Source organism: Rhipicephalus sanguineus, chromosome 9 (assembly GCF_013339695.2).
Source record: "Rhipicephalus sanguineus isolate Rsan-2018 chromosome 9, BIME_Rsan_1.4, whole genome shotgun sequence".
Classification (NCBI taxonomy): domain Eukaryota; kingdom Metazoa; phylum Arthropoda; class Arachnida; order Ixodida; family Ixodidae; genus Rhipicephalus; species Rhipicephalus sanguineus.
This window is the reverse complement of record NC_051184.2, coordinates 59,998,027-60,070,115: the sequence shown is the minus strand read 5'-3', so window position 1 is coordinate 60,070,115 and position 72,089 is coordinate 59,998,027. Positions and strand designations below refer to the sequence as shown.

General features: G+C 47.5%; 2 protein-coding genes across 2 annotated transcripts in view; both read right to left on the bottom strand.

Annotated features, from left to right (window-relative positions):
- LOC119405566 (uncharacterized) overlaps positions 1 to 3,258 on the bottom strand; it is a 13,491-nt gene extending 10,233 nt beyond the window's left edge. Inside the window, exons 1-3 of the mRNA XM_049419443.1 lie at positions 3,069 to 3,258; positions 2,148 to 2,423; positions 217 to 469 (exon numbers count right to left, since the gene is read on the bottom strand). Coding sequence (XP_049275400.1) covers positions 217 to 469; positions 2,148 to 2,423; positions 3,069 to 3,258 — 719 coding nt within the window. The remainder of the gene's footprint in view (positions 1 to 216; positions 470 to 2,147; positions 2,424 to 3,068) is intronic.
- A 22,831-nt stretch (positions 3,259 to 26,089) lies between these two features.
- LOC119405214 (uncharacterized) lies at positions 26,090 to 54,077 on the bottom strand. The gene is made up of 3 exons (XM_037672024.2): positions 53,023 to 54,077; positions 43,685 to 43,909; positions 26,090 to 32,000 (listed from the first exon to the last, which is right to left on the bottom strand). Exons 1-3 carry the CDS (start codon positions 53,778 to 53,780, stop codon positions 31,544 to 31,546), a joined length of 1,440 nt encoding a protein of 479 aa, XP_037527952.1. The 5' UTR covers positions 53,781 to 54,077; the 3' UTR covers positions 26,090 to 31,543.
- Between the last annotated feature and the right edge of the window lie 18,012 nt (positions 54,078 to 72,089).

Below are 72,089 nucleotides of genomic sequence, written 5' to 3'. Positions count from 1 at the left end.
GGTTTCAAGGTTGTCACGTGACGCTCCTTCCTAATATTTTTTTTCCACCCACCATGGTGAAGACGTCATCAGATGACGCCACTGGTGACGTCATCTTATGAGGCCGTCACTTGACCACGTGACTTTCGGTACCATTCGTGTTCGCGACACCGCTTTTATTACTCATGGGACACATAAGGCTTTCGCCTTAACATTCGACGACGGGGCCGCCCTTACTTGTAGCTCGTCGCCACCCCGATCTGTGTGCGCCTGTAGCGGCGAGTTCCGGCCAGGAAATGGCGCAGCGCGGCGCTAGGCCTTCCCAGCCGAGCCACGTCGGAATCCCGCTGGTGACCGCGGTAGAGGGCGTCGAAAAAGGCGTAGTCACACAGGCCGTCCTCTGGGAACGACGTGTCCACGCTCGTCCAGTTGCCGTAGGCGCACAGGAGCGTGGGCGGAGTTCGCACCGGGCGCTCTGATGCTGTCGGGACTGAAGCGTGTGTTCGGTTAATTACACGTCACTAGACGAGCAGGTCAGTGTTCGGAAAGCTCCCATAACTATCCTAATTCATGAAGTTAATGTATAAGAGCCATTTTTTTTGTAATAATAGGCAATAGTAGGCACGTTACGAGTGTTCCCAGCAAAAAAACATATTGAACAAAACGAAGCGGGTGGACAGGAAAGACAACGTGGCGGCATTCCGACGGAAACTATGAAGCAGCGCCCTTGAGCAGGCTTATGTATACAGCAAGCTATCGCATTTCCTTTCATAGGCTCTCGGTGTTCACGTCTGAAATTCACGCCTACGCTACTGGATTCCTAAGGAGCCTTTATAGACGATTTTATATGACACATGGGCGCCGTTGTATACCGCGACGTGAATCAGTCAGGTCATAAAGCGTCGTATACACCAGCCCAAGCATTTTCATGCGTATGCATCTACAGTAGCCCTGCTCTTTTCGTTGTTAGAAATACAGAACGGTAAGGTTAACAGCCCAATATGGCGGCACCGAAACCCATCCGTAAAATAGTCTACACATTGGGTATGCAAATGAAATATGACCAACCATCCAATAAATTGTCTTGCGGCAACGCTTAACCGCACAACTGTAATCGATATACTGCTGAATAATCGAAGGGAAGAACGGCTGATTTAAGGTGAAATATTTCCTTTAGCAAAGGATTCCCACCTAACCCACGCACCCCTTGGCCTAATGTTAAATTACTTGTAGCCATGCGGAGGATATGTTGGTGTAACGGTATCAGTTCATTATCCACGGTATCATCTCTAACGTGCGAAAAAGAAAACTTCGTCTTGCTCCGCCCTCGCGAAAGGGCCTGAAGTGTGGGCGTGGAGACGAACTAACTGGAACAATATATAGTCGGATACAACTTAAGTAGTCCGGAGAGGCCCCGCCCAGACGACCGAAGCGCCGCAGCCGATCGCCTCCGCGACTAAAGAAATAGTCCCTCTCATGTACTCGGCACTGCTTTCTAAAGGCGGGGTCACCGGCCGTCCGGCTCATGACGTCAGTCTGGAGTACGCACCCATTGGTGCAGGCCTGCGTGCATACGCCTTTGAGGAGGAAATGCCGCGGACTTCTAAAGTTGTATGCGACTATACGTCATCTTTGATATCCTTGGCGGACAGCGCTGCACTCCGATGGAAGGTTCCCGCCGCTCGCTGATCCGAACTAACTTCGAGAGCGCTGTTTATATATCCGAGGCTCAAGTAAGCATAGAGCCGCAGCAAGTTCTGCAGCTGGTTTACAATATCTGCCATAGCGACAAACAGTCGAGCGCAAAGAAAACAAGAGTCAGTCGTATCTTTAACCGTGGCATCCGTGACTAGCTGTGGCTGCGCGCGTTGCCGAAGCTAATCGCGGAGGCCACGCTTTAACAGTGCTGCTGTTGCAGATGACGTGTCATACCGAAGATGACGTGGCACACCGAAGATGACGTCACCGTATTCGCTCAGCATCTCAAGAAGCCCTGCGGCTGCAGCAGCTGTCTTTTGCAAAAAAAAATGCTATTTGCGTCCACTTTTGAGAACTCTCACATCAGTTTTCTAAATCAGCAAGGATTCAAAGTGATCTTTTTTTTAAATAATGCCTAAGCTTCCCTTTAATAAGGTGTAAAATCAAAAACCGCATGGGCTTTGGCTTACCTTGGGGCGTTGGCCCCGCGACTGTATTGTGACCCCGTTTAGGAATTTGCTCGGTCGCGTGGACCTTGCTTCTGGTGGCCTTAGCCGCGGGACCCTTGGTTGTAGAACGTTTGGTTACGAGCTCTGTCGTTGCGGAACCCTTCGTTCGGTGACCGTTGGAGAAGCGACCCTTGGCAACATGATCTTTTCTTGCGGTGCGCTTCGACGCGCCACCTTTAGCCTTGGAACCCTTGGCTGCCTTATCCTTCGTTCCGAGCTCCGACTCCGGCTTCTGGCCTGCGTTCGACGAAGTAGCGTCATCGTCCGTTACAGATGGAGCTAAAGTAGTAGTAATGGCATTAATGAAGTAGTAGTAACAGTAGTAATGGCATTCATTTTTGAAGCCGTTCAGAACCGGTCCGCGCGTTTCATCGTGTGCAACTACACCCGCGTTGCAAGTATAGCCACTGCTCAAACCTAACCTTGATCTGCCTGACCTGTCATCAAGTAGGAAGCTCGCCCGTTTGTCTCCCTTCCATATAATTTATTTTACAAACCCGGAATTTTAAAAAATGACCTTCTCTCGCCACCCCCTTACACATCAACACGAACTGACCACAACTTCAAGGTCCAAGGGCCAAATTGTAAGACGAACATTTTCTTCAATTTCTTTCTGCCAAAGACAGCATCTGAATGGAACCACCTCCCCGCCTGTGTCGCCAACAACCCAAACTATTAATCTTTTCAAGCTGTCTGGCATAACATTGTATAATATTGTATTAACCACTCCTCTCTGTAACGCCGTTCGGAATTGGGGGTATTTCTGGTAAATAAATGAATAAATAAATAAATAAATAAATAAATAAATAAATAAATAAATAAATAAATAAATAAATAAATAAATGGTAGTAGCAGCAGTAGTCCTCGCAAGCTTAGGTACACCTTCGGTTTGCAGCGAGTCGGCGTCGTTGTCTTGATCGAGCCTTTTTACCGGTGGTACCACCGTCAGTTCGTCGCCGTCGTTGTTGCTCGCGCTGCTGCCACTGGTAGCGGTGGTACCGACGCGTCTGCCAGTACCGGCGCTGGTAGCGGCATTGTCGACAGTGCCGCACAGGTTATCCTCGCCGTCCATGCACGATGCTGGCGACGGCGACGGCTTGTACGTCGCGGGCACGAATGCTCGATGCCGACTCGCTCGCGGCCTTGGCTCCGGCGCTACCGTCTCCGTCTCGCCAGGTAGGCTGGGTTCCTTCATGCCGAATTCCTTCGTGTAACCTAAGAGAAATGGCCACGAGCGGAGAGCAAGTTTTAATTAGTTCTACCGTCCTGGCTATGCTATATATGTACACTCTAAGAAAAAAAACAGAGTCCTTTGTACACTTTTTGGTGAGTCCTCGCTATTCACATACGTGACACTCTTTAAAGACACACTTTGACTCTCTTCCGAGATCATTGCCCTCTTTTCGGGGGCGAAACTCTCCTACAGAGAGTTAACGCGCATCTTTAAAGAGAGATGAAAAAATTCAACGACGATTACGATGCTGCCTAATGCGAAGTCTGAGCGCGACTGTTTATACAGCAGCGGCAGACGATGCACTTCCACCAGTTGCGTCGCCTATTGTTCAGAAAGAACTGGCTGAGACTATCTTGTACATACGTAAGCGGTTTGCGTTAAGAAGCGAGCGCCGTGAGTAGCGTGACTGGCGCGGACAATTTCGTGCAGCCCATTTCACATCAACCGTTGCAGACAGAGCGTAGAGCGACTGCCTCGCTAACCGGGAGACCGCGGAAGGCAGCGCGTGGGTGAACAGCCGCCGCAGACAGACCTCCGTTCATGCAGCGCTTTATTTCCATACACGGTATCGGTGGACGCCCTCGCCGCATACCTTAGTGATGACGTCATCGGCGACCGCACTACGGCGCTGACTACTGTGGCACCGCAGAACCTGTCATCTCGCCACTGTCGTTCCCTCCTCCTCACGCGCTCCTCGCTCTCGTCATCTTTCATCCTCCGGTGCGCTCCACGCTCTAATATTCCTGAACTCGGGGTGTCGCTGCAGCCGTGTTCTAAAATGGCTGGGTATTACTAGAACACCCCATGTTCATGAATTTTTTATCTCTTCAAGGTTCCATCTTCCATTGAACTTCTGCCCTGTTCGGACCTTAAAAGAGAGTTATATGTGTGACAAATTAGGACTCCCATAAAAGAGTAACCGGTCCTCTTTTTTCTTAGAGTGCACTACATTAGAGCAGCGAACTGAGCTACTTGGTGCGCAATCTTTTAGTTAGTACAGCGCTCACAAAGACACGCACATAGTTTCTTTGCAAGTCCTCTGCATTTCTTGAACTCGGTCTTCGTCTTCGTGAGCGCTGCGCCACGTAAAGATGAATATGCACTGTATCTCATTCTACTGCAACGTCATCGTAAGTGGTTACAGTTGTGACTTGCTTACTTACGGCACTCAAGTACCTTGCAGCTCGGACAAAGCTACTAGAGCGAGAGCTCTAACACGCGATGCATCGCAAGACCTGCCACGGTGGTTTAGTGGTTATGATGCTAGAGTGCTGATCCGAAGGTCGCAGGATCGAATCCCGGCTGCTGCGGCCGCATTTTCGGTGGACTCGACATGGCTTGAGGCCCTTTTCCTTAAATTTAGGTGCCCGTTACAGAACCCCAGGTAGTCGAAATTTCCGGAGTCCTCCACCACGGCGTCCTCGCACCTCCACCAATATGATACGGGGTTGTTTTGGTATATACAATGTATATTTACAAGGAAGAATTGGTAGACGAGTCAAGCTGGCTGACCAGCACACTCGCGCGCCAGTCAGGCTGTTCAGCCCTTCGTCTTCCTTCACTTCATCTCCGTAACAATATCGCGAATTCGAGACGTAAAACACCGGCAGTTATTATTATGCCTCGCAAGGTCATTGATCACATCGCGAGGACTGTGATCCGCCTGAGCGCAAGTGACATCGCGCCACGGGATTCGCTGCGGAGAGGCGTCGAAGCTGCGCTCGCTCAGAGCGTCGCCGCTGTGGTACCACGTGACCAGGCGAAAATTTTAACGGCTGATTCGCCGGCGCTTAGTCTCTTAGGCTCGCCACAGATGGCGCGCCGGCTGGGTCTTCTATTCGTGCGCTTAAGCGCAAGCGTGGGGCTGAATCCAGTCATCCAGTATACGTAGCTACACGACAGCCTGAGAAATCGCAAGCAAAGGTAAAGTTGCCTGCTGAAACACCGGAGCAAAGGAAGACCAGATTGGTACGTTAAAGAGAAGGCAATGTTGCGACCATTGCTGGCTACTTCCCGGACCATAAGGACCGTCTTCGTCAGCATTCAAGACACCCAAAGAGAGACACCATGACATTTGCAATAAAGCCTACAACTTTCAATGAAACACTGCCTCCTTAGCTTTTGTAAAACCAAGCCAAACATATCTTGGCTCGTGATAACTCACAGGTTTACCAGAGTTAAACCTCAGCAATTTTCCTCATTCGTTGGAGAGCCGTCGTGGTAGAGTGAGCGACTATGCCGTTTCATTGCTAAGTACGAGGGCGTGGGTTCGATTCCCGGTCACCGCGGCCGCGTTTCAATGCTTTTGGAATGGGAGTTTATGTGGCATATCATATAAATGCGTATGAATAACGTCAAAACTACTTTGCATTTTATTAGTTTATAGAAATTTTGCATTCAGCTTATGCTTGCACCGTTTACAAAGCTTTAAAATGCGTGTGCTGTAATCTTACTCTTTACTAAGTGCATAAAACTGAACCCAAACAGACATGACACTAAGTCAAACTTCGTGGCTAACAAAAGTTCGTGGGGTTTCACGTGCCAAAACGACAATAATCATTATGAGACACCTGTCAAGCAATCGTCATGGCTGCCTGTTAGCAAATCTTTTAGCGGGAAAGCTTGAACGTGCAAATTTTTTAAGCGCGTGAAAGATTTTAAGCGTAATATTTTCGACGTACCTAATCCCACAAGCACCATCGCTATTCCAACTACTGCAATGAGGAAGATGCCGACGCTGACCACGCCGCCGATGCGACGCTTACTTCCAGAGCCGTCTCTCTCTGTTGAAGAGACCCTGAGAAATTGATAAACATTAACAGGCAGTTTTTTAAAGGACTACTGACACGATTTTGAGACATCGCAACAGGCACATTTTTCGTTTCCTTGGTATGCAGTATCAACGCTGTCCACACACCGGAGTCGAAGAACATGTAAAAAAATATTTTAATTTGACTTTGAAGTTTTCGTCGCTGAGCATCCACCAGCCAGCCCCACTGCAATGGACATTATCCCGACGAGTCAACACAGTTCCCCCGAGTTTGCGAGCTCTGCGTCCTGCATGCAACCTAAATCGCAGAAATCACTGTCAGGGTCACTGGATGACACAATTCACTCATCGTTGTTTATGTGCACCACGAGCAGTTGACGAATTTGCCGCTAGTACGTCGCGAGTTTCTATATCCTGTGACGTCACACTGCTATAAAACGTCACTGAGAAGCCACTCCCCTTGATATTCAAACCGAAAGTGTCTTTTTAAGGTAGCGGTAATTAAAAAATATTCGATGAATTCCCAGGCACCACAATATTCATTTTAGGTTTCTCGACACCAGTATATGTATTTAGAGCAACAATCCGAAAATTTTTAAAATTCGCATCAGTACTCCTTCAAGCGAAGCTTTCACGAGTTACAGGTTTCGGTGGCGGCAGCGTAGTTTGCGAAAAACCCCGGCGCCGGGGAGTGTACAGAAATGTGGATGTACACAAATGTGGCTCTCGAAAGTACGCCGATCTTATGCGTATTTGTATGCGCCGTTTTGCAATGATCGGTGCTCTCTCGTGAGCTGTTTCTGATATGGCAATCTGACCTTTTATGGAGATCATTTGTCATTTCACGTCGCCACATTTCATTGTTGCACATTCCCAGGATTTGGGGACATCTGTACGTAGCGCCATCTCTCAGTAGAAGCAACGGCGTCCTGCTATGACTGAATGGGGAATAGGCGAAAAAAATCATATCTGCTGAAAAAAGCTAGTTATCAAAAACGACTCCGGCTTCTATACAGCAGAGACCAACTGGAACACTTTGGTAAAATTGCAGTATCCCACAACAAACCATGTGGCTTCCCAGGACAATTGAACACTGCCCTTTAGAAACACATGGGGCCCCATTGTAAAATAATAAACACTGTGAGTAGCCACGCGGTTCTTAGTGCGACATTGTAATTTTAACAGAACGTTCAAACAAGTCTCTGCTGTACAGAACCAGGAGTCATTTTTGATAGCTGTCTTTTTTTTGTCAAATATGATTTTTTTCGCCTATTTCTCATTCAGTTATGGCAGGGCACCGCTGTCACCGACGAGCGATGGCGCTACGTGCACATGTCCCCAAGTCCTGGTCATGCATTTCATTGCTTCATGCATGAACGTTCGTTGTTGCCTGTAACAAAACAAGTGTTGCTCTGCTAAGCACATGGATGAACGTCCAATTCCCGGCATGGAGGAATGAAAAAGTTTGGAAAGAAAGAAAGAAAGAAAGAAAGAAAGAAAGAAAGAAAGAAAGAAAGAAAGAAAGAAAGAAAGAAAGAAAGAAAGAAAGAAAGAAAGAAAGAAAGAAAGAAAGAAAGAAAGAAAGAAAGAAAAGTAGCATGTCGGGAACCCGACGCAGAGCTTTGCTTGCCTCCGTTTTCCCGGGCTCTTGATTTTTTTTTCAGCAAATCATCGAACTGATGCTCACATCTTCCAGTTCTATTTACACGGAGAAAGCAAAATTTGCTTCATGCCACCCTCATCAGACAGTTTAAAAATGTTGTTTTCGAAATGCAACGTCGAAAGCGTTTCGTGTAGCAGGCCACCGAGGATGATTCAGACGATCCAATTATAATTAAATAAACACTCCAAACAAGTAAAGCATTGAACCGTATGCCATTTTCAACAATTTTTGCCGAAACCCACGAAGACCCTGCTAGCAGGGTCTTCATGACCTCAGTCAGTGTAAATAAAAGCCTTTGCTAACTACATCGACGGAATTCCACGGCTGCTCTACGCCATATCCAAAACAAGCGCAATCGGCAGGTCGTTGTGCTAAAGCTTAACTAAACTGTATACTTACAAATCAGACGACGCTGAAACACCACATACAGTTCTCGTGAAATCCTTCTCGCAAAAAAAGGAAACATATAAAACCCGCATTAACGAAAAATTATTTTACGAAGTAATACACGAAACACTTCGGTTCGCTAGGCGATGTCGCGCGCAGCACTTGGGCTGTGTAATGGAGCCAATACGTACTGTCTCCAGTGGGCCAGTAGTACTCTCCGTAGCTGTCTGCGTAGTTTTCAGACCACTCCTCTGCGAAAGAACCATCAACAACAGAGGAAGATGTCCCACTGTCGCTTATGAAACAGTATTCAACCATGAAACAATGTTAACGTGGGTTTGGAGCGCGTGGCTGTTGGCAGTGACGGTGACAGTGAGGGCGAGAGTGTTTGTGACGCATGGTGACCGCGTCCCGGAAACAGTCTTTCGGTCATGGTGGAGCGCTGCCGGTCATGGCTTCAAAATACTACGATCACGTGCTGGCGCCGCGCATAAGTGGCTGGAGCTGGCGGACGTGCGTTACGAAGGGTTGCAGCGTTCCACTGGCGCCACCGAGAACCACGGGCTGAACGACTGTTAACAGGATGCAGTCACCATGCGTCACAAACACTCTCGCCCCCACAGTCACCCTCACCGCCCGCACTGTGTGTCGCGTTTCAGTCACCAATCACTGCACATGCACACCATCAGGCGTCCGCATCGAGGTGAACCACCCCTCCTCCAACAAACCCTCCCCCCCTCCCTATTTCCTCGTTTTTGCACTGATTGTAAGACCTCAGCAGGAGGAGGTCGAGAAGGGAGAAGGGGGGGGGGAGCGAAACTTAGAACCTTACGCACGCTTATGCATACCCTCCACCCAGACAAAGACAAAAGACACGTTCTTCTAGAGCATATGCTTCTGTACACGCGTATGCTTCGAAAATCTCATAGTCATTGCTTTGTACTCACTAAAGTATTTGTTTTTTGATTTCTTGCAACTTTGTCAGCTGTTAGTCACGCAAATCACATTCACGTTTTGGTTATGTAAACTTTGTGCTAGTTGTTAAGCACACATATTACTTCTTGATGCCATTGCCTGGGCCTATTCAGTCATCTTTGTTCGGTTTTTAGTAAGTCTCATTTATGCTTATTTTCTTATTCATCTATAGCTCTGTTGATTGTAGCACGGAGCATTATGTCATTTTGGTGGGATTGTGGGTTTACAGGGGGCAGGCGCCTTGTCAGGGTTTTTTTTTTTTTTTTTGCCTTTTCGCCGGTCCCCTGGGCCATAGAGTTTCCTACAATTAGCTAGTGGGAACTCCGGCGCTGCGATCGTGCAGCCACCATGAGAATGATGGGTAGTGCACGGATCTGCCTAATCTTCGTGCTTGCGGCTTCGAACGCACTTGTGGCTTTGTTTATTGCTGTGTTTTGGCGTTCGTTTCGGATAAAAGAATGGACTGTTGTGAGCTCCGTTACCAGATTTGAATTGGTGAGCCTGAAAAGGTTAAAGTAGTGAAGTGGAACTGCTGACTCTTGCTGAACTTCGTTTTTCGACAAAGCGGATGCAGGCTACGCGGAGCGAAACGGAGGCGAAAGAACGAAGTTTAGACAAATCCATGTACTACCCATCATACCCATGCTGGCTGAAGCGCCATGCGTTGCAACTCCCATAGACACTAGCGCCAGAGTTCCTTCTAGTGTAACTATAGGAAACTGTATGCCCTGGGCAAATTGTACTGTTTTTGCCTGAGATAAACGTCAACTTCAATCTAGCATATAGAGTAACTGAGATACTGAACTCCATAAAGCCCCTTAAGTACCGCGGCGGCGGCTTAGTGATTACGGTGCGGTGCTGCTAACCCGAAAGAGGCGGGTTCGATGATCGTTCCCCGCCGCGGAGGTCGCATTTCCATGGTGGCGAAATGCTAGAGGTCCGTGTAATGTCCAGTATCAGTGAGAAACTCAGCCACAATCTTTATGCCTAAATACGAACGTAGCGTAACTCACCACCCTCTGCCCGGTACGTTGACGAGGGGTCCGTATCTGGCGTAGTATCTGGCAAAGAAAACAAAAGGCCGCCATGTGAATGAACGTGAGGCGTTTAGAAAGTGTTGTTTTCTTTCTACAGTGTGTTTGTTTAGACAATACAGAATTTTAATGACAAATTCTACGACAATCACGCTCCTATCATTTTCACACACGAACTTTATGTCGAGGAGAAAACACTTTGCCGCAACTATGATAATGACATTGACGGGGCTAATTAACAAAAAGCTCGTTAATTAAATTTCTAATTATTGACATGAGGGCAGTTGTTCATATTTAAAAGTTGCAGTGCGTGCCTGTTGATGACATATCTATTATTAAGGAATCACGAAAGTTACACGTAATTCGAGATATTCTTCATTAAATTTTAAGGGCCATATCGAAACTGGTTGCTCCCAGTGCGCAGAAAACGCGGCCTCCCTGTTGCGTAAGGCCAGAACTACGCGTGACTAAACTAGAATCAAGGCTCGTCGAAGCAGAATATGGTCGGGAAAATCGGCAAGCATTGCGAAATACACCGCTTATTCTTTCGGTGCGTAGCGTGGTGCTCATCTGTTTCTTCTTTAAACTATATAAACAGGAGAGAAAAACTTTCACATGAGCAAAAAGACGCGCCGAAGTGGCTGTCCCTGAGAATTATGCGTCAGAAAGAAAGAAAAGGTTGATATTGCTACGTGACGTTATATTGGTTCACGGTGTCCCAGACAGCTGCTCACAGACCATGGCCGCACAGTCTCAACGGAGAAAGATTAGCACAAGTAACCGGCCGCCGGAGCCGCAAAATCGCGACACGCGGCGCTGTTGCTCACGAGCAAGCCGATAGCGAGATGGCCAAGCACATTCCATTTTCCGAAGCAGGGGTGGCCGGCGGTCCCGCGGGAAGCAGCCCAATCTTGCTACTGGCCCATCCGAAAGCCCATATCTTAAAGAAGCGCTTGTACATTGCTTATCGGCAGGTGTGGTTACGCGTCTTTTTTTTTTTTTTTGCTGGAGTTGCGAACCACCCTATCTTTATCGCTGTTGCCCCCCAGAAAAATCTGCTTGTTGGAGTGCTTTCCGCCGGCCACCCCTGCTTTGAAAAATGGAATGTGCTTGGCACTCTCGATATCGGCGTGCTCGGGAAAAACAGCGCCGCATGTCGCAATCTTGCCGACCACCGGTCACTTGTGCCAACATTTTTCCGTTGAGACTGCACCTTTATCTCTCAAATCATCGCTTACATCCTGCGTTCCTGTTCCACGCAGCACAAACTGCCCACCCTCAAACCAACTACCTCACGGAACGCTTCAATCGCATTCTTACGGATATGCTCGCTATGTATGTGTCGCCGGACCACCGAGACTGGGATCTTGCCCTTCCCTACGCAGCATTCGCGCACAATTCATCGCGTCACGACACAGCAAGCTTTTCACCTTTCTACCTTTTGTACGGAAGAGAGCCGACTTTACCACTGGACGCAATCATTTCAGCCAGTACCTCGTCCACCAGCGTGTATGCCCGTGACGCTATCGCGCAAGCGAATCGTGCCCGTCAGCTCGCCCGCGCTCCGCTGACGGCGTCGCAGACCAACCAACGACGTCGGTACAATGCTTCAAATTGAGACGCACATTTCGCTCCCGGTACCCTCGTGCTGCTCTGGTCCCCTCATCGTCGGGTGTGCCTATCTCAAAACATTTGTCTCGTTACACGGGACCTTACCGTGTACTGCGTCAGGTAACACCTGCTATTTATCAGATTTCTCCCATCTGTCCATCGTCACCTGTTGTTCGGTCCGGTAATGTTGTTCACGTCTCACCGCTCAATCCCTAGAACACTGCTTCTGAAGGCGACCTCTAGTAGAGCTCAGGGACGGTGCTTCTGCCGCTGGGGGTAATGCTACGTACCAGTGGCATCGCGATCAAGAATACGAAGAGAAGGACGACAAAATACAGACTGGTGCGAGCTGTTCGTTTCGGCAGCGCTGCTCGCCTAAACAGTTGTAAGTACATCTATACATATTCAAGTCTGTGTCTTTCCCGTAACATATCCCGTTAACTATGAACAGTAGAAAAATATTGCACATGAGCAAGAAGAAGCGCCCAAGTGGCTGCCCTTGAGTATTATGCGTGACAGGGAAAGAAAAGCTTGATACTATTGCGGTTCTCGCGTGACAGTACAAAAGAAGCAGATAAGCGCCAAACGCCACACGCCAAGATAAGGCGATCCGCTGGCGCAAGTGAGATGAATTGCCGCTTTTAACGAAAGGATACAGCCCCGACGCGCCTTTATTCAAATTTCGTCACTTCCTTATCACGGGTAGTGCCGGTCTGACGTACACGTGCTTTTAAGAAATAAGTGGCAAGGAGCAGATGTCTCCTGTAAGAAGGGTAGTGAAGACGAGAAGAAGATCACACCCTCGTCTTTGAACTCGGGGTGGTGAGGGGCCCTTTAAGTACGTGTGCTTGGAAACTTCTAACAGTAAAGCAACGTCCTGTCAGTCAGTATGCGCTGTTGACTTCTTGCTACCTTGCTAGTGTCATTCGAAATTAAAACACGCCCTTACAACTTACAAGTCGTTCGTTATAACGAGGGTATAATACAAATACGTCACGGCCCGACTGCGCTCTCTTCATGCGCCTGACAACACCACACAACTTTAGAATAAGGTGTTCAGAGCATTGCGCATTTTCGCCACTGCGCATGCGTGGTACGCTAACCTCTCTTTGGAAAAGCGTTCCGGTCCCAATTTCTTGAAAATAGCGTGCGTACCAAAGCCTTCCTCGAAGCTTCTTTGCATTGATCTCGCGAAGATTCGAGCGCGATCCACTTGCGTTTGGAATTACAGAGGACAAATGCTCACGGTGCGCGTTAGCAAACACAAAGAACCGCAGGCGTGCGCGTGGCGCGGGGGGGGGGGGGGTGGAGGGGTCACCCTTCCTAATCATCTAAAGTGGGGCGCCAATTCTGCCCCACGCTTTTACTCAGTCTAACCATAGTCATTTTTACAGCAGAGCTGTTATGATCGAGATTTGCCGTGCGTCGCAAATAGAAAATTATCATCATCATGAACCGGCACACGCTCAATGGCCGACCAAGGCATTCTGTGCAGACGGTTAACAAGAGAAGCTGAAATGCGCCCACCAGCTCTGCTGGGACTCAACCTTGCGCTACTTAGTGCAAGCTGTGCTGAATTTTTTTTTGTTAAAGGGGTACTGACACAAAATTTCGCGGCCGAGATAGCCTGCTGGATCGATTTCCGTGTACGTGCGTGTACCATCTGCGAAATATCGACAGCGAATAAAGCTTGGAAGGTATTTTATATGAATATTGAAGTTCGCGTGCGCGATCCAGCATTATAGGGCGCACCTATTGCATTGACACCCTCGGAGGTGACCCGAGGTGACCCCCCTACTTCCCATGCGTAACCGTTGTAGCCGGTACAACAAGTTGTGATGACGTCGTAGCCGCCATTTTTGTTTTGACGCGCTCGCCGCTGCGCTGTTGGTGTCTCAAGGAAATCGTCGCCAACAGACGACGATGAGGAGGACGACGACAACGAGGACGATGATGGCGACGTCATCGCGCAGCACGTGCGGCAAGCGTGCGAATGCGAGGAGACGACGCGAACAGCGCGGAAGTGCGTCACACTTCTGTGTGCTGACGTGATCGAGCGCTGCAGCCGCTAGGTGGTGATAGTTGCACCCGGAGGCTTGTCGTTTTTGAAACCGAAACTGACACTGGTCGGTAATGAGGAGCCTGTAATTAATTATCTGTCGCGCGCTGCAGCAAACGATGTGCCGTGTTATGACTAACAGGCCCCCAGCAACACATTGCAGCAAAAAAACGCGAGGCCAAAGTTTTTGTGTCAGTACCCCTTTAATGTGCAGGGTTATGGTCACGCATGCTTTTCTGGCGATAATGCCGGCCGAGGACCCCTTGTGTTACATTCAAAGAACTGTATGTTTACATCCCATCTTCACACCAGGAAAGGCGGGAACCGATGGCAGGCCGTTGCGAGAAGCACGTCATCGTTTCATTTTTTACAGCGAAAGCTGTTATGAGATCATTTCACCAGCCGTTTTTGGCGCCGTAGTTGTCCGCCGCCGCCGCCGGTGTCCGTAACCAGTATCGCTCGAAATAAGAAAAAAAAAAACAAAATAAGAAAAAAATTCCAGGATGGAACGAGGTTCGAACCTGGGCCCTCTGCGTGGGAGTCCAGTATTTAACCTCTGAGCCATGCCGGTGCTTGAAACTGCTTTGCAAAAAGTCCTATACAGGCTTCATGTCGGGAAGGAACCACATTAGCATATGCAATATAGCGTGGTAGAAGAGTAAAATAAGCACCAAGCGTCGCACAACGCGAATTCTGTAACCAGGCGTCACACAATGCGAATTGCGCAACGTGTAGGTTGTTGAATGCTTCCAACCCATTACAAAGGGCTCTGCCATAATTCTTCATCGTCATCAGGCACAGCATCAATAAGTGCGTATAATGCCTTACATGCGTTTAGCAGGTACCAACGCTCTCCGTAGAATGACGAAAAATGGCACAGTGCCTGCTGCCCTACTTCTCAAAAACTACAATGATTTATAGCGTAGTGGGTTCCTCGAAAGTGCACTTGTATTGGTTGCCAAGGAAGCCCATAAGCGCATGATCCATTTCCTCGGGGTCTCAGTAAAGTTCTTCACCCCCCCCCCCGTCTCTCTCCCACGTAACGTATGTTATACAGCATGACTGACGGGAGAGGGAAATAGCGACTGGGCGTCACCCAATGCAAATTACATAACTGGTGGGCCGTTTAAAGCTTCCAACCCATTACAAAGAGCTGAGCCATAATTCTTCATCGTCATTAGTCGTCGCGTCAACAAAATTCACATAATGCCTTACAGACGTGTAGCTGGTGCCTCGCTTCTCCGCAGAATAAAAAATAATGGCTTAGAAGGTGCTTCCCAACTTCACAAATATTGTGATTTATGGCGTAGTGGGTACCTTTCTAGTGTACTTGTATTGTAGCCCCAAGAGAGCTTACAACGGGCCCTAGAAACGTTCCAGCTTTCGCTGCGACTGTGCTGCGGTTTCAGCGCAGGCCTGGCGTTTTTTCTTAATCTTTTTTTCATTCATTGTGGAGCACGCTTTCTTCGGACTCGACTAAAGAGGAAAGGAGGAGGAGGGGGGCTGCGTTGAAACTCCCCCCCCCCCACCCCATTGGAGAACCATGCGCACGCCTATACATCGCCTCCTAAACTGGACGCCTGCCTCAAGAGCGAAAAACAAGTTGCCAAATGCTTTCCCTTGCCTTCTTTCCACTAGTGTCAGTAGCTAGCGCCACATGTGGTGGACGCTCCAATTGTTTTGGCATATCGCATACCCTCCGAAACGGGCGCGCGCAGTTGCCAATCTCGAAGAAATCTCGAATGGCACGCCCATAGGTGCCGCGGACGAAAAAAAATGCCCCCACCACCCCGAAGGGAATCGTGAGGAAATGCGAATGCATTTCTTGCGCCGAGAGAGGGTACCGTTGCCGTCAGACATTCGCCTTCACCGACTTCTACCGTCGCCTTGAGAGGCGTCCAGCCAGCGAACGGTCGAGAGTGAGGCGCGAGCGGACGGGAGAGTGGGGCGCAGGGAGGAGAGAGAGCAAACGGCGAGAGAAGGAGCGGCGAAGCACTGCACCTACCCTCTCCTACAGTCTCTCGCACCCCATGCTCCGGTTGCTAGGGGCGAGGATAAGCGCGCGCGCCCGCAGCTGTTGCTATGGGAGAGGGCGCCGCGGACAACGCCGGATGCCTCACATAGCCCGACTAAGAAATGCATTCGCATTAAAAAAAAACGCTTAGCAGATGACACAGTTTCATGCCAGATGACGTGGTGATGGATGGATGGACGGCATGGACGGATGCTATGAGCGTCCCCTTTATAACGGGGCGGCGACGTGCGCCACCAGACTCGACAAAAAAAAAAAAGAAATAAAAAACCCTTTCCTTTTTTTTTAAGTTGGCCTAATACAAGTCTACTCCGATTAATTCGACCTTACCATAAGACAAAAAAAAAAACGTAAATTCACAGCCCAGCATTCTGCCCCGTGCGGCAGAATGCTTGGCTTTTCATGAAGCATTTAACATTTAGGCCTTAATACTATAAGCTGGGAAATGGGTGCCACCGAAATGCTGAAGTGACTGCTGTATTCATCCTATACAGTTAAAAAATACCTCGAAGGCCCAAGTCGCAACTGCATACAAGCCGCGTAGGCGTAGCGAAAGGGGGGGGTTCAAACCCCTTCGAAATTTTTCAATTTTGCTTGCGTATATATACATGCACACATACAAACGCACGCACGTACATAAAGTATGGTTGATCCCCCCCCCCCCCCGAAAAAAATTTCTGGCTACGCCCCTGATACAAGCTTACCTCAGTGTACATGATAGTGTGTCCTCTTGTCGGTTAAATGTAACGGTATTGTTACTTTGCTAAAGTTTGTGAACATTTGTTTTAAATAAAAAGTTGTAGAATTCTAGGCCTGTCTTGAAAATGGTTGCTTTGCTATTCAAAAACTATTCGAACAGTATTCGATTCGGTTGCGGTTGCAAATTCCATTATTCGCAGAGCCCTACGTGTTAGTGTTAAAAAAATACAAAGGCCTTAGTTAGTGTTAGAGTTACTGTATATGCTACCTTTAGGTAGCATATACAGTAACTCTAGTTAGTGTCGGTCGCAAGCGCTACCTCGCGGCGTTTGTTCTGGTTCGGCTAGGAGCTCGAGCCACTTCTCAGTCAGTAGCCTATGCAACGAACTCAAGGCATAGATGCCCACTTCCAAAACTCTCTATCAATCGCTAAATCGAGCTTGTTATAAAGTGGCCGGTACTGGATTCATCAGCACTGGACCTCCTTGGTCAGCACAGGCGCATCGGGTGATCGTCAGCACGGGACGTACACACCCGTTTCGTTGAATGTTTCAATTTTTTTCCGTGTAGCGGAAAGCTCTCATATCTAGAATAACGAAAGTAACTGCTTCAGAAATACTTACCCGCCATGCTCATCGTCGTAGCCAGTGAGCTCACCGCTTCAGTCATGGCGATCCTGTTCTTATTCCTAACAAATGACACTTGCCCACTGCGGTGCGCGATCAGGATGCTTCACTAAAGCAGGGGGAAAAAAGTATGCCGATTACCTTGTATGAAGCGGTGTAAACGCTGCTTTCGTTGGGGTTAGCAAATAAGACGTTCTTCTACACAGATTACTGATACATTTTTTTTTTTATTAAATGGACCGACAACTGGGCAGAACGCGTGATTATATAGATCCTGGTCGAAATGAAAAGTCCATGAAGTATAGTGACAGATTCCAGCATCCTCTTCTCGTTGTGAGTAGGACTTATATTTTTAAATCGTGCTTAAAAGTAACAAAAACCGGTATGTCACGCAGCCTAGCGGAAGAGCCTTGAAGCTGGATTATGAAGTCGCTCACTGTGCTGTACGTAGTCACGCAGTCTGATGCTGTCATGCGCGCCATAATTGGTCCTCAAAGTTAGAGTATGCATATAATTATTTATCCCCGCCATGTTCTGTGCTGCCTACGAGATGAAAGGAGCTGTACGGTGAGAAGCGGCGCTGCCTTCGCGGCCGCCGGTGACCCATGTCCAGCTGCGGTGCATGCGCGCGGAGTGCACGCATGCGCAGTAAACAGCCGCGCTTGAACACGAACCGCTCTCACGCTCAATGTTTGCAGCAAGTGTTGCCAAGTGTGTATAAGACTGCATATTCGCCGCAGATAGAACAACTCTCGTTAAAAACGTTTCACGGCGTTTTCCACGTTACCATTCCGTGGCTAGACGCTATGACCAGTTAGCTTTCCGTTGCGATAAAGAAAATAGGTGCCGTAAAAATTGGTTGTCAGTCCCTTTAAAGGGACACTAAAGGCAAACAACAATTTATGTCAGAGTGAAAGTTCAGTGTATGACAACGTCTAAAACGGCAATATTATCAACAGCAGTGCCATACTTACCGAGAAATTAAGCTAAATGTATCACACGATGAGCGCCACGAGCGGCACATTTTGGAAATGATCCCGATGACGTGAGAGAGTAGGACTACAATTAATCACTCGTTATCAAACTAGCTGCAATAAAAAAGAACCTTCCGTGCATCAAGAGACGTAATAAGATGCTGCTTGTTCGTTTCTGTTTGATTCATAGAAAAAAGAACCTCTTTGGCGTTGCCATGGGGAACGGTGCGCGTGGTTCGAAGGTTCCGTTTTCGCCGAACTGCGCTTCGCCCGGCTCCCTGCTCGCTCACGCGGTCACGTCTAAGTGATAGTTTCGGTATCGCGTACTGCCGCGTGTGTTTTGCGCGCTCGTGAAAGTCGCTCTGACAGAAAGTTCGACAAAATGCCTCATGCATGTTACATGTTGCCGGATGCCCGAATGGTGGACGCCGCAAGTGCACGCCGCCGCGCAGTAAAGGCGGGCAACGTGCACCCAGCGATTCCCGTTCGTTCCCACTGCTTCATTTACCAAATTGCCGATGACGTCAGTGTTTGAGGTAAGCATGTAGGGTTTCCCCGGCACGAGTAGAATCTTGTTAGGGAGATTCGCAAGCTGGGTGTACGACATGCGCGCTGCTTTTTGCTGCGCTTTATCGACTTCCTGCTTGCTACAACAGCTGAGGAACGTGCCGTCTGCAGCGAGTCCGTCAGATTGTTTCCCCCTTCAGATGTAGCGCCGCCGAAGAGCCGTTGGGTGGAGCAATCACTTTCTTAGCGAGGCTGTGGTGCTCTCTCTTGCGCAGCGCCGGAGCCAGCCGCGTGGTTCCGAAACGCTTTTAGCGATTCCAAGTTTATTATTGCGATTACTTCTTGGTTATTTATTTTAATTATATTATTTTAGACCTCGTTCGTTTGCTTTAGCCCGGTCACATGGGTGAAATAGCGATCAGGCATCACACAATGCTAATTGCGCAACAAGTGACCAGATCGTTATTTGTTTCAAATCCATTACAAAAGGCTCAGCCATAATTCTTCATGGTCATCAGCCACAGGCAGCATCAACAAAGTTCACATAATGCCTTACAGATGTGTAGCGGGTACCTCGCTAATCCGCAGAAAGACGAATAATGGCATAGTGATTGCTTCCCTACTTCACAAAAATTATGATTTGCGGCGTAGTGGGTACCTTGCAAGTGTACTTTTATTAGTTTCCCCAAGAGAGTTTAGAACGGGCTCTAGAAAGGCCGCTCTTCCAGCTTTCGCTGTGACTGTGCTGCGCGCTCCGCGCAGGCCCGGCGTTTTTATGTACAGCTTGGCAATCTTCGACAAATTGTAAATGTGGTTATCGAGTGGATCGCAGTCCAAAAAATGATACATCCACAACACTCGCTTGTCACCAAAAGAGTGGAGAAATTCGCCATCTGTGGAACTTTCGCGCGGGCTCAAGCGACGACCGACACGTTTTCTGCCTGGAGCAATGTGGCGGTCGTTGGCATCAGCGGCGGCGCGCCGCCTCCACTCCAGAAGTTGTTTTTCAACCTCCTTGGTTGGTACATACTGAAGTACAGGTAAACAGCGCTACAACGGTACAAAAAAAGAACTTGGTCCTGTCCCTTCTTTCTTTGTGCCGTTGTAGCGCTGTTTACCCGTAGTCCCATAGACGTCAGACTCTGCCCAGGCGGCGCTGCGAAAAACACTGCCACCAGCGCCCTCATCGTAGCCCTGGCACTAACTGGGTAGTGCAAAGAGAGCCGCCCGCAAGCGAATGTGCATAGGCCGCAATATAACCCTCCTCTTTCGTTGGTGTCGAGGCGCGGTTTCCTGAAAATCAAGGACCTGGAAAGCTTCTTCCGCCTATCCACGCTTCAGAAACAAAGGAAGCTGATCAAAGCGAACTGCGAGTACAATGCAAAATAAGTTTTAGTTGTTCCCGCGCGCTGCAACTCGCAAGTACAAGCGAGCATCACACGACACCGAGTTCGAGGCAAGCCCTCCGACATCCGTTCTCTAGAGCCTAATGCGTTAAAATCGGGTATATACGTATGCCACAGCGATAAAGTATACCTACATACACGATCAATTTACTTAGCTATGCATCTTACGATCAGTGGTACAAAACTCGGTTCATCAGGGCGAATGGCTCCGGCGATTTTCGCCTTTTCAGTTGCATTCTCCCTTAATTCATCTCTCGCTTCCTGTGCATTGGAGTGTTTTATTACGCATCCTCAAATGGTCTCTTGATGGTCGTCTTCTGTTTGTATGTACTGCAAATGGGGATACGTGCGTGTCCACTTTCGCGGGGTACAACCAAAGGCAAAACCGTGGCCTCCGAGATAGCTACGGCAACCGCGGAGGACACGGGCAAAGCAAACCTGAAGGGGGTCACGACCAACATTCTGCGATTTACTTGTATGACGCACGTGGTGTCAGCTAGTTAGAACCAGAACTCTGAGCCTTCAAAACGTACATACGTCCGCGATGCTGTGTTGTGACGACCAACTCGTCGCGGTGTGCGTATCACGCGTCTTCAGTCTGCCTCTAGTTGCTCACTTCGTGTTACACGACAAGCACCGCGGTGAGAGCCTCTGCTGAGCTTCATAGTCAAGGTTACCACGGTTTTGCATCAGGGCTACGCAAAACAACAGCAGAGCCACACATTCATGCCACCGGCTGTGGAGAACGCGGGTACTTCGCTTACCCAACACGCTCGCAACGGCCCGTATCCAGCGCTCTCGCCTTTCTTCTTCGTACGACAACTATGGAAATCGGTAAAACTGAACGTTGTTATTCAGTCTTTTACGTCCGTGGCAATTCACAACGCAACAGTGCGTCTTTTGCGTAGTTTCTTCGTAGCGTGCGGAGGGCTCTCGTCTGCTGTTGTTTTCGCCGTCGTTCAGGCGAGTGATCCAGCAAGCACTTCACGACGGCTCGGTGGCGCGTCCGACTAGCGGAGAGCAATTCACAGCTCTCGTTCTGAGTGCTAAATGCGCAAACACACGCGATATTAAGCTCAATCGTTGTTTCGCACTCGCTAGTTGCACCTGGTCCCATAGCAAAAGAGTCGGTCTATGCACTACCCTAGCACTACTCAATACTTCTCCGACAGGTGGCGCCACACATCTTGGAAACTCCAGAGTCTGACGTCTATGGAGGCGTGGATCCGTGCTTATACCTGGGTGTTCGTTTTCAGACGGCGTCTGACGTCTATTGTCTGACGTCTGACGTCAGTCTGACGTCAGTCTGACGTCTATTGACCCTGACGTCTATTGACTGACGTCTATTGATTCAGTCTGACGTCTATTGACCCATGACGGGTCTCTAAAAAAGTGGGACAACACCTGTCCCATTTAAAGTCCCTTGATATATAGAAAGTAGCGACACTCTCCTCCATATCCTCTCCCAAGTGTCCAACCCTCCTCTCCCAAGTGTCCAAACCCTATCCATCTCATCTCCCAAACGACCACCGTGCGGGCGCCGGCCCTATAACCCGGCTCGCGCCACTTTCCTATCAAGAATGCTATGTCACGCAGATAACGCGCGCGTTTCCCAGGCGACGGCCCGTGAAGTGGGGAGGTGGAAGGCGGGAGAGGAGGGTGCTCGGCGTGGCGGCTCGGTTAAAAGAAGGACGGTACTTTCCCAAGAATATCCAGGGACTTTAGTCCCATTGCCTCATGAACGCACCTAGCTGCTATCGTTTCGCCAAGTTTCTCGCACGAAAAGGCTCGAAGCAAGTGGTACAGAGGGGCACTTCATAAACTGTGGTACAAAATGTGCACTTGCGCCTGTTGTGCTGGGCCAGCGGCTCTGTCGGGCCTCTTCGCATACACCAACCATTTTAGCTCCTTTCTGTCTCTTCTGTTGATGTAGATAAGGACGAGCCCTCAGTTATGCCCGAATTTTCACCCATATATAAAATTGCGGCTATGAGTCGAGGCAAACAACACCAGTGTGGTGTCACTGAATGCACTGAATCCTGTAAATGCATTCATGCATGAACTCCATGCATGTCTGAGGTATTAGCTTTTCTCTTAGATCTAGCTGGTACACTCGTGTTCTCGTTCACTTACTGACTGTCTAGAGCATCGATCTTGTCATTATTTTCTTTTGCCTCTCAATTCCAGGAACAACGTCCTAGCCACAGCTTTTGGTCTCATTGCCACTGGTACCGTAGTCATAAAAGAGGACAAAAAGGAATTTCAGCACCTTCTCCATCAGAAAGCGTGTCTTGTGACGTAATAGTGCCCCCCCCCCCCCCAAAAAAAAGCTTGAAAAAGCAGGCCTGTTTGGTAGTTAGGCTTAGGAAAAAACTGCTTCATTTATTGTTCGAGTACGCTTCGACACGATTATTGGCTGATACACTGCTCCAATTTTGAAACAAAGTCCATAGATTCATGCTAGAACTCCTTCTCTCATTCAGTAAAGGAGAAAAATACCATAAATCTAGAACTTTAATTGTAAGAAAATTCTACAGAGCAGAACGAATTTAAACTCAACGTATGACCGACACCACATATCATAAACACGCAAAATATTTTTTGTTGGTTTATTAAATGTTTCTAACCCATGGCAGTAGAAAATCACAGCGCTGATGGCGACGCGCCGCGGCGGAGGAAGCATTTACTGAATAAGAAAAAGTGTGACAGGTTCGTCCCATTATCCCTCAAAGGGTTAAAATCATGAATAATTTTTCCTCAAACTGAAGTGCGTCATCGCAATCACACACAATTGACAACACAAAATTTATGGCACGCGGTACCTAAAGGCGGCGTAGATGCACTGTTACAGAGCTGTGCGCAAAGCGGCTTTTAACAAGAACTAGAACAACAAAAACCGAAATGAGATGATGTCCATCTATGTTGTGTATTACAAGTCCCACACAAAGCGCACTCACATTGCGCTTTGTGTGGGTCGTGAGCGTAGGCAATGGAGACATACCGTTATGCTTTAAAACGCTGTAATATTTTGCCTAATTAACTTGATTTAGTACTATCAAGCACTAACGGTGGCTATCTGATAATCACTCACACACATAAGCAGATGATACCAAATGTCAACGTTCCTGAATCGCTTAGTAAGGACTTCCCTCTGCGTACTTTGCCCGATGAACTAAGTACGCCGGGACTTGCACTGCATATACTGCATGCCTACTTTTGGTCAAATATATGGAAAGTGCCGAGCGCGTGAAAGGCAAACGGAACAAAACAACCTCTCAGTTACTGGTATCGCAGGACGTAAAACGATCGACGTTGCTTTGAAGCAATGAGCTGCAGGGTATGGCATCTCTACTACAGTAATGGAAGCAACATATTGCTTTTTGGAGCACACTCTGGAGCAGAACAAATGCTAGTTTGGAGCAGCGATTGACATTTTCAGAGCAGATGGCAAAATATTCCAAACGATCCCTGGAGTTTAAAGCATTATTTAAGCATCTCATAAGTATTATTATTATTAGAGATATTGCACATACATATCGCTGCAAATTGCAACAAAAAATAATTAAGCAGATGGGTGGTCACTGAACACTAAGTAAGATGAGCTTTATATTTAATATATTGGGTACCTGTGTCAAAAATGATATAAAACCGATGAAGCTGAGCCCCAAATTATAAAAGAAACTAGAATCACATAGAGCAGTTTATAATCGGTAACAGAGCAAAGAACTCCGTCATTTTCATATTTCACCAAAATAATTTCAAAAAAAAAAGAAAAAAAAAAGGACACGAAACCAAGTTTGGATAGGTTGAAAAAACAGCCTTGCCATTTCTTGTGGCAAAAATGAGGTTGGGAATGACCAAGTGATAAATGTCATCAGTCACACATCACAGTCCTCCCACCAGTAGTTAGTACTCATTAAGATATCGAACTAATCTCACACACATTTTACCAAAATAGTCTGCCTGTCATGTACAGCTACATACAGCTCATACATATCATACATACATACATATCAACAATGCCACTACTTGTGGCATTGTCGATATGCTAGTATGGAGCTAGTGCTCCGCGAAGTGCTCCGCGAAGTGCTCCGGCAATGAAGAAAAGGCTACGGGGGCGGAGCTACTGCACATTACTGCTCCGCGAAGTGCTCCGGTTTGGCGCACGTTTCGAATTTAGTTTCAGTTTGTGAACTTTCCGTATCTCTTGTGACGGCTGTTGGATTATTCGAGCGGCCATGGTCGAATAACAACATTGCATACTATTTGCTTCGTCTGCGTAGACAGCCATTTGTTAGTGAAATTCGTCACAGGTTCCTTCGGCGAGTCATCGGTAAAGCTGGATGGCGACGAGTGCTCACCTGAAGATAGGAAGGCACCATTTTGACTGTGAGGAGCACGTAAAAGTTACGAAGTTCTCACATGTGCAAAAACGTGAAATGACACTGCGTAAAATAAAACAAATATAAATTTTATATTTCCTTGGTGCGTGCTGCACCTCTTTTGAAACAGTGTCCCATAGAAAATAGAGCTATGTTGTTTTGCTTAATTCTCACGCAGAAAACAAGGAGGGCGCAATTGTGGACTTTTTTTTCTTCAGTGGCAGCACACGGTTTGGCTCTGCAGCCTTCTCGTCATTGCCAAGAAAAATGTCCGCAAAATAGGGAATGATAGTAGACAGCTTGTTTTTTGTTACGTTTATGCTCGCTGGATGATCATGTGCTTAAAGTTCATTGTTTTCAGTTTACCAGTGCCATTTCGGAGCAGGTCCGGAGCAGTTACTAACATAAATTACAGTTTGGAGCAATTGGAGCAGCACTTCAATTACTGCTAGTATTTCAGAGACTTGCAATAGTGGAGTGTCGATACATTTCAGTGGAACTTCAAAGATAAATGTAAGCTGAGTGCACAGAATTTCGCATGCACTGAAACAAAGTGCTCAAGTGCGAGAGGGACGGCCATCTCATGTAAGGCAAGATTCGGAGGCACGAAAGAAAAGCCAGAAAACTGCGAAATTTGTTCTTTCAGAGTAAGAAACACTTTACTATTGCCATTCACTATATTGAACCCGAGATGATCTCCTTGCAACACAAATGTAATTAATGTTACGAGTTCGCAACAAGGAAAAGAGCTTGAGCAGTCATTTCATGACACTCTGATGCGGAACAAGTTTTTATATATGTCACATAATATGCACGAGAACACCCTCTGCTATGGAACAACTTGCATGTGACTGGAGGTGCATGCCGTTTGAATGAAAAAAATGACCGTTCGCACCTTAATAACTATCCAGTAGCCATTGTATTTGTCATTCAACTAAGCTGCACGGCACCCCGATGTGATATGCAATAATTTGTAAGAAAAGTGGACCGTGACTGCTGTAAGGAACGTGCAGAAAGCGACGGCACTAGCAACAGTGCCTGGATGGCGGCACGGCGTCTTGAACCAGAAGTCGATGCAGATGGCGCCGCAGCCCACAATCATTTGCGAGAGTCAGGTGTTTACTATTTACCTATTACTTTTGTTCCATCTAACGTGCCGAAGTGTAAATAATGGAAGCCACACGCAGGCGCAGTTGGCATTGATACGCACTTTTCTTGTGGCAAACCAAATTATCTTGTGCTCTATGAGCATGTGCGTGGAAAAAGCAAGTGTTGTGTGACATTCTGGAAGGTATTCTGGGTTATTAATTTCCAGACTAAGGACATTTCAGGCCAGAAATGCTGAACTTGCCTCATAAGTAGGAGAAAATGCTGAATTTTGCCGCAGTTGCTACAAGCTGCACTAGGATGGGTGCAGCGAAGTGCAGACAAGCAGGACTGCTGGAAAATGGTGGTGTTAGATCACCGCAGCATGGAGGGGCGCAGGTGTTCAAGCCTTAGACGTCGCCTCCATATAACAAACAGGTGACAGTACAAACCATTATAATAGTTCTTTAATTAGGAAATGAAAATCGCATTTCTACTTACAAGGCTTCGTTACCACACTTTTAAAGCCATCCAAAAACAGCAAACCAAGAAAATAAGACTCGTTGCTATGCAACAAATTTGCGTAACATTTGTAACTGCGTTGTATGTAAAACCACAAAACTCGCAGCATTCGAACATATCGGATAAGATGCCATTTCAAGTTCTATCCGATTACAAAAGATGTCTAAATTGCACAGTTCTTATTCTTTACCAAGACCAGCTGCAATGCTTGGAGAGTAACGTAAGTGAACCACAGCACATGCAGCGGAAGCCAAACATACCCCCGATGGCACGTCTAGTAGACGTTGCAGACTTTACAGAGCATGAAGGGCAGTGCTTAAACACTTTCACTTAAACACTTGGTGGCAATAACCACAGTTGCCCAAGTGCATGCGTTTTCTGCAACTTCCCAGCTAAATGCACACACCTGGCAACAAACTTACAACTGTCTATGCATTTGGTATACCCAGAAAGTTGGCTAAAATGCAGGCAGCACAAAAGTGGGTACTATATCTACCCACCCAGCAGCAGACTTGCCACCTTTAGCATACGAAGAATTCGTGGAGAATAAAAATACTAAAATTTGGTGAAAATTACTAAATACTGCAAGTGCTATAGATAACAACTGTTAGAGGCCAAATACAATAGAATATCACACTGGCTAAATTTCTTATAAATTAGTAACGTGTACCACAGAGGAAAAGCCTCGCAAAGCCGCAGGGTGCACGGCTACTGGTACAGTTTTCTTGTTCAGCAGCCTGCACCTGGTAGTCGTTGCTACGACGGAACTCCCAGCATACCACCCCACAAAGGATTCAGCGAACCAAGAGCAAGTGCAGGTGCTGCCTTACTTCAGAGGCTATGCCAAGTCGCACAATCAAAGCCACATTGTGCTTCTAGCGAGCTGTAATGGCAATACATTATGCAGTTTCAGTACTGGAATGGGCTATTCGTGGTGAGCGTTTCACAACGCTTTCACTCATGTTTTGAACTTCAGAAATTGAAATGAAAGCTCCTATATATTTAAATATAAGTTTTACATGTGGTAAAAAATTTCATTGAAGCTTGCCTTGAAAGATTTGCAGGTTTTGCAGATACTGGCAACAGTGCATGTTTGTATACACACATGCAGTTTGAACGATCTGTGCCAAAGTCGTCGTGAATTACCGAAGTATTCGTGTCACAGTGGTTAAAAATGTGGGCATCGTTAAACGTTAATGAGGTTGGTGTTGCTGCTGCTTGGGCAAGTCCCTGTAATGTACAAGTCCCAGAGGTCAGGCAGTTAAGAATTCAATCAACCTACTTGTTTTTAGTGTTTGAGAATCAGGTTTGCTGTAATCTAGGCACAAGATAATGAAATGGTAAAATGACTGGCCCGAATACAGCAACTGTACATCAAACACTGAGACTGGAAATATTACAATGAAATCATAAGCGTTCCCTGGTATGGAAAATACACTTTGTGCGTGTCGACATTCGTTGCGTGGAAACATTTGTAGGTGGCTTCGTGTAACACTGTTAGCATAAAAAGCAACAAACTGCTGTTTACACCGACAACAATGTTTTTACAACAAATCGTTTGTTGGCTGCTATGACATGCACAGAAACTTAAAGCTGCAACATGAATTCGCAGTGATCACATTTCATAATGAAGCTATGTACACGTATAATAACCTAGACTTTCTGAAAAGGGGGAAAAAAGAACAAGATGGAAGAAGTTTTTACATGCTGAAACACTCGATACACACTGAATTTAAATATAAGCTTTCAGCTCTTCACACGCATGAAACTCTACTAAGAGTAACAACAAGGTTCACACGAGCACCGCATGAAAGACACTAAAGCGACACACTTCCTACGCCCTCGAGTACGTGGATGCGCAAAAGCAGCAGTGCCCAATGAACCGCTCGCCGGTTCATTGCTGTGCGCAACACGACAGTACGCCACAACTACGCAAACTAAAGTCTACCGGCTCCTGTGTAACGGCAAAGTCGGCAACAACCCCATCTCCTAGCTCCACGTGATGTGCCCATTTGCGCAACATCACACGCAGCAAAACAAAACGGTGCCTTGAGTGCAGTCTTCGTCAAAAGTATGCAGGCTACATTATGCTGTCTGCAGCCATGGCGCCGACTATGCGCTTCTTTAAAGGACTCTGTCTGGCGTACGGAAAGCGTCACGACGCGCAAAATCAAAGGAGCTCTCGCACTCATGATGTAGAGGTCCCACGCAGGAATTGCACTGCACTGCCGAATGACATACTTATCCAGTGAAGGCATAGAGTAGCCCGCATAGTTTTTACGAAGCCTGTACGCATTTGCACTCCACGAACGGCCGGTATGGCGCACAACAATACACAGGTAGCAAATGTACGCTAACTCTATTCGCACTAACTTACTAAACGTGGCATTTTGTTCAGAGATCTTCGAACAATGAAAGTCCAGCTTCAAAGAAAACAAACTTGTGCGTGAATGACTGCTGCGACACTGGAGTTACGCATGTTCAGCCCAAAATCGCCAACTCTACTTTGTTCTCGCTCCCTCATTTTAACTAGACCGCTCGAATCATCACTGCACACCTCGCTTCATCGCCTTTGATAGTACAGATGAGCACACATCAAGTAGCATGTTGTCTACCAATAAACAAACTGCCGAACTAAGCGCAGACTCTAAAACACCCGTTTAGTTAGCTCATCAAGCGAGCCTTGCTAGCTGTCACGGCACGGGACCACAGCATTCTTGGCCACAAATCGATGCCTTACATTCAGCTAGCGCGTAACATGTCCCTTCTGAAGGCGACGGATGCACCAAGGCCACTAAATGGCTCACACTGTGGCGAGACGTCACTCTCCTCTTTGACTTTCGGATCACTGCTGCTATGAGTGAGAACCGACGCATGGCTGGCAAGCACGACAAGCAACGCCCTGAATTGTGCTCAAGGCTGTGATAAGCATCTAACAGCACCCTTTTCGAACGTCGGCTCAAGGCAGTGCTAAACGTCGACAACAAAGAAAGATGAAAATGAGAAGTATATGAATCGTGAAATTTTATGATCCAGTACTGAACTAGAATCGAATATAATATTTCAGATTTCGAATATAGGATACATCCACATATTCAAGGCAACATCAAGTACTAGACTTATAGAAAAAAAGATTTGGACAGTACACATACACACATGTAACTACAGTACTGTTGGCAATTTCGTGTCAGAATTCGAACTGGGGAGCTTGCAAATGATGAACAACTTCTAACTGCCTGCGGCAACATAGTAATCGCATTACCGAAACACACTAACACATGTACGTAGAGCATAGTGTTTGCTGAAGGAGGTAAGTGTCGTACTAAAGCTGGTGAGAGCTGGTCACATAATAATGGAAACAAACTAGCGTATCGGCTATACACCGAAAAGAAATCCATTCGTATTCAACTACTTGAAATTACCGATTGGAATGCGCTCCATTCATCAGTGAAAAAACTGCGTTCTCTGAGCATAATTCAAAACAGTCCTCACATGTATCACTCAATCTCCATAGAGACTGTAATCACCACTTACGTAATTATATTAAGTGAATGTTCAACAACTACACCTAATGGGTTCATGTATTGGATATGAATCGAATGGTATGAACTTGATTTGTATTAGATTTCAAACATTTGCGCACCCCCGATGAAGATTTCCCACTGAACGTAATCAATAAACCAGTATTATTTTGTAGTGCAGGGCAGTAGGTTGGCATTAGGGATATATGCAGGATATGTGCTTTGTTAAGTGAAAGCCCAGAAGAAAAAAAACGCGCAGCATGCAAACGAAGGACCCAACTTGAGCAGCCATGCTTCATGAACATTCTTGAAAGAGCTGGACTCTACAGATGGGACAATAGAGCAGGGAGCCAATGAGTCTGCAAAACCACACCAGTGTTTTCCCTTCTGTCTGTCTTTCTATGTGTATGGAATCCTGGGATACCACCAACAGTTTGCGTCCTCAATCTGAACATCTAAAATAAAGAAAGTTACGCTTATGCTCTCGACTGGGCTCATACCATGTCCAACTTGGCCTAGCAACAATACAATGCAGTGTAACAGTGATTGCAACCTCCTTGCCAATACGGCTGGAGCATTCCTGCAACCCATGTCACACTTCAAGCCAAGCAACAACCTGCACTATACCATCATGCGACCCATCATGCACTTAAATCTCATTATAGTGAAACAGTCTATAACGGAATAATGGGTATAATAAAAGAATATTAATCCCCCTGAAAGTTGCCATAGATATCCATGTGTTTAAAATTTCGTTTTAATGAATAAGTTTTACTGACCAAGAGTTATAATGAAAAATTTTCATTCCCCTGTTTGTGCACAACGTACTGATTTATTCAAATGTGCGGCACTTTGTGGGCCCATTAATGTGGCAGTTTAAATCTTTTGCAGCTGCCCCACAGGGGGTAATGCTTCAAGCCAAGCCGAACAAGCTAGTCAAGCCAAGCTGGCCAAGCCGAACTTCTGTTAGTGTGCTGCGTGCACTCGTTTGCTTCGTTTGGTACGCGGGCAGCAGTGGCACAGGTGCAGGTCAGTTAGCCAGTTTGCTTTTCCCGCCGTATTTCTGGTTATATGACAGGAAAATGAACGACAGCAGCAGCTGCTTGAAACAAAATTAAAAAGTTATCGCTCTAGATCAAAAGGCAGCCATAGTTCGAGCTGCTGCATCAGAGAAACCCAAGTGTTTAATAAGAACTTGGGCATTGCATGATGCGCAGATTCTACCATTCTCAGCAGCAAGAAAGTCATCACTGGCCCTGTCATCACGCGCATTACCACGGCTCAGGAAATATACAAGGACTGCGAATTGGGTGGAGTGTCAGCGCGAAACATGCGCACGCCAACATGTCATTCGTTTTCCTTGCCTGTCCCGCTCATAAGTGGTGCTGTTGAAAATAGAGCTTTCGAAACAACTGCATCGAAGCTTGGAGCTTCACCAGCCATGAGTCGACACCGTTGCCTTACCTCGAGAACCTTCTTTAGGGCATCATTTCGAAAGCATTTTGTCTTTGTTCGATTACCGACTCATGCGATTGGCCAGAAGCCAGCAGATGTAGAACATCTGGCTTCTGGCCAATCGCACGAGCAGAAGTTGAAGAAAAGCCAAATGTGAAAGAGATTCCGCACATGCACGTTCTATTCGTGTAATAATGTTTGGACACACTGAAGTAAACCCGAACACGAAACATCCTGCATCCGACACTCATCCGACACTGCATCCGACACTCACTTTGAACCTTTAGAATAGAATTGACCGGGGTTTCACACTCTGAAAAAACCACCGCTCATGCACGATCTTCCCTACGTCCACACACACACACACTCAACACTCTCACAATGTGCACGCCCCGCAGACGCAGCCGTTGGGCCTCAGAGCTCGAAGTAGCGAATCACGAGATCCAAGTTCTGCTGAGCCACCTGCTCCCGCAGCTGCTCGATGTCGGCTCGTGTCACGAAGTCGCAGCCAAAGACGGTCAGGGAGGCCAGGTCGCTGTCGGCCGCCACGAGTGAACGCAGCCCCACACCTGACACGCACTCCACTTCGTTCAGCTCAAATTCGCGGAGGTGGGCGAAGGTGCCGGAGGCGACAAGGGCCTCCAGGGAGGCATCCGTCAGCTGGCACCATCCGAGGCAGGCCTCGGTCAGTTTGCCGCCATTGCGCAGCATCCCGAAGAGCTGCTCTGGCGTCACCGTGTTCATCTCGTGGGGGAAGAACTTGAGCCGCTGTAGCCGGCTGAACTGGACGTGCTGCAACGTGGACGGCTGGTCTGACAGGATCAGCGTCCGCAGGTCCTCCATCTCCAAGTTCGTCAATACCGGACAATGCCTGTGTGACAAGAAGGTGTCAAACTTAACTATTTTTCAAGGAATCCCAAATTTCTTAAAGGGACACTAAAGGCAAGTATTAAGTCAAATTGGATTGTTGAATTAGCATTCCAGAGACCTCGTAGTGCTCGTTTCGTGCCAAGGAAATGCTTAGTTTGAAAGAAAATTACGTTATTGTGGTTCGCATGCCGTTAGTGAAATTCAAATCGCCCGCCTCTGAGAACGGCCTTCTGACGTAGCATTCGCTACGCGTGCACTGCCCGGCAGATGGCGCTGCAGCACAGCAGAGCAAGGGGCTTTAGCGAAGCACAGCCCGTCAAAAACGAAACTTGTGTCGTTCTCCAGGGTAACGTCAGGTTCTTTTTTGCATGAATCAAACTGAAATGTAAAAATTTCAGTTTATTCCGTCTTGTAATGCAATAAAATGTTCTTTATTGTTATAGGAAGTGTGCGTACTCGTGATTAATCACACTAAGGCACTGCTACGACATCTGAGCTCTTATACCACAATGTTCCACCGGTTGCGCAAATTGTGTCCTACATTTACCTTGATTTCTTGATTACTAAAGTACTATATTATTGACATTTTAGACATTCTCAAGCACTGAGCTTACGCTCCAACATAAAATGTTCTTTGCCTTTAAAGTTTCTTTAAAAGAGCACTGAATAAAAAAGAAAACAGATCATAATGAAAAAATGCAACAACTGAAATATGTTTCTTGAGAAAGGGAGATTTCTCTTCTTGGTCTGCGAGACTGTAAGGAACGCGTGACAACTATTGATTCAGTTTATCACCTGTTGCGAAATCCCAATGTTCCCCAATTCACCCTATCCTGCGTGAGTTGATTCCATTTGGTGCCTGCAAAATGTTAACACGCTAGCGTTAAAGAGCTCGTTTTGCAGAAATTCCGACGTTGGTTCTGAGCAACAAACTGGTGTTGTCCACGAGCGAAAACTTGAGATAGATGCAAATAAATAAATAATAAAAAATCTTAGGTACAGGCACGAGTGAGAACCGAACCCAGGCCTTCTGCGTGGCAAGCAGGTGTTCTACCACGCAGCCGCGCCCGTGTTTGAAACTGCTTCGTAAAAAAAAACGCTATAAGAAATTCATGTAATTGGATGAGTCTCCTTAACACATGTAATATTGCATGGCAGAACCGTAGAATCGCACCAGGCATTAAAACATGTGAATTGCACAACGAGCAAGTGGTTTGGAGCTGTCCACCCATTACAAAATGTGCAGCTGCACAGGTGCGCGTGGTGCTTTACGGACGTCTAGTAGGCACTTTGCCAATCTGCAAAAGGGAAAATTATGACGCATAGGGCCCTATGCAACTGTCCTTGCAGTAGGCATTCCGTGTAACAACGTTTTCCGTGTAACAACAGCGTTTATTGTGCATTGTTTCACCACAAGGGTGAAGGAATGAATGCTATGGTAACAAATTGTAATGTCCCGCGAAGAGCGGCAAACAGCTCGAAACTTGCAGCGCGCTGCTCCAGCAGAAAGGACGCACGAAAACAACATACACAGGATGAGCATGAACTAACAAGTGTCACAATTGTTACTTCTCTGTGTGTGAGCAGCGCACTCCTTTCGGAAACGTGGCTGCTGCAGCGAGCTAAGTGACCTCCGTGCTCTCTGTAACGTCCACGGAAACTTGCGGTGATAACACAACACGTACAAACTACCCCGATCACAATATAAGTGCACCCGCACGAGAGACCCCCCCTGTAGAGGCGCGCTTGCATCGCACCGCACGGAGCGAGGACCTTCAAAGCGCGCGCCCTCCTGGAGTCATTGGAAAAATTTTCCAGTGACTCTATGCCCTCCCCGCCATACACGCCATCTCACTAGTGATAACAAAAACACACTGAAGCCACCAAGCTCTGAGTGCCGCCACTGGTAAATGGTGTAAATAAACAGCTCGCCGTTAGTAAGCTGAAGAACATAGGCTTTGTGGCCGAGTGGTATCGCGCCGTGCATTGCGGAGTGAGGGGTTGTAAGTTCGACTTCCGGCAACGGAACTTTTTCTTCTGTATTTTTTTTCTTTGCCATCTGTTAGTGTATACTTTACAACGTCATATCTGTGACGGAAATACGTCCGTGGAGCCATGGTGGACCCCGGCATAAAACACTTTCGTGTTAAAAATGAGACGTCCAGTATTGTACAAAAGTAGAGCCCGAAAATTTGAAATAATATTTAAACAGAATGACACAAAACTGGAGCAGAAAGTAACAGTAGCGAACAGTAATAAATGTAACATGTTATATAATATTAATGCTGAACTAAATACGCCAAGTAAAAGAAAAGGGTGAAACAACGCCAGAAAAATTAAAGAAAAAAAAAGACGAACAGAATGTAAACACATACTATATGATTAGCAGCAAAAATAAATGTAAAAGAAATATTGCAAAGCAGAACAAGAAGGGAAATCTGGGCTAGTTGGTTATAGTTCAATTTTGGCCAGCTTACAGCACAAGAAAAGACGAGGACGCAGACCATGGAGACGTTAGCCGGTTAGCCTCTGTATGTATTTACTCGTGCCCTACCTTCTCTTAAACTTTAGTTGAGAGTCAGCGCTCGTGTCGTCACATCCTTGGTCTGCGTCCTCGTCTTTTCTTGCGCTGTAAGCTCATCGAAATTTGCAAAGGGGAGTGAAATAAAATGGACGGCGAGGAGAGGTGCATGCTATGATTACGCTGCATTGATTATGTTGGTCAAGCTGGCTCAGGACCAACGCCAGTTTGCGCCAGCTTACACTCCAGCCCTGTTGAGCAATTAATATTGAACTCCAATGGCCGAGCTGGAACAGCCGACGGACTCTGCGAGCGAGCGCTCGACTACTGCTTAGAGCAACGCCTTGGTATCCGCGAATGGAACACAGCACGTGCCATTGGAACAAGGCGAAAGCGGAAGTTTTATCTTTCGAGTGACAAGCTGCCTAGAATACCGTGCGTATAGTTATTCCATTCCGCTGTCGAATTCCCGCTTGTAGGCGACAGTTTCAGCGTCGCTGTCGCTATACGATGAATTACTCGTGCAGAATCTGGAGCTTTCTGACTCCAGGCTGTTGCTATCGAGCAGCGGAAGCAATGCAGCACGATACGCCAAGCCGTCCATGTTGTCCGCCGTTACAGCCAAAACACATGACCACCAGTGGTGCCCCCAAGCAGGCAAACATGTTAAAGGAAGTACGTCAAGCTGAGTTCCGGTCCACTCCGCTGATTTTGGCGGAGAAATATTTCCTGCTTTAAGGCGTGGCTACTCCTCTGAATCCACTCTGACTCTCATTGGAACACTTGACACAAGCCCTCACTCTGTCACTGGAATGCACTCACTCCAAAAGGAGCAGAAACACTTGCTCTGGCTCCACCATTGGACTTTAACATTAGCAAACGAGATCAGTGTGCGAGTTCTTCTGCTGCATAGTGCTCACGCGGAGGTCACTGTGGCTTGCCACCAAGAGCGATAATGAGCACTCTTGCATGCTTCAACTGGCCTCTGTTCGTGAGCTACCATATCTTCTCGCATACAACCCATCCCTGCAGATAACCTGCACCCCCAACTACAGTCTCAGAAAAAACATTTAGAGAAAGATCCCAACATATTACCCACACACTTCAGACGTGCCAATTAATTTTACACGTTGATAAAGGTTACCCCAAAGACTATGCTCGGAAGATAAAAGACTTTTTGTTTCAGTCGGCTCCAGCCAATAGCATCGCTTCCTCGTCCTCACCTTCTGTCAGTTTCAGCCATTGTCATTACTGCCATTTTCCTTATATATCGCCATGATGCATTGCCGTAAGGCACCGTACACCTAAACTCATGCACAACTCACACACCGAAGCACTGAATTTTCGAATTTTTTGAGTGAATTATACATGGAAAATGCAGTGCCTCCAGGCCCAAGCAGCCCAAGATTTTCTAGGAGGTGCTGCACGTGCCTGAGCTGGAAGCAGCGACTAAATTGGCCACCAAGCAAAAAAAAAATAGCTTACGTAATACCTTACGTAATATGCTTTTCTTTCTTTCTTCTATCACATTGTGCAATGCCCCCTACCAACTGTTTCCTTCATTCGTTCTGGGAATGGGTCCTTCATCCATATGCTTAGCAGCGCAACACTCCAGTTGCTACAGGCAACAATGACGCTCATGCATTCATATCCAGGGAACAATGAAATGTGGCAACACTAAATCGCAAGTCAGCTCAAGAAAAGACGAGATTGCCATATGAGAAACGGCCGATCGCCGACGAGCCCACGATCGAGAGAACATCAATTAGTGAGAGAACAGCGCACACAATTACGCATATGACCGGCCCACCTTCGAGGGCCGCATTTCGGTACGCTTGCCAGCGCGGAGCTTTTCGCGTACGTCACCGCTACCAAAATCTGCGAGTCATGAAAAGCTTCGCCTGAAAAAGAGAGAGAATTCCCAAGACCATCTCAAACAGTAAAGTAACTTTTGGATGGGGCCTTGCCCCTTCGCCACACCCCTGTGTATAACTATGAGTATGCTCGCAGGAAAAAAAAAAAGGGGGGGGGGTTGTGAAGCTTCATGTGTTTGTGCAGTTTTCGGTGTCACTCAGCACCATGGCACCACCACCAGCTGTCTTCCAGAGAAAACTGGTGCGAAAAGAACAAGTAAGGTACGCAACCTTGATGCTCAAAATGAAAGGAAGTGGTCAGTAATAAGTTAATGCTGCGAAAGAACAAAACTTATAGAAGCAAACGCTGTCCGACAATGTCAAGAACCAAATGAAGATTGTGGCGGCTTTGGAGAATTTAAGCAAGGGCCAGAAGAATGACCGGAGGGAGGAATACCCAGCCCTTGAAGAGAACCGGAAGCCATAAAGGGAGCTTTGGCAAAGCACTTTTTCGTGTTAGGAGATGCGCTCAAGCTGAAAGCCAAAATTTCTGTCCTCAGCTGGAACTTTGAGCACACTGTAGGATGGCATTGTAAGTTAGGGAAAAAGCACAAGATTTTATTCGAGAAACGGTGTGCCAAAATCAGTGCGGTAGATCGGGCCACCATTATCAGTTATGGTGTGACCAAGCTCAAGTTAAGAAATGCACGAGTGTGCTTCAATGGAAGTACTCACACATGATGATAACGAGATATTCCTCAAGCTGCCGCTAGATTGTGCCCTTGCCTTTATGGCTGAATCTTGCACTGGTATGGAAGCACAACAAAAGAGAATAAGGGTGATGCTGTCACTTCTCGTCAACGATAAAACGCAAAACTCGAAATGCTCCAAGACAACGAAAATGCTTCCAGTGACATAGAGCCGCAACTTAAGGGCGTAAAAGGCCAGTAAAGAACCCCGCGGTTTGAAAGTTGTCATGAAGGGATAACTTCGCACTAGCCCGCACGAATTTTGCGTAAAAGTGAATTAATAAGCAAGTTAGAATAATCATTTCTGGCCGGTTTCGGTTTTTCACTCGCTCTCGCCACCCTTCTCCGTTACTCAGAGGAGTAGGCCTAGCCTGTAGTCGTGACCACGCCCCCATCGGCAACGTAACTCAATGTCAGTGTTTGTGACTTAAGCGTGCAGCCAATGACCGAGCAAGGGTTCCTCCATGTGTTGGTTGTGGCAGTTGCTCATAGGCAGCTGGGTGAGGAAGTGCAATGCGAGGCACTGACGAGGTAAACAAATACACTCAAACCTCGTTATAAAGAACACGGATATAACGAATTATCGGTTATAACGAAGTAAATGAAGAATAGTCTTGTAATAGCTATAGTGTTACAAATAAGCGTTTATAGCGAATTTTCGGATATAACGAAGTTATTTTCGTGGCAGATGCTACTTTTATTATAATGAGGTTTCGGGTATACACAAGAGGCGCAATAACTTCACCGCCAAAATCACATCACCGAATGGGCCAAGGCGTAGGTTATGAGTGCAGAGGGCTAAGCGATGACGTCAACGGGTGCGGGAAGTGTTTTTGAAAATGTGGTGCCTGCATGGCGTGCAGAACTGGGATGTTTGCAAAATGTGATCGCTGCGGCCGTCTGAACGAATGAGCGAGCTTACTTGGGAAGTGTAAAAAAAAAGTTGGGGTTGGTTTACTGGCCCTCTAAACAAGTTTTCTTTGAAGAGTATTTAGCACTAACTTGACCAAAAATTGTGCGTCAGATGTGGCAAGTGTTTTTTTTGTGTGTGTAAAGCTATAGAGTTCAGATTCGTATTTGCTTTGAGGTGCAAGGGAACACAATCACGGCAAAAGGACACGGGAGAGAGCACCTGACCAAGCGGATAGAGTTTAGGGCAATGCGAGCAACTTTGACGCCATTGGGCTGAAACTTTTGAAGTCAAACATGACAAGCACGTTGCAGCCGATGCATCAAGGCCTGATTAATAATCTTAAGTAATATGCATACCTTCTCAGTCACACTGTGTCGTGTTAAGAGCAGAAAGAAATAGCCTATGGACGTCATGGCAGCTCTAAAGGCTCGTTCACACCGGCGACTAGCAACGGTCACGCGACCGTTTGCGACTGCCGGCCAAAAAGCGACTCAAAGCGACCGATGTTCACACCTGCGTGCGACCTATATATGTCGCCCCATAAAATTCACGCCTGCTCGTATATAGCTCGCACTGCCATTGCCCTGTAAAATAAGGGGACGTCCTGTTCCTGCGCACGTGATTGGCTCAGAGCTTTGCGACTGCAGTCGCGCGACTGAAAAATCGAGCAGCGAGCGACTGAGCCAAAGCAGTCGCTTTGCGACCAGTTGCGACCAGTTGCGACCAGTTGCGACCAGTTGCGACCAGTTGCGACCAGTTGCGACCAGTTGCGACCAGTTGCGACCAGTTGCGACCAGTTGCGACCAGTTGCGACCAGTTGCGACCAGTTGCGACCAGTTGCTTTGCGACTAACTTAGTCGCGCGACCGTTGTTAGTCGCTGGTATGAACGAGCCTTAAATATGCTGGCCTATGCGCAAAATGCGGTTAATTAAGACAGCAAAGATCACACGGTGCTTTACAGGGACACTAAAGTGACACAATAGAACAGTTTAGACTGATAAATCATTCTTTGAGAACTCTACTATTCCCAATTTTACTATCACAGGTTTATTTATTGGAAAAGAAAACGAAGGTCAAAGTCTCATTTTAAAATTTCGCATGGAACTCTCTACACATGAATCAGCAAGACGTCACAGATATCAAAGCGCTCTTTTTTTTTTTGTATTTCGGCCAAGTTGGTTTAACAAGATTTCCTGAAACTTGGTGCGTTCAGCATAGGTAGGCAAAAAATCTGGAGCTCACTCAGACTCACTCACGAAATATATTTTGCCCTTAGTGCTCAATCGGAATCAGACTCGCCAAAATTTGCCTCAAGCGGGCTCACCTGGACTCAGATTCACTAAATCTTTTCTTCAGCTGGCCTCACTCAGACTCAAACTCACCATAATATTACTCGCTCGGACTCACGGCTCAATCCGAGTCTGAGTGAGTCGACTCACTAGTCCATTAGCGTTTGATTAGCTTTTTCGACTATAGTATGGTGTCAATGCTCTTTAACACTAATATCTCGCATAATCGGTGCTCTACTTGGCACCTTTTGATCCCGTACCTTTAAATAGTGATTGTAATCCAGTAATGACATTTTTATTGAAAGAGATGATTCACAAGATAGTATTTTTATGTAGAACTTCCAACGAAAAAGTTTGTGGGGAAAATCAGGGCAGCCCCCTTTCTGTAACTCAATCTTCTGATCAATAAATATTTAGGTGGCATATGAATGTTGGTGCGTTGAAGTATGTGTGAGTAGATGTAAGTACGTGAGGTGACATAAGGTTAATAGTAATGCTGAAGTTGAGTACTTATCACCATAGGTCGGAACAAAAATATGGAGCTCACTCAGACTCACTCGAGAAATATATTTTGTACTTAGGGATCGCTCGAACTCAGACTCGCGAAAATTTTCCTCCAGCGGACTCACTTGGACTCAGACTACTAAAATTTTTCTCGACTGGACTTACTCAGACTTAAAACTTACTAAAATATTATTTTGCGAAGCGAAAAGATGCGCTACACAGATGAAATGAGACGAAAGACAGAAGAACATGAAACAGACAAGGAGCTTGCGCCACTAACACCTTTTATTCAATCGCTTTCGCTCGTCAAATGAAAGGTTAGATTATGAAAGGTGACGTGTGCAAAGACACACGAAAGACCAAAGAATCAACACGAAAGTGTGATGCAACAGCTCCAGTGAGCACGTGCCTTCAAGACATCAAGCAATTCATCGAAGTGTGCCAAACCAGTGGTTTAAAAACTTGACGGTGTCTGAATCTAGTGCAACCGACGGTGCGCTTACACAATCGCAGCCCGTTGTCTCATTCATGAAGAACGCCTCAACGACTTCTCCCTTTTTTTCTGTTATTTCCCAGATCTGCTAGCTTCTTTGTCTTCTTAAAACATGGTGTGCACTTACCCAGATTAATTACCCGGACTCACTCAGACTCACACTCTTGACTCACACAAATGAGTTTGCATTCAATCTCTGGCACTGAGTCTCTGACCCTTTCAGGGTACAATGTGCTTCATCTTTAAAGATTAAAGGGCCAGTAAACAACCACGCAGTCCAAAATTTGCGGTGGAGACATAACTGCACACTTGTACGATGTGAACGTGCGGCTGCAAGAATTTTGCGAATAAGTGCTGTAATAAGGAAGTTACAGGGTCTAGAACAACCCGCTTTGGCTGGTTTCCGTTTCTCATTCGGCCTCCCCATGATTCTCTGCGCCTAAAAGGGGTAGCCGTAGCCCACTGTCGCGACTACACCCAATTTGAAACGTAAAATGATGCCAGCGGTTGCGTCAGCGCACAGCCAACGGCCAAGCAAGGTTTCTTCCACGTGTCACTCGCGTCGGAGCAATGTTGTGAGGAAGTGCGGGGCACTGGCAAAATAAACAAATACGCGATATGCATGACAAATCCGCGGGCAAAGCCTCATCACCGCAGGGACACGGTGCCATTTCATACTGCAGAGGACCAATAGACAAAGTCCATGCTCTGTAAAGTTGCCCATGGGAAACGATACATCCCTTCACGGGTGAGGAGGACTGGACAGGCGCTGGAGAGGGGCATGGGAATGGTTTTTCGAAACGGAGCATCTCCGCGGTGCACAGCGCTGCGATTTTCATGAAATGTGATCGCCGTGCCCTTCTGCACGAATTGGCAAGGTTGTTTGGGAGGCATAAAAAAAAAAAAAAAGTCAGAGCCTGTTACTGGCCCTTTACATGAAGGCCAAGGGTGCCGTAAAAATCCATGCCCTCATGGCAAGTTGGTGAGGGAACTTCCAAGGTGGCATTGCCCCATGTCCTTCCTTTTTTGTGCTTTTCACTGCTTACCAAGCACCTTCTCGCAGCAAGAGTTGCACTTTTATTACTGTGAAAGAGTAATTAATACACGAATTTGTGAAAAAAATCATATTTTTTTTTCAACATCCCTTTAAACACGCACGTTTCTGTGCTTCTAAGCCTGCAGCTTAAAGACCCATACACCAGAACCAATATTGGCAACACTGAAAGTCGCGGGGAGGCCCTGATGCACAAACTGCGAAGTATAATAATAATAATAACAATATTAATAATATCTGGGGTGTAGCGTCCCAAAACCACGATATGATTATGAGAGACGCCATAGCGGAGGGCTCCATGGCTCTGTGGTAGAAACTGCGAAGTATAGTGGGCTGGATGTTTGTGCCACAATGGTGTGCAAACATTTTGTGAGAGTGCAGAACGATGTCAAACTGTGTGCAGACCTCGCACATGATGAAATGATGCGCAAAAGCTGTTCCTCGGAGAGCAAGTGGTTCTCACAACTATGATGATGACGGCCCGCAACTGTTGGCAGCAGAGACCCCAAATGCAGTAGCACTCTTGCACTGCACGTACCAGTATGACTGCACAAATATGAGCTAGTATGACCATGCCCAAGCATGATGCGAGTACAACAGCTATAATATTTATGTCGCTGTAAGTACAACAAACGCTTGTTTTTTGTTTTTACTACATAATACATTTATGACTTCTATTTTTCGATCCCCACCAGGTCCTAAAGATTGGTCGCTGATTCGTAATTCAAATGTGATGAAAAAACTTCACATACAAGTAAATTTTCTACCAGATTTAATGTGCCTAACTTTGTGCCAGCATTACTGAGAGATGTGTTTATGTATCAGATGCCACGCGCAATTCCAAGATCGAAAGTCTGCCACCATGGCCCTTTCATTTACTACTGTTAAATTAAGTACAGTACTCACGGACTGGAATGCGACATCACATTCCTTTCAGTATAATGAGTGCAATGAGCATTTGACTGTGATAACTGCGTCATGTTGCTGCAAATATGAGCTCTAAAGGTTAAGTTGGCTTTAATGTAAGTGCTTGAGTCAAATTTATGCTGATATGACACAAACTGAAGACGCTGCAAACGAAAGTATGTGCATTACATTGCCCTAAATTCTCGCGTTTCGTAATAATTGTTTGGGTTTAACGTCCCAAAGGCACGAAATGGTCATGAGGGACGCCGCAGTGGAGGGCCACAGAAATTTCGACCACCTGGGGTTCTTTAACGTACACCTAAATCTAAGTACACGGGCCTCAAGCATTTTCGCCTCCATCGAGAATGCGGCCGCTGCGGCCGGGATTCGATCCCGCGACCTTCAGCTTAGCATTCGAGCACCATAACCATTAGACCACCGTGACGGGTAATTTTCGCATTTCAATCCATGAGTACTGTACTTGACCTCACAGTACTATAAGAGAGGGCCGTAAGAAGACTACATTGGTTTCTTTTTCGTAATGCACACGTGGTTTAGAGTTTGGCTTAGTTAGCCAGACTACACTAATAGTAACTGCTAATAATTAGCGCAGCAAATCCAAGTGCTCTGCATAACAAATCAATGCTCACTCAGTAGTTATTCCGTACACGCATGGCATTTTGCACTGTGCGACGAAAGCAGGCCCAAGATATGGTGTCAGTGTTTTGTTTTCTGCACCGCATAAGCTTAAGGGACTACGCAAAGCAGTGAACGATAACTGAACAAAGAAAAAGTGCTCAACAAACCAACAACACCCCCTTGTACAATGTGCCAAGAATGTCGTGTACAGTATTCTCCGAACCTGCGGTAAAAAATACATAGGGCAGAGAGGACGCTGTGTTAATGAAAGTCTCCTGGAACACAGATACGCCTGCCAACAATTGCAAGGAGCAGGTCACCTCGTGGCACATTGCAAACGATGCTCATGCATGCCACAGTTCTGTGACACCACGTTGCTAGCACACATCGGTGCCAAAGATATCAGGGAGATGAAAGAAACCCTTTTTATTATAGTTGCAAAAGAGCGATGCATCAGCACACCTTCGTTATATTTAACACAAGCAGAAATGAAATTTCTAGAAAGTGACACAGACTGATCGGCTGAAAATTTGTTTGAGCTTGTGAAGGCATGTGTTATAACCTTGCATCGTCCTTGTTTTCTTTTAGTATTTTCGCTTTTAGTATTTTCGTGCCACCCTTTACCTTATCCCTCCCATCTGACTGTTTAACTCTATTTGACACTTGGTAAGATGTGAATGAACCAGCTGCGAGTTTGCGCACCATCTGTCCCGCAGTCCCCGTCTCGTAACACGAAGCGCAAGAAGAAATCACGAACACTCACTCGCTGATTGCAGCTACATCCAAGTCGGGCAGAGACAGGGTGAGTGTCTTTAGGTGGGGCCCCACCATCTTGAGGACCGGCTCGACTTGTCGACGAAAGAAGAGCTCCGACGAGTTTGAAATGACTCGAAGGGTGAGATCAGCCAAGGACTTCAGAAGTCCCAATGGCAGGATGCCCTCCTGGCCCTTGAGGAAGAGACTGACCCGCGTCAGGAGAGGACAGATGCTGCAGAAAGAGACCACAGCAATTAGTGCAATGGCCTCAGCCTGCTAAAGGGGCCATTCGAGAAAAAAAAAACTTGCGTAGACACCATTGAGTAAGGTGTTCTGACATCGGGGTTTTGTTTGAGGGGCCTTGCAACACTTCTTGAACACAAAAAATCACACCATCTCCGCTAAAGGGGACCATGAGGCGATGCGAAGCAGCGTTTCGGCATGTCGAGTCCGCGTATCAGAGGGGAAGCGGAGAGGGGGAGAGAGGGAAGAGAAGAGGGGAGAGGGGGAGTGGGAGAGATGGAAAGTGGGAGAGGAGGTTGTGGAGAGGGGGAGTGGGAGAGAGGGAAAGTGGGAGAGGAGGTGTGTGGAGAGGGTTCGCGCATGCGCAGTAGGGGTGGTCACGCCGCACACCACCACCGGATTGAACTCCGGCATAAGATGCTTCGCATCTAAAAAACTCAGCAGCCCTGTCCCTACCAGGCAAATAGGGGCAAGAAAAGTTTGGTGTGTGTATGTGTGGCTTACCAACTAGAGCAAATGCTCGTTAATTCGACCCTCGTTAATTTGGGAAGCTGCATAATTCGCACGTGTCCCCAGGTTCCGGCCAGCATATGCATTGTTTAATGGCATCAAATTCTCATCAATTCAGTCACATTTGGCTGCAACCCAGTTAACTCGGACCATCCTTGGGCGCGTCGAGCGTGAAGCACCGTAAATGTTCCACGCAAAATAGCGAAAACGGCGTTTGCAGACAACCGAAACGAGGCACCGCTCTCTACATTGCTATGTTCATGAATTAGTGACCACACTTTTGTCCACGTGTGGATGCGGCAATAGGCAGTTTGGTTTTAACTTGAAGCAATGAACGTGCCATGTCAGAAAACTCAAACATGGCAGAAGCTGTTGAAGATGGAGAGCTTTCAGCTGCAATCGACATGCTGGCATAAAACTCTGTTTGCTACATCGCGATGGGAGAACTATTAGTTTCCGCCCATTTCACCTGTGAAAGAATTATCGTCATGTGCGTGCGGTGGCAGTACGTAAGAAGGGAGGGGTGCAGAGCACGTTTCAGACTAATTAAACATAGGAGACTAGTGTCGTGGTCGCAATGCGAACGAAGTCGCAGGATGATGAAAACTGCGGCTTTTAAACTGCCTTTATGCAAAATAAGTACAGGATTTATGTATTCATCAAGAAAATGAAAGTTTGTTGATGTAAGGGACATTTGTTTATCGTTTCCTTGATACTTTCGATAATTCGGCATTCGGTCAATTTGGACATTTTTTCCCGGCCCTGTGAAATCCGAATTAACGAGCTTTCACTGTACTTTTCTTTCTGTCGCATTGAGCAGCGCTCCCTCTTAACTTCTTTTTCTTTCTCAACGCTGGGAATCGGACTTTCATTCATGTGCTTACCTGTGCAGAACTTCAGTTGCTACAGGCAACAACGACAGTGCTGCATTCTTATCCAGGCAACAATGAAATGTGGAAACGCGAAACAAGAAGCGAGCTCGATAAAAGATCAGAAACGACTGATCACCAACAAGCACACAATCGACAGAGCATCAACTGCCGGAAAATGGCGCATACAATTACGCATGTGACTGTATACGTTCGAGGGCCACATTTCCGTACCGTTGCTGGCACTGGGTTTTAGGGGCGACCAGATCTTGACCTCCAAGGTGGTGCCGGTGGGAGATTTTTCCTGTGCGTTGTTGAACAATAAAAAATTGCGTGCGCGTTAACTAAAAGCCGAATTTTTCTGTCTCTCATTCCCCATTAGCAGCCATTGGCGTGCTCCAGTAGGAAACGTTAGTAGAAGTAGAAGTGTAAGTGTTAGCTAAAAGCCGACTTCTTCTGTCTCTCATTCCCATTAGCAGCCATTGTTTACCTCCAAGGTAGTTAGTGCCTGGTGAGATTTCTCCTGTGCGTGATTAAACAAATATTTTGTTCAAAACGCCGTTGATTGATGAAATAAACCGAAGAAAGACGCCAGATGTTTTGTAAAAGCGAAACGAAAGAACGCCAGATGTTTCTAAAGCAAAACGAAAAGACGCCAGCTGCTTAAAGGGGTCATGAACCACTTTTCCAAGTAATGATCTAATGGCCTCAGTATCGGAGTGTACTGCCTCCCGAATCGATTGCCGCAAAAATTTCTCGAATCCGTCAAGAATCAGCGGAGTTACGGGGGTTTGGCGCACGCTCCCGGCGCTTTCTCTCTTTTCTCGTGCCGGCGAGCGCACTGGAAGCTAGACAGGGAGGGATGGCATGGGGGAAAGAAGTTACGCCAGCGCGCGTCATGAAACGCAATCACTCTCCCGCTGTGATTCGCTTGCGCGAGTGCGGCTACCGTGTGCTGAGCAGTGCGGCGCCGGCACCCCGCGGCAAGAAGCGCATCTGATCCGAACGCCGCTCTCAATTTACGTCGGCTGTCGGCCAATAAGCATGCTATGTCTCTTGCTACGTACAGCGGACAGACGCCCCGCCCACCGACGAGAGTGAGAACCGGCCTCTGTTTGAAAAGAGGGTGCCTGGGGAAACGGCAACTTCGCGCTCCGCTTGTGGCCATTACGCGGCGCGCACGACTGTAATATTTGGCAGAGCAGTTCATAGCCGTGTCAGCTTTCCGCAGGATGTGTTTTTTCAATCAGCCCAAGGGGTGCTTCATGACCCCTTTAACGAAAGATGCCAGATGTTTTCTAAAGCAATGGTTTTCTAAAGAATGAAAATTCACAGCGTACATGTAAAATTAAAGTGAGCTGCAAGTCGTCATAACTCATCGAACCTTTAGTATAAACGCGCCCGATCACACATCGGTGATGATGTACTGGGCAGCAGAATTCACGGAAGATTCACGGTTTACCGATGAACCTCCGCAGCTTCGCCCACTCATCATCATTCACTCCGTGGATATGCTGTGATTTTTTTAGCACACAACACCGCCGCATGCACCGAAATCTGCAACTCGTAATAAGCTTTGCTTGAAAAACGCTGCTGATCTGTAGCAAAAGCTGTTGCAAACATCTAAGCCAAGCGTTGTTTGCACTGAACGCAGCAGGAAATTTACAATTTCGCGTCGAAAATAGCCACGACTCGCTGCCTCTCTCCTCGGCAATGTCGTGACCAGCAGGTGGGTGCGACAGGTACTCGCTCATTTCACGAATGGTGTGCCAGCAGATGATCTCGGTAGTCATGTCCTGCAGTGCATCGCTCCTACGCCCGACAACAGAGCGTTGTCGCATGCCGGTGCCACGAACGCCTGAACCAAAAATAATGGCAACTACGACCATTGAAAAAAAAAAGGAGAAAAATACTCAGCATCATGGTGTGCGGAAATAGTTCCTTGTTACCCCTTCCAGTGCAGCTTTCACCACGATCGTGGCAACAACAGTAAGGAGAAAGAGTTTGTTTTGTGTGATGACTCACCTATACTTGATGGACTCGAGAAATCTTTTTATGACAGGATATTCACGAGGTCACAAAGCGGATTAGTAAGGCAATTCTGTAGTAACCTAGAAAGATGTTGCAAGGACTCTTTAAAGCACTGTGGCATGCTTGATTGCTCTTCAAAGCATCAAACAACCACTGTTTGAGAGGGAGGCCTATCTTGCTTCTGCCACACATACACTAAAAATAGCCGCTTGCTTGGGGGCACATTTTTGTAACAACATTGACATTTATCTGGTCAGCTTGTGATTCATTTCTTGAAGACTGCACAGTGGCTCCTTTCTTATAACGCTATGTTCCACTAACAGGGCGCACTCCATTTCATCCTGGGAGTACCACAAATGTAACGTTAAAACTGGAAATGATCGTTGTTCTCTATTTTAAGGTGGTGATTATTCTTGTGTGACAGAAACACACCTAAAAGGGTGAAACTGTTTCAGCATGGTCAGGCTATGAGGCGTGAAATGCCGCAAGCAGTGTTACACTGTGCCCACCACTGGGCACCATTATTTCTGCACCTGACTATGTCGGGGTGTCTGTTCTGCATCGGCAATTGAGGATGACTACTCTAACTCTACTTTCCGCAATACTATTAGCAATCACATTATGGAAAATCATCCAGCCCCATCAACTTTAATAAGTCTCACCCAAATGGGATTCTACCAACAAGCTTTTGTCATCACCACGAATCGAACTGATCCTTCGGAACGCAGTGAATAAGTGCGACCAGCTTAAACACTAGAACACGCTTGTACGCATTCTCCCAAAAACGTGACGAAAAAGGCCACTCTCAGGACAAAACCATGACTAAACAATCAGATGGCAAGCAAACACAGACAGAATTATCTTTGCGGAAACAAAGCGCTTAGAGAAAACAGCATGATAAGCAAGCTTTGGAATGACAAGAATGCACCAGGGCCACAGTGGTTCTGCTATTTCCACGACCAAAACTGCCTCACTTGGCTTGCTCGCCTTTTTGCAGATTTCATATTTTTCCTGCGCGTTATATCTGCTTAACTTAGCATGCAGAAAGGACAAACATTCCTCGTCATTATGCAAAATTTTAACCAATGTGGCGACTCAAGGGCTATGGCTCTCTGCTGCTCAATACAAAATAAAATAATATCTAGGGTTTGACGTCCCAAAACAACAATATGATTATGAGGGACGCCGTAGTGGAGGGCTCCGGAAATTTCTACTATCTGGTGTTCTTCAACGTGCACTGACATCGCACAGTACACGGGCCTCTAGCACTTCAGCTTCATCGAAATGTGACCGGCGTGGCCAGGATCGAACCCGCAGCCTTCAGGTCACCAGCCGAGCACCATAACCGCTACACCACCGCGGCGGACTGCTGCTCATTACAATGCCACACTTTCAATCTCTAGCCACAGCCGTCGCATCCTGACACAGAAGAATACAAAACACTTAGGTACTGTGTTTTCAGTGTGTCAGTGAAGCCTAGGGAGAAATAATGAATTTGGATCTGCCAGCACCTGTCATAACTGGCGACAATGTTCGAGCAATAAACAATGTACAATGGAAGCTCGTTAATTTGAATTCCAAGGGGACCGTAAACTTGTTAGAGCAAAAGGAGCTTGTGTCAAACGACAGTACAGTAACATGCACTTATGTTAATTTGTTACCACGTAAACTTGTTAAAAGCAAAAAAGAGTTCGAGTTAAGAAAGCCCTTGTGATCTTATCAATACAGCCCCACATGACCTGTGCACAGAGTGTGATTTGGCCCTGCTGTATGCGCTGCTCTGTAAAGCAAAGGCTGCAGCAGCCGAGCGCACTGGTGTCCTGTACTTTCCGTGTTGCAGGCAGTCTGCAGGTGGTGCAAAGACTGTTCACCTCAGGTATGCACACTTTCGAAGGGCTTTGGACTGACAGTGAAAACACCTAAACACTTCTGAGGCATGTTGAACCAAGAGGCAACACAATGCAACCTCGTTTTGAAAGACTGTACAAAGGAGCAAGAAGGTTTCTTTTTCTTCTTCAAGCGAAGTTTGTACTGACTGAATTGTGTAGCTCGTGCTGCTACAAAACACCCTCCTCACCCACAGCTGGCTATGCACCACAGAAATAATAAATAAAACAAAATACATTTTTATTCCGGGGCTGGGGTTTGAACCAGCGTTCCCCGGCCTGCAAGTGAGTGCCTTGAACACTAGGCCACACGCCCATGCTTGCCCAATGTGAACTGTGTGAACTGAACTGAAACATACGAATGTGCTCTACCTACGATGCAAAAACACTTGGAAAGCGGTAAACATGCTATGGGCGCTTCATGCGCTTCATTAAAATATTTCGTGTTGCTGAACTAAAAGCGATTTGCTGGACACCATGTAAGGTCGATATCAGGAATTGCACATTTCAGGAAAATTCCAACTAAAATTCCAACTTCGAGAAAATTGAATTCCTAAGCCACATTTACATGATTGCATGATGGTATCTTCATTGGGCCGTTCTACAATCTGACGAACGCTGGAAAGAACATGAAAGACGTCATGCCAATTCGCCCAAAAACAGTCTTCCGGGGACGGCCACTGCCTACAAAGAAAGAAAAAAAAAAACAAAAAGCTTTGCTCGCCTCCATTTCTCCGATTCGGGAAAGGCTCCTGGATTTTTTTTAAGTGACAATTGCGCAGCTCGTAGATCTTGAATTTGATGGAGTTTTGAGCTGCGTAAGCCAGCCACAAGACCTTTGGTGTCACGTGGGGACAGCAACTCATGGCGTAGTAGTGGCAGCTCAGGCCTGTGCTGTCAGTTGCACGCAGCACACAAACTATGATGACTGATGATTATTGCAACTGCGCAAAAAACGGACGGAAACACGAAGGGCGAGAAAAGGACAAACAAGCGCAGACTAACAACTGAAGTTTTATTACAAGAACGAGGCAATATAAAGGGCAGGAAAAAAGCGAGAGAGGGCAAAAAAAAAAAAAAAAGAAGGAGACAAAAGGCACGAGGGACCAAATAACAAACTTTGGCCACATCAGGTATGGCACACCCGTCATACAAAACCAAGATAGCTTAACTCTTTATCGTGTATGGCGACAGAGGGAACACTGATGCAGGACTCAGAATTCTTGTGAATATGCGCAGCCTCAATTAGTTCTCGCGCTCTTTGGTTCTTATGCCTGAACAACACAGAGGTATCACCAAAGAGCGGAGTGCAGCCGCATTTCTTACAGTGGGCTGCTAGATGAAGACCGGAGTGACCTTTCAGAGAATTAAAATGTTCTCGAAGTCTAACATTAAGGCAGCGGCCTGTTTGTCCCACGTAAACACGTTTGCATGACAAGGGTATGGAATAAACAACACCAGTGATACAGGATACATAATTATTGACATGACTAACATTACATGTATCTTGCCGAAGATTTTGCTGATTTGCGATTCGTTTGTCTACTTTAGCGCATAAAGTGGACAACTTGTTCCTGGCAGATATAACCACTTGGACGTCATATCTTGACGCAACCTTTTTTAGGCGGTGGGTAAAACCATGAACATATGGCAGAACAACAAATTTCTTATGCTCCGCCTTCTCATCCAAGTCGCATCCATCACCAGGACCTCTCTTTATTTTCTTAATCAACTTCTCGCAGACCTTTAATAATACGTCCCGTGGAAAGCTGTTGTCCACTTTATGCGCTAAAGTAGACAAACGAATCGCAAATCAGCAAAATCTTCGGCAAGATACATGTAATGTTAGTCATGTCAATAATTATGTATCCTGTATCACTGGTGTTGTTTATTCCATACCCTTGTCATGCAAACGTGTTTACGTGGGACAAACAGGCCGCTGCCTTAATGTTAGACTTCGAGAACATTTTAATTCTCTGAAAGGTCACTCCGGTCTTCATCTAGCAGCCCACTGTAAGAAATGCGGCTGCACTCCGCTCTTTGGTGATACCTCTGTGTTGTTCAGGCATAAGAACCAAAGAGCGCGAGAACTAATTGAGGCTGCGCATATTCACAAGAATTCTGAGTCCTGCGTCAGTGTTCCCTCTGTCGCCATACACGATAAAGAGTTAAGCTATCTTGGTTTTGTATGATGGGTGTGCCATACCTGATGTGGCCAAAGTTTGTTATTTGGTCCCTCGTGCCTTTTGTCTCCTTCTTTTTTTTTTTTTTGCCCTCTCTCGCTTTTTTCCTGCCCTTTATATTGCCTCGTTCTTGTAATAAAACTTCAGTTGTTAGTCTGCGCTTGTTTGTCCTTTTCTCGCCCTTCGTGTTTCCGTCCGTTTTTTGCGCAGTTGCAATAATCATGGATCATTACCAACTAGCCCAACTTACCACTCTTATGATGACTGAGCTGTTGTCCAGCGACTTCGACATCAATTTAGGCTGCATTCAGAATGCAGAGCTCGCAAACCCAGCCAACTGTGTTGACTCGTCACGATAGTGGTCGGCTTGCAGATGCTGGGCGACGAAAACTTTAAAATCAAACTGAAATGTTTTATCCGTGTTTCCTGGCTTCAGTGTGGGGAGATCTTTAACAAACTGCATGCAAAGGAAACGAAAAATGCCCCTTCTGCAATGCCTCAAATTCGCGTCAGTAGTTTTCCAAGTCCCCCCCATGAAACACAAAAGCTCTATTAAACGTCTTTAAAACGTTTAAAACCTTTATAAACCTCTATAAAACGTTTTCTAGAGGTTTCGTGTTTCGTGGGCCGTGTCGCAGAGTTTAGCTGCGCCTACCAACAAGCGACTGTACCATCTTGTACAAGTGTTGTACTTAACGCACGTGTCAACAGTCTATGTCTGTTCCTCAGCACCTCTGACACAATTACAGTCGTGTCATTGACGACCTTGCTGGACGCGAGCCTCCTTGAGCCCCCAGCATGGACCCATGGCACAATTCTGCTAGGTGCCTGTAACTTTGTCAGTCAGGTTTGCACATTTCAACACGGGAGAAAGCGTGGTTACAGAGGCACTGAAAGTCCGCAAGATATGCAATAAGAAATGATTCAAGAAAGAAAGAGGCCTTTGGAAAGAGCCTATTCATTTTGGTGGCAGCTTACGATACATGCAAATGGTTTCTGGCATGCTGCGACACGGTTTCAAGCAATTCACAGCACTCTTCCCAGACAGCATAACTGAGCTGAACACTTAGTTGCGCCTTCACTAAATAAAGGAGCCAAGTGACACCGCTGTCGAGATGTTGGTACCAATGCCAGCTTGACAGTGAATATGATCCAGAGACATCGATGGCTGAAATGACAAGTTTTGAATAAGCCAGACGAACGTGTTCCGAGCAGTTGATTTCAACCTGGCAAACGTGAAGGCACAATGCTCTAGTGTGGTCACGAGTGACAGGCCAAATATTACTGTCTTGAAAGTGACGGTGACGCCGTGACGGAGTACAAAGACACGGGATTTGAAATAACTCTGTAGGCTCCACACCACTTAAAACATTTACGAACCCGCAGCTTACTAAAACTACCGCTTTTCATCCCCATCGAGTAAATCGCGATTGCTACATTTCGGCAATACAACCACAGTCGAAAACGGTGAAAATACACGGGCACACCCGGTGTTAAACACCCTCAAATAGCAAAACTGATGATACCCACACAAACCAACGCAGAAACGCACCGACAACGCTACGAAGACGCGGCGCGCGCATTCCCAAGCCCTTTACGACTACGGCGTTACAAGTGTACTACCTGACGATGTGCGGCAGAGCAGTGGTGCACTGCAGGAGCGGGCTGAGGCTTCGTTCCACGTACTCGACCAGTGAGAGCTTGCAGCCGGCGGGAAACAGGAGCAAAGCCTCGGTCAGAAACGGGATCTTGAGGGTCTGCAGGCGTGGCAGCCCTCGGAGCAGGTGGAACGAAGAGGAGACGGTGATGCGCGGATCGAAACACATGTCACTTTCGAGCAGCACCGAGCGCAACTGCTCGCAAGCGACGAGAAGGTAGAGAGACTCGTCCGTCACTCGCTGACCGGAGAGCTTGAGCTCGGTAAGCTCGTGACAGTGCTCGGCTATGGAGATCACGACGCGGTCGGTGACGTTGCACAGGCACAACGTGAGCCTGCGGAGACGGGGAAGCCTTCCGAGGGCCGTGACCAGCGTCGCGTCGTCCTGGTGCACGGCACCGACGAGAGACAGCTCCACGAGCTGCTTGCCGTGAGCCGCGATCTGCCGAAGGAGCCGGGGCAAACGCGAAGGCTTGTCTATCGGCAAGTGACAGTCTATGAAGCTCAGCTTGATTCGGCGCAGCCGGTGCGTGAGCAGGTGATGCAGCGAGGTGAAGTTTGACTGCTTGTAGGACTGCAGAGCGTCGACCAGGTCTTCACTCACGTGCGGCGGGAAGACGGCTGCCGAGTCGTCGTCGTGAGTAGGACACAGCGAGTGGATGGTGCCGGCAACGTAGACCACGCAGAGCCGGTACAGGGGCTTGGGCGTCTTGCGTTTCGGCATCCTCCTTCGGTTTGTTTGCGGTTCTTTTTATGTTGTCTTTCTCGGCCTCCCGTTTCAGCGTTGCGCCGCTGTCACACGGCGTCCACCCTGTGGGACGGGGTTCGTTGACACCACCAACGCCGTCGCCGCTTGGCCTGGGTCGGGCCTGGCGCTCATAACTGCTCCGCTACCGAAAGGCTCCGACGCGGAGAAAGTGCCGGCGTCGCATCTTTGCCGATGTCTGCGGTGCCGTAAAGCCCCGTAGAGACCGCGTCACGGCGTCCACACACTAGATAACCGTGTTCCACCGGCCGCTGTGGAGCTGTAGTTCGGCTAGAGTGACATAGAATAGTTCGGCGTTCTTCAGTTTGTTATTGCTGTATGCGCGCTTCATGCATTGCACCCTCTAGATGGCACCAGCTGAAGTTTTGCACAAATTGTATATCTCGTCGGACTCCCTTAAGCAGGCTGGTAAATTTGCTTCGCTGAGCTGAATATTACTTTGCAGCCCACTTACTAGACGCGGTCGCACTTTATGAAACACGAGCGCTCCTTGTCACGCCTTTGCCGACAACATTGAGTGCGAACGCGCGCATTTTGAATCGCTGCGTTTTTCGTTTTCCCAAGATAGCGCTTACAATTGTAACAATTTCAAATAAGAAGCGATATCAACCCTACTGACTTGATGTAAGTTATGTGTTGAGGCTGCAACTGCATAGCGGCCATCTCAGAACGGTATCTGCAGATCGCTGTGGCAGCACTACGCAAATGTCATATCAGACGGCGTTCAAGGCGGCTATTACACAATGAGGGGCTCTATAACAGCGATTACGAGGGTTCTTTTATCACTACCGGAAGTACGGAACCCACTTAAACTTGCAATGCGTCTTTAATGCTGTCCAACGCGACCTTCATGCAGCGCTCAGCGAAGGCTCTGAAACGACCGTGTAATCAGAGATAACGTAATTACACGACACTGCAGTTCCTGAAATCTGAATAAAGAAAACAAAAAAAGCTATTCTCGCTTTCTTCCACATGAAGAGGAAGGAGCGGCAGGTTGCAGGAAAACAAGTTTTATCAGGAGAAGTGAAAGTTTGCGCGACTGATAACAATACTTGCCGTGCCTTTACAGGGCGTATCATGTGTAATGCCGCTACAGAGCATCCGTACTGGAAGCCTCACGCTCGCACAAACAGGAACTTGTTTCGGGGGCTTTCTGCCAAGCACAGAGAAGCGAGCCACGCAAGAGGGCACGCGTCGCTGACTGATGACTTTTTATATCTTCCTGTGTATTCTGTGGCCTAGAGTTCACAACTCCTCCATAACGCTAGACCATGGTGGTCTAGCGGTTGTGGTGCTCGACTGCTGTCCCGAAGGCCTTGGCATAGAATCCAGGCCGTGGCGGCCGCATTTACGATGGCTGCGAAAATGCTAGACAGGGTCTGGACCCTTTTCACGTTCAGGCTGGGTTCAGGCTGGGTGGGGCTTTGCTTGGAACTGCCTCTGGTTCCAGGTGGCTGGCTGATGCAGGCAATAGGGTCCTGGTCTGCCGTCCCATGAGTCTTTGCACAGGGGACCTAAGAACATCTCTGGGTATGTGGCGCCATTCTAGCAGCGGCATATAAAAATCCACCCTGTTGCGTAAACATTTCTTTAGAAGCTGTTTTGGCTCTTGTACGGCTCTTTCCGTCATGTCAATGGAGCGGGGATGATGACGGCTTGTCGTAATATGGGTAACGCCTGGTTGTTGCAGGAACTCTGAAAAGCTGGCTATTGAATTGCGGGCCGTTATCACTGCAGAGTTGCAACCGTAAGCCATGTGTGGCGAACAATTCTGTGCACCATAATGTCAGAGCGCTAGCAGTGCTCTGCCGGAGTTCATGGATTTCAAAAAAGAAAGAATAGTAGTCCACTATTATGGCAAATTCACGGCCCTCGTGGAAAAACAGGTCCATACCAACAAATTCCCAGGGCAGCTTTGGGATGTCCTGGCTATTTTGCAAAACCCTGCACTTTTTGCAAAATTGCTTATGATATGTCTTGCCCGCGCCTTCATCTTTTCAACTCCCGGGTGCGCAGCATGAAGCAGCAACATAATTCCGTGTTTCTGTAAAGTTGGTATAATTACCTTGTTGCTGCGAAAAACAAGACCATCCTGTGTGTGCAGTTCCTCTTTGTAGGACCAGTACTGACGAACACTTTCGGGCACCTCGCTCTTTTCAGGCCAGCTTGTTTCGGCGTAACCTCGAAGCTTGACCAGGGCAGGATCGTCATTCGTTGCCGCACGAAGGCCTCTCAGGCGCTGCTGCGAAGCTGAAATATATTCAAGCACATTCACATGAAATTGCTCCGTTTCTTCTTGCATGAGCTGTTTGCTGGGAAACCTAGATAAGGCGTCAGCTAGAAGAAGCTCTTTTCCTGAGAGAGAGAAGAGGGAGAAAGGAAAGACAGGGAGGCTCTTTTCCTGGCTTGTAGATCAAGTTAATGGGATATCGCTGCAAAGTCAAATGCATGCGCTGCAGGCGAAGTGGACATTGATGATGATGATGCAAACTTTATTGGGGTCCAGAGAAGACGCAGGGGAGACCCCGCGCCACCCGGCTAGTCCCACGTAGGGACCGCCAAGTCGAGCTTGGCGGCCCGTTCGCGGGCACTCTGGACGGCCAGGGTTTGGTCATGGAGTTCAACGGGCGGTGATTGGTCTCAATGACGCAACCATGCATAATTGCTAATGTTTCCTTTTCAATTTGAGCGTAGGGTTGCTGTGCCTCGGTTAGTGATCGTCGAAGAAAGCAAGAACTGGTGCATTTGCTAAGCTTTCACGCAACGTTTCACAACCACGCTGCTGAGCGTCAGTCCAAACCCACGCAATGTCTTTGTGCAACAATGTTCTTAGGGGGGCAGTTACGTCGGAAATGTTAGGAACTTGGAGTTCCTTACAATTCTTTGACTCTTCCATTTTCAGTATGTCCTTCACACGACCTGGGTCTAGGCGGAGGCCTTCCTTCAGTGCTGAGAATGTGCCCGAGGTAGCAGACTTCAGGCTGCAAAAAAGGTGCATTTCTTTAGGTTAAGCTTGAGGTTGTTTTCGCGACAGCGTAACAACAAAAGAGACAGGTTGTGGTCGTGCTCCTCTTTTGTGCGGCCCCAAAGCAGTATGTCGTCCATTATCATGACTACGCACGGCAAGCCTTCCAGAATGCGAAGCATAGCTGCTTGAAAGATTTCTGGAGCTGACGATGCGGAAGGGCATTCGAAGAAACCGATAGCGCCCATACGGCGTGCTCATTGTGCAGAGTTTTGAGCTTGATTCTGTTAGCTTAATTTGCGAGAAACCTGACGCCGCGTCGAGCGTTGAGAAGTACCTGGCATCGCATATCTGTGAGGCTGCGTCTTCTAGGGTTGGCATTGGGTAACGTTCCCGCAGCGGCACTTTGTTTAGCGCCGTACGATCCAGGCAAATTCTAACCTTGTCCTTCTTAACGACAGTAATCATATGGCTAGACCACTCGGTGGCTCCGTTACCTTTGTTATGACGCCTTGGGCTGCCATGCGCTGCAGCTAGGCCTTGACCTTGTCCTGAAGAGCCACGGGGACTGTCCTCGCTGGAACGACGACGCCCACTGCGCCTGGCTTGAGCTTCATGTCGTACTCGAAGTCTTTTAGCTGCCCGAGTCCTTCGAAGACGTCTGCAAAAGGTTGCACTGGCGGATACAGTTCTTGCTGTATGTCTCGCATACGGTAGATGAAGCCAACACTTTCAACTGTTGCACCACTCAAAGTGGCAGGGACGTCTTGTTCGACAATAAAAAAAAAAAACATTTGTTCTTTGGCTCTGGCATTGGCCAAAAGTGTCAAACGAACTTGCGCATGCGTGGCTATTGTCTGGCAGTTTTGCAACATCGCTTCTTGAAATGACACGACAGTTGGCGCCAGTATCTTGCTTGCATGTGATGGGATGGCCCTCAATGCACACCGTTGCGCTCCAGTCATCGGTGGCGATCGCACAGACAGTCAGTGGTTGTAAAAAAAAAAAATCATTGTCTTCTGCTCGTAGCTCTCGCATTTGTTGGCTGACGTTTGGAGGGTACTTGGATGACCTGGCATACTCTAGCGAAATGGTTCAGCCATCCGCACTTACGGCAGGTTTTTCCTCTTGCTGGACACATGTCACTGCGGTGCATTTGACCCCCACATTTGCAGCAAACATTTTGTCCTGTTGCGACTGCGTTTACAAAGGTGCCTTCACTGGATCCTTCACTGGTGCCTTCACTGTTTGCCTTGTTCTTGCGCATGGCATATGTCGACAGTCTTTTCGTACGTAGGCTTTTCCGCTATCAGTCTTTGCTGCAGGCAAACATGCGGTCTTCAAGATTCCCAAATTCACAGTTCTTTGCTAACGCACGCAGTTCTGTTAGCCACTCGTTAAACGTTTCGCCTTGCTTTTGTTTTCTTGAACCGAAAAGAAATTCTTGAAATGTTAAGTTGGTTGCGGGCTTGTAGTGCTCCTCAAATTTCTTAATTAGAACTTCAACATCATTTCTGTCTTCCGCGTCCTCGAACTTGAAGTATATTGTAGGCCTTTCGAGCTTCTTCGCCTATGGTGACTAGCAACGTGGCTACTTGGACATCCTTTGGCTGACAGTTCAATCTTGTAGCAGTGGAAAAGAGCAGAAACTCACTTTTTCAAGTTTTCCAGGCAACCCAAGGGTCCTGTGACGCCTCCATGGGCTTCGGGGGCGGTAGTAACGCGGACGCCATCGACGCCTCAGCTGGGTTTCGCTGCCACCATGTGGCGAGGCCGGCAGTCGGGTGAAGAACAACTTCATTGCCGTTTAGTTAGTGCTATATAAAGAGAAGAAGCGTGACGTAACATGTCACGTGATTACGGGTGTTAGGTGACGGCTGCACACCCAGCCATGCTACAATCACAACTGCCGCCCAACTGGTTTCACGGAAGTCTCAACAGAACAATTCAAGTGCGCGAGCTGGGACCCCATGCTCATTTTTAAATGATATTGCTAAATGCTAAATACTTGACTGCCGTGCAGAATGCTGGGATTAGGTTCCTGGTGGGAGCCTGATTTTTATTCTTTGCTTCCATCGGGACATTTAACCCATCGACAACACCGGCAGCCCCGGCACCGCTTTTTCTGTGACACGGGCCCCTTCACGCGGTCGGATTAAGATTTTCAATGTTTGGGTTGGTTAATACCATGGAATCACCCGTGACGCATACCCGCACATCATGCATGGGCCGCACGTGACTGGTGGAAAGTATTTCACGACGTACGCGACAGGGAAGTCACGTTATTCATGTCATGACCTGCGAAACGTGTTCGTCATACATTCACGTCCTCCTATGCCAATTTTGACATGCGCCAAGCCAAATAGACGACCACCAGGGCGCCAAGACATAGTCGGACGGATAGATAGATAGATAGATAGATAGATAGATAGATAGATAGATAGATAGATAGATAGATAGATAGATAGATAGATAGATAGATAGATAGATAGATAGATAGATAGATAGATAGATAGATAGATAGATAGATAGATAGATAGAAATGGTCAAAGTGCCTTTGGATCACTAAGAAATGGTTCGCAAGATAGAAAACTAAGTGAGCGCACGAGGTGCTTGTCTACTTCGCCCACCTCGTCTTTGTGCCGTTCGCGTGACCAGCAGCAGCGCAGTATAAAGCCGTGAAGAAGGGTGAAACGCATACTCCACACCATTCCTGCGCCAATGGCCCTGCCATACATGCACGGTGTATAGACCAACGCTCTTGGATCTGAACGCTATGGGTTCCTGCGCTGCTGTCGCATTTCGAAATCTCCATTCCGCGGTGTCCATACGTCACCGCGTAGGCTCAGAGCTCCATTCTACATCGCTGTGGGTCAAACTAGGCTTTCGCCTTGACATAATTAGGAATTTCTGAGCATCCTCCGTAATTTTTAACCGCGAAGCTCTCTGAGCATATTGAAAACTTTTCAGCGCGAACGGGGCGGAGTACAAAGAAGAGGACACAAGACGAGCGCTGTCTAACAACTGAAGTTTACTGAAAGAAAATTCAAACACCTGACAACCAACAACGCATGCGCAAAAGTTACCTGTATTCAAAGAACTCATTAAGCTTGCGTAGTCCACAATCTAAAAGGCAAACAGATGGCTCAGATATGTAATCATCTTCCGCATCTTCAATGAAGTACGCTTCCACTAGTTCCCGTGCCCTTTTATCTCTATGTTTGTGCAAGGTGACAGTGTTGTCGAAGAACGGTTTACATCCACATGCCCTTCAATGTGTCGAAAGGTGCATCCACATGCCCAACAATTTGCCGATGGAGCACAAGTTACCGACAGCTCTCTGAGCTGTCGGTAACTTGTGCTCCGTCGTTCAAAACTCATCAGGTGGGTATGCGCCACAGGGAATTGGGCAAGCCCCACCACCGTGTACGGTAGGTGCGAGTGTCAAACTAAAACGAACACGTAGAAAGAGAGAGAGGAAGAAAGTGGAAGAGAAAAATAGAGCAAAATAAAAGGAATAAAGACATAAAAAGATAAAATGGCAGAAAAGCATAGACAGAGACAGAAAAAGAAATATAGAAAGAACGAGAAAGAGAAATAAATAGATAGAGTGAGAAAGAAAGAAATCACACGCACAAACACACACTGCACACCATACCCCATAGTAAAGGTGAAGGTTTCGGCCCTCTTCAACAGCACTTTTATGAGAACAGTGTACCCACGACGTGTGCGTTAAGAGAATGCCCGCACTAATGTGGGTGCCCTTTATTATGGGTTGCATGCTTTAAACCAGCAGCAATTAAGGGCGCGATATTTTTTCGAAGTTGCGATGCGCCCATTACGTGTTCGTAAAGGAATACGCACAGTAATTTGTGTGCCTTTTGTAATGGGGGGGAAGGGGGGGGGGGCTTTAAACCACTGACTCGTAATGCAATTCACGTGATGTCGCGCGCGATGGCATGTAGGCTTGTATCATGTTTTACCGCGATATTACGTCTCGTACCGTGACGCCTGTACACAGGACATGTTAGTGAAGCATGAAAGTTACTGGCTCTGTGGTAGCACACCTGTTTGCCACGCCGAAAGCCTGGATTCGATTCCATCACGTGCACATCATTTTTGTTACTTGCATCCATGGGCATTCTTCGGTCACGGACAATGATGATTTTTCGCTCACAACCAATGAGGCCGAAACCGACGCCGACGCCGGAATTTCGGCGACACGGGCTCTTTAACGATATCACGTTAATCCTTCCAAATTTATAACGTGCTTTTAGTGCACAGCTCTTAGGCGCCCGTTCCTGCGTTGAGCGGCGTCGCCGTTGCCGTCGGTGGCGTCACGGATATACATCACAAAGTAACCAATAGACAAAAAAATAAAATGAGAAAAAAAAAACCCAGCATCGCATGGAATTTGAGCCCGGGCTCTCTGCGTGGCAGCCGGGTATCCTACCACAGAGCCACGCTGGCGTTTTATAGTATACTCATTTGCAAAAAGCCCCTATACAGGCGTCAAGTCCGCCAAGGAATCGCGTTAACCTATGCAATATACACCTTTTCACAGGAGAGAAAAAACGCCGCCATGCTGGGATCCGCGCGGGAGTGCAAAGCCTGACGTCACAGACTCTGCAGTGCACTTTTGGGGGGTCACGCGTATTTAGCGCCGCCCAGAGAGGATTATGGCGGCGCCCAGGGAGCCGTCTGTGAAAAGGTCTATAGCGTGGCAGAAGAGTAAAAAAAAAAAAAAAAACAGTCGCCGCACAATGCCAATTGCACAATGAGTGTATGGTTTAATGCTTCCCACCCACTACAAAGTGCTCAGCCATAATTCTTCATCGTCATCAGCCACATGTAGCATCAACAAAGTGCATATAATACCTTACAGGTGTGTAGCGAGTACCTCACTTATCCGCAGAAGGACGAATAATGGCGTAGTTGGTTCTGTCCTACTTGATAAAAAAACATGGCTGATCCCTCCGTCATAGGAATCGGTATAACACGAAAGTGAAACGAGTCTTCACAGAAGTAGTGCTTATGATATATGAGAGCTTGTACAATGTCTATTCGTGTTTGGCAGCTACAGCACCGTTTGACGTGGATGCACCCATGTTGACAGCATGTCTCTATCGCCACGACTAACGCCCATGATCATGATTAAACCGTTGCGGTAGCTGACGGTGTGAACATATATTTGGACACAGCGAATCGTGAATCGCGCGTAAGGATGATATCAACGAGCTCATAATCAACACTGGTACCCGGTATGCACTTCTTCAAAGCGTCGTCAATTAAGGAGAGACACGGCACGGTGTGCGCTTTCTAGTAATGGGTAGCCGACGCCTGTGCTCATGCATACATAACACACACTGCACTTCAGCAACGCGGGAGGTAGAGGTTCGTAGCCTGAGCCGCAAACGCGTGCGTCCCGCTGGCCTCTGTCTCGCAGGCGCTGCTCTCGCTCCACCAAGGCACGACATTCGCCCGTCGAAATCGCGTCCTTTCTGCAACGCATATTGCAGCAGTTTTGTTAGTCGGTGCTCTCGCAATTGAAGCAGTCGGCGGCAGAGAAATCCCGTTCGTGCACGTGGAAGCTGCACTACTCCGATGAGCCGACGCACGCTAACACGAATCCAAAGGCAAAGAACGTAACTGCGTCAAGGGTGCCTCGGCGACGCCAGCGCGGCCAGTCTACCTCTCTGGTATCGAGACGCTTTAACCATGACCTCCGATATCACGTGCAATCTCGGAGTAAGCGCTAGTAAGGTCGATCGTGAAGCATTACTTCTTTTCACCTCTCACAGACGGCGGCACCGCTCCGCTCCGCCCGCCGCGAAAGAGAATGTGTGAAAGATATAAGGCGCGTTCGCGTCGTGCCTAGCATCTCTCGAGTTGGCTTAGTCGGTAGAGCGTCGGGCGCTTGCCGTCGCGGACGCAACGTCGTGGGTCCGATTTTGAGCGGGGTATCTTTTTCTTGGTTTTTTTCTTTCTCGCCCGTTGGCGTCCATTTTATCAACGTCATATCCGTGACGGATGTACTTGGTGGACCCCGGCATAAAACACTTTCGTGTTAATATATGATTTATGGCGTAGTCGATACCTCGCGGAAAGCCAAAACTTCGAACACAGTTGGCCTTGCCCCCAACACGAAACTGCGCTCAGAATTTGCATTAGGCGGCATCTTAATCGTCAGTGAAATTTTTGTTTCCGTATTGAGCACAATGTTCGTTCTGCGTGACCTAGTCCTGTGAAGGCTGCGCACCACAGTTCGCTGAGACGACGGTGGAATCGAGGTTCAAAGATAGGGTAGCGCGTGAAATTGAGGAAGCTTATCTGATCAACAAAGCTGGTGATGAATGTGTCGCGAAGCCCTCCGTCACACTACTTGCTGCGGAGATAAATTTTCTGGAAGCGCGTCAGTGAGACAATCGTTGTGTGTGCACGTGCCTTTAACACGGGGTCATCTAACCACATATATATATGTTTGGTATTTCAATAAATTTTCAGTTGATAGTTTGCGCCGTGTTTCGTTTGCCTTCCTTCGTGTTTCGTTCCTTTGCGCACCACAGCATTAAGATGAGTTACCAACTCGCCCAGCAGTCCGTACTTCTCCTGTGAAGGAAGTTCTTTCGTCATTACAGGTAATACAGAAATAATCATTTCTTAATTACATACACGGCGTCACTGTATAGTTATCGGGTGATGCAATCCGATATACTACGCTGCTAAAATTGTGCTCGATTCGAAAGTTAGCGATTCAGTGCCGTCGAATACTTAAAGGGATTCGGCCCCTCGCCCTTCTGCCTTAGCCCCTCCACTACACCAACGAGGTTTGGGAGAAACACACGGTCGGTGTGTTTCTCGACGACGAGTCCACGACGCGGCTCGAGCTGAACCATTCTGGACTAAGTTGTTATATATATATATATATATATATATATATATATATATATATCACCTAGCCTAAATGGAGACGGGAGTAGAAATGAAAAAAAAAATGGAATAAATAAAACTATGGCCTTATTAGGGCGAAGAGAAAAGCGGCCTAAACACTTTCGCTTTGTATTCATCGGCCGAAACATACAAATCATTGCAACAAGACTAACGCTCTTCACAAAGCGGATAGACCATACCCGATCCCGTCCTTTCAGTGCAGTGAATGAGGGCGCACTCATTCCGGATGAACAGTACACGCATGTCGTTTGGCATTTTTACTTAGTCTAAATCGTGTGATCTTGCAGTCGGACTTGACGGCGCACTAGCGCACTGCGTATATTATCTTCGTTGGCTCGCTACTGTAATGAGTAATGTGAAAGACGGTATAAGTGCATAGTACAGACGAATGCAAATCACTTATGGTAAATGTAAGCGGTTAATTGTAATTTTTCAATCTGTTATTAAATAAAAAAAAACCGTTTTCGTTTCTAGAGTTCACCGGCCTTGGTCTAGCGTTAATCAATTATCGCACAAAGTTCACACTGGGAGTGGGGTGACGTAGAAGAAATAGCAACGATACCGAAGGCCATGGTGATACCTAAAATGTATCTTCGCCTTCCACCTCGCACGCAGACAGGTCTGGGATCGGCTGGCACGCTTCGGGGAGGAGCCCACCAAACATGGCCGCCACGGAGTCTACTCGACGTCGTCGAGAGTCTAATGACGGCGCACGGTTCACGCCATATCCGCCACCACCCTTGGGGTCGTCTCCAGCCTTGCCATTCGATACCGCCAAGCAGTTATTGTATACGTAGTACAATAAGAAGAGCGAGTCGCTGTTCAGTAGACTTCCTGGTATAGCGACGGCATCGCCAACGCGGGCACGATACGCTTGCAGCGACAGGTAAAAGGCCGCCAGTTCTTCTATGTCGAGTTGGAGCTCTTCGCGTTCGTCTGCTATCGAAAACGGAGCCATCGCGTCCGCAAAACGACGCCCATGAACGACACGACCGGACGCAGCCGCCCGTGTCGACACGCATTCGGAAAAAGTTGGTGGTTCTGAGGTCGCGCGACAGCGCACCGAAAAAGAGAGCCTCGAGGACTCGAGGGCCGATCCTCGCGAGGCTGAGGTCGCGAAGCCATCTATCACGCAGCATCGTCAGGTTGAATAAGCCTAGGGGAACTTCTAGGATGGAAGAGCTGCGAAGAAACCTCGCGGCTGACGACATCGACGGAGTTCTCGAAGAGAAGCCGTTGGTCCACCGCTTCCAGGCGGACCTCTCCAGAAAACTCCGGAGCCTGGACACGTTCGAAGCTGGGTCGTTACCGTAGAGGTATTCGGAGTGCAGATACAGGATGGTGCCGTTATCTCTAAGGCTGGCTGTGGGAAACGTAACGGAGATCGTTGACGCGTTCGGTATCTTCTTGTCTAAATGAGCTTTAAATTGACCAAGAAAGTCGCTAACGTCAGCTCCGAGCCGCGGTGACACACGAGTTGTGACTAACCGTGGAAAGAGGTCGTGGTCGTGTTGATCGATGAAACGAAGACACCTATTCACTCGTTCTTGCTTAGAAGAGGCAGTAATTCGGAACGAGCTGAACGTGTTGATTTTATCTTCAAGCTCCTTACGATACGCCGATAGATCTTCGAGCATAGATGCAACGCCGGTCGTTAAATACACAGGACCCTTAGTGGCGTACCAATCGTAGTCCCGTTCTGACGATAGAGACGAATCGACCGCCACTGTGCAGGGGACGCTGACGTTGGCGATCGCGACGATCGCAGTACACAACTCCCGCTCAAGGCTGCGGAAGAATTCGGTGGCGTTGCGGCTGTTACGTTTTGTAGTAATGGCTGACGGAGCTCCCTTTCCAGTTCGGGGCCCAGCAACGCGATCGCCGTCTTTTCGTAGGAATCCCGTCAATGGAACGGCTTCCGGACTGACTAGCCTCGCACTAAATGTGCCGTTCACTGAGTCGACGTGCACATCGAAAAATGGCGACACGTCGAGGCGAGCCATCCTGACTGACAACATCGGCCAGCGAGGACGGTGTCAAATCCACGGACAGCGTCACCAAGTCATCGAGAAGGCTCTCGAGGTCTCGCTCCTCTATTAAAAGGCCATCCACGCAAGAGGAGAAGAACGCAGCTAGATTCAGGAACGGTGCCTCCGGTTCCAGATGCAGGCGTCCGACTTCAACGAGTACGTCGTCAATGACGTTATCATCGACGGCGTAGTGGCGGCCCCGGGACTCGGCCAGCGGTAGGTGACCTCGAGACCAGCTCGTACAGACCTGGTCGTAGAGGCTCGCGCAGCTGTTGCGTTGGACGCTCAGGAGGCTCTCTAGGTAGGCTGCCATGCTCTTGCAGGCTTCCGTATCGCAGAAGTAGTAGGATCCTTCAGCAGGCGCGTTCATCGCCTCCTCTAGAAGACCTCTGTGCGCGACGTCGTCGTCGCCCAACTCCTCGAGCGAGTGAGGGAGAAGCGTGTTGTTCGCGCCCGCTTTGCTGAACTGGGGGCGACTCGTGATGCGGACGGCGGGCGTGAGTGCGAGGTCTTGGTCGGGAGACAGGAGAATCTTGTAAGTGGTGAAGGTGAGCAGCGAGGCCACCGAGACGACCACCATTCCGCAGACGAGGAGGTGGCATTTCCTGTGCCACATCTGCGCGGTGGCCATGCGCTGTGCCCGCAGCTTGCCCTCGTTAGCCTTGTCCTCCGCGCCGGAAGACCTCGGCTGTACGAAGCGGGTGGCAGACGGATCCTCGTCATAGTCCAGGTAATCGTCGTCAATGGCTGCAGTCATTGCCTGCGTCTGGGTGCAGATTTCTTCTTCTTCTTCTTCCTCATCGACCACTCGTACGCACTAGGTGCGATCGACCAAGAAGATGATGATGATAGGTTTCTCGATGACACTTACCCACTAAGCAGGATAACAGGGACGTAGCCAGAAATGTCTTCGTGCGGGGTTGGGGGGGTGCTGTTCAACCACTCTCTGTGTATATTCGTGCGTGTGTTTGTACGTGTGAGTGTACATGTTCCAAGGCCAAATCCTGACGGTCCAGGGCGCCCGTGACAGGGTCGTTAGGCTAGGCTTGCCGGTCCCCACGTGGGAGTAGCCGGCTGGCGCTGGGCAACCTCAACGTCTGCACTGGACTCTTAATAAAGTTGTTCTCTCTCTCTCTCTGTGACGTGGTTGTGAAGGGTAACGAAGGCTGCAGCGAGACTGGGAAATACGTACCTAATATGGGCGAATTTGTGCCCACCAAATGAAATTCAAAGCATTAGCAATTAACGCTGTACACTGATAGCGGCGAGAACAGCCGTCTACCGGAGAGTAATCTGATCATCGGTGGAACGCGTCGTCGAACCTTCCAGCGCTATCGCTATAGAGCTCGCCTAAGCTCTCGTATAAATTTCACTATTCGTGTCCTGCGCGTAATCTTAACAGAAAGATCTCAAGCAATCGCGAAACTTCCGAAACATTGTGGTGTGGGCTGCGCCGAGTGTTGCCAGTGGCGTAGCCCGAAGGGGGGCGGGTAGGGGGGGGGGGCACACCGGGCCCGTGCCTCCCTCCCCCCGAAATATTTTTGCCATGGTATACACAGCACAAAATGACACTCGACCACATCTGCCTACTCTGCCCCCATTCAGATCATGGAGGTACCCTACACCAAACTGCCCCCCCCCCCCCCGAAAAAAATTTCTGCCTACGCTCGTGAATGCTGCTAACAGTTTTTGTGGGTGAAACCCGAATACACCAAAGTAAAGCAAAACGCGCGTTTTAATGTCTATACACATGCAGAGTTGAAAATTTTCGGGAGGCGGGAGGAGGGGGGGGGGTGTGGTGAGACCCCCTATTCCCCTGGCTACGCCAGTGGGCAATAGGTCAAGAACTGGGCAGAAGACGCCCTTTCATCATAACTTTGTTTTCAATGTCGATACTACATCGTGTTTTCGAGGAAAACGGAAGCACAAGATACGAGATGAAGAGGTGAAACCGCAAAACGAAATTCGGGTGATGCTTAGCACTTTCTAAGAATATGAAGGCGATGCATTTTGTTGAACTTTGTGCCGGGATTCTGCTGATGATGCGGACTGCTAGCTTCTTGTCTCTACCGTTTTTAATGCGAAGCATTTCTAAGTGAACCTTTGGCGCTTTGAGCATTTCTATCCAGGGTGTCGGAACGGAACGAAATCCGAAAACGAAAAACGAGAAAAAAACGATATTTTTGACCGGAACGAAAACGTAACCGAAACTTTATATAATATTTCGTTCCGGAGTGAAACCGAAATTTTTTCAATCGTTTTTCGGTTCACGAGAAAACTTCGCGATCCGGAACAACTGAGCTCGTGCAATGTGAGCATATCTCAGGGCACAGTAGTAGCGCGTACCTCAGGCAGAAATTCCAAAGCAAAGATATGTTGAAATTGTGCAAAAAGCGAAAACAGTGGCAACCAGAGATGTTTATATTAACGCAAGTGGACTTTTGCGCGCCTGTCACGCAGGCCAAAGTGGAGAGGGCATTGTCGGCGCTGAAGTTTGTTACAGAGAAAGCTGTTATGAGATCACAACAGCTGATTTTGGGGCCATAATTGTCCGTCGCCGCCGGTGTCCGTGACCGCTATCGCGTGAAACAAGAAAAAAAAAATGAATGAGAAGCATATTTCTAGGGCTGGATGGGATTTTAACCCGCGCCGTCGGCGTGGCAGTAGGGTATTTCACCACAGTGCCACGTTGGTGCTTGTAACTCCTTCGCAAAAATACTCTATCGAGGTGTCATGTCGGGTGGGGAATCGGGTTAACATATGTAATATAGCGTGGCAGAAGAGTAAAATAACAACCAGTCATCACACAATGCTAACAGCGCAAAGTGTGTGGTTTAATGCTTCCCACCAGTGCTGCGGAATTGCCACTCCAGTAGTGAAATGACTCCGAAATCATTCCACATTTTCGCAACCCCGTAATGGAATGGGGGCAATGCTTGGAGGAATAGAATGAGAATGGAATTAAGCGCCTTTTTCACGCAATGGAATGGGAATGGAATTGCATCTTTTTCCGAAAATAGAGCACGTTTTCGTCTACGTGCTGTTTTTCAAACTTCAAACATTAGTAAGTCAGAGCCTCGAATTTAACAATAAAGCAGTATTTTTAAAATGGCTTGGCTGATTACAAGCATGGTACATTTATAAGCAACGCGCCTACTACAAACAGAGGCATAAGTTAGTGTACAAACAAATTCATTATCCCAGCAGGTACTGAAGGGAGAAACAAACTACCCCTGCGCGTTTGTTGGCATTGATACCCCTACACGAAATTGGGGAATACTCTATGCACAGCCTGATATTTATCTCACGAGCAGTTCAGTACTTGACACACGTGAATAACCTTTGCGACAACGAAGACACTGCATACCTGTGCACAGGCGAACACAGAAAGCTCTCCTCACCACATCGATGCTTGCGAGGCGTGCTTGACAACCATGAGTGCTGGCGAGCAGTGCGGCCCAGTGTTCCGTATTTGATGCAAAGGCACAAGGTGCCCGAGAGGTGCACTGTTCCAACTAATACCAGCAAATCAATAGGGTTTTGTTCCCCATATTAACCAAACCTTAGTTTTCTCCATATTCACGACCGCTCCAGACGCGTGGTAAAACGGCTTAGTCTTCTTGAATACTACTTTTTTCACCATAAAAATACGCTATGTCGTCATTTTAGCATTCGCACATTTAAGCTTAAACATTCTTAAAACAACACCATTCGTTAAAACATGCTGACCATGCAAATACTATAGGTAGCGGAAGAACTGTTTCTATGGGAATTAGTACGGTGGTTGTACAGCACGAGATGTCACCAAGCTACAATCCCTCGACCTTGGTAACGTGTTTTGCGTACTTCTGCAGTTCTTAATGCATCTGATGGCATCGGCCTTATGGGGCGTTCATTCCTGACTCGATAAAACTATCAAGATGCCTCTCCTACTTTGAGGAATTACAGGAATGGAATTAAACTGCCCGGCCATTCCCGGACTGGGAATGGGCTAAGTTTTTTCATTCCGAGGAATTGAAAGTAATGGAATTGCGGCCAGTCCTAATTCCCCGGAATGGAATTGGAATGGTATGGAGGCTCCCATTCCGCAACACTGCAAGTTCCCACCTACTGCTAAGTGCTCAGCCATAGTTCCTCATCGTCATCAGCTATAGCACAAAGGGCACTGACCTCTACAGATGTGTAGCGGGTACCACGTTTCTTAACTTCAAATTTTTGCGCAAAAAAACCCGTTACGAACCGTTACGGAACATTTTTTTTTTCGTTCCGGAACAGAAACGGAATGGAACTTTTTGCGGTGGAACGAAACTAATACCGAAACGAAAAACACTTCGTTCCGACACCCTGTTTCTATCTATCTATCTATCTATCTATCTATCTATCTATCCGCCTACCTCTGGGTGTTTTCACGATCGCCCCCTTAGCTTGGTGTAGACCAAAATTGGCATTAGGAGGGTATGAGGATTTCCTGTCACGTACGTCGTCAAAACTTTTCCTCCAGACACATGTGGCTCATACCCGTTTACCACGGGCCGCGGTGTACGGGTATGCGCCACAGGTGATTGACAGTTAATATCTACCTAGGAACGGCGAGAACAGACATTGGTAACTTAAATGCGAGAGCGTTAAGAAAAACCGACATCGGCAGCGTTGACCCGACGAATGGAAAGAATGAAAATTAGGATCCCCGCAGGAATCGAACCCAAGCATTCTGCGTGGCAATCAGATATCCTACCATGAAGCCAAGACATGTCTAGAAGCTGGTTTGGAAAAACAGCCTATGCAGGCGTAATGCTGGTGTAACGTCAATTGTGGTTGTGGTGGTGGCTATCTCATTTTACAAGAAAGCAATAAATACTACATGTGTAGTCCTACGATACAGGCGTCATATCAGATTAACGTCTGCGGTTTCATTGTTGGCTTCGCTTTTATAGCAGTCTAATAAACATTGCATTTGTATTCCTATGGTTCAGCAACCTATATTGAAGGAATGCTCGACCGCGGAGGAATACGATAACGAAAGTTACGTATGATGTTCACATCAACGCACCGTAAAGTGCACTTAGTCCGCCAGAACGACCCAGTGTCCTCTTCATTTCTTACAAGGCTGGGCGATGGCCTCATGCTGACCGAGCATGATACCAGATTGATTGAAAGCCGCTTTGTAGACTAGGCTACGTAGGCCACATACGCCCAGGTAGTCTAGGAATAGGGCAAGCGCCATTCACTGATGTTGGTCTACGTAGCACTATCCAGGCCTACAAGACTCGATGGCCTGTATCTCACCAACGCGAAGGGTGACTTCAGATTCCGACATGTCGCCGGCTCTATCGACAATTTGTCGACGAAATGACCGAGGCATCCACGATTTCCAACGTCTGTACTATACCTCATACTTCACTACACATAGACCCCTCGTCACCGCGATCACGACCGGATCCGGTAACAAGTAATGACCAGCTGGATCGTGCTCATTGATCACTGTGATGACCTTGTTCAAGAACTGTCAAGAACCTCTTGCACACATGGACAAGGGTTCGTGAAACGTGCTTGCGTTCTCCATCATAAGGGACAAGTGTAAGCACTACATAACAACTTACCGCTTCTGGTGTTGGTAATACCCACGTTGCCATTGGCAGCGTTACCCAAGTGTAAACAACTGGTTATATAACACATATGCGGCTCTTCAACATATGTGTGCGTATCAAATTTATACAAATCTTTCGCGTCATTTTGTAACGTTTCGCTCAGTAAAAGAAAATTACTCACAGTCATCTTCCCGCCGCATGCTTCGCATAGCATCGACTCCCATGGTACGTGGGATCTGCCGAATTTTTCTTTCTTTGCACTGGTCATAGGTACAGGCCCGCTTTTCAGGCCTTCCCGATTGTATACACGTTGACACGTCACGCGAATGGTGCGCTGCTCGGTTGGGTTTTGCCATAATTTTGATAATTTAAAGTTATTCCTTTAATGTGCTGTGCATATCGAGGGTCAGGATCATGAGCGCTTGTTGCTGAGCTAGTTGGTTCATAACTTGAGGAAAAAACTGTAATGACGCAAAGAAGACGGGGACGAAGCGAAGACAAACAGACAGACACGGGCGCCAACTTCCAACTGTTTATTCTCAGAAACCGCGCCGATTTATATACGCTGCCGAACAAGGTAATCCCATAACAGAAATTGAGTCATCGCAGAACTAACAATTCATCATGAGCCATAAATACAGATACAAGGCATGCGCCGGAACTGCACTAACGGGATCGAACTATGAAAACATGCCAGCACCTATGAACACGTGCCAACCCTAGTGAGAGGCAA

Excerpts from the sequence above, each read along its gene's own strand:
- LOC119405214 (XM_037672024.2), bottom strand. The coding sequence starts at position 53,780 with ATGCCGAAACGCAAGACGCCCAAGCCCCTGTACCGGCTCTGCGTGGTC. Across the intron at positions 43,910-53,022 it reads GCTCTGCCGCACATCGTCAG|CATCTGTCCTCTCCTGACGC; the intron begins GTAGTACACTTG and ends CTCTTTCTGCAG. Across the intron at positions 32,001-43,684 it reads GATGTAGCTGCAATCAGCGA|GCATTGTCCGGTATTGACGA; the intron begins GTGAGTGTTCGT and ends CTTGTCACACAG.